This window comes from Anser brachyrhynchus (genome assembly GCF_964034855.1).
Source record: "Anser brachyrhynchus genome assembly, chromosome: 1".
Taxonomy (NCBI): Eukaryota; Metazoa; Chordata; class Aves; order Anseriformes; family Anatidae; genus Anser; species Anser brachyrhynchus.
The window spans coordinates 97,016,463-97,084,026 of NC_137694.1; the positions used below are offsets into that span (position 1 = coordinate 97,016,463).

The 67,564-nt window shown below is 46.3% G+C and overlaps 5 protein-coding genes across 12 annotated transcripts; 3 read left to right on the forward strand and 2 right to left on the reverse strand.

The window, feature by feature from the left end:
* Positions 1–10,754: 10,754 nt before the first annotated feature.
* On the reverse strand, positions 10,755–19,450 carry LOC308182247 (cell surface glycoprotein CD200 receptor 1-B-like). Of its 3 annotated transcripts, none has more exons than XM_080566517.1 (6): positions 19,312–19,450; positions 15,649–15,899; positions 14,397–14,702; positions 13,389–13,637; positions 12,919–13,021; positions 10,755–12,172 (listed from the first exon to the last, which is right to left on the reverse strand). In XM_080566517.1, exons 2-6 carry the CDS (start codon positions 15,782–15,784, stop codon positions 12,154–12,156), a joined length of 813 nt encoding a protein of 270 aa, XP_080422643.1. In that variant the 5' UTR covers positions 15,785–15,899; positions 19,312–19,450; the 3' UTR covers positions 10,755–12,153. The 3 variants fall into 3 exon arrangements, with proteins under 3 accessions (XP_080422643.1, XP_080422644.1, XP_080422645.1); XM_080566518.1 differs by having other exon boundaries at positions 15,649–15,894; positions 19,312–19,326; XM_080566519.1 differs by lacking the exon at positions 12,919–13,021.
* GTPBP8 (GTP binding protein 8) lies at positions 18,978–23,378 on the forward strand. Of its 2 annotated transcripts, none has more exons than XM_080566495.1 (7): positions 18,978–19,362; positions 19,470–19,568; positions 20,055–20,185; positions 20,446–20,545; positions 20,965–21,083; positions 21,502–21,626; positions 22,294–23,378. In XM_080566495.1, exons 1-6 carry the CDS (start codon positions 19,021–19,023, stop codon positions 21,584–21,586), a joined length of 876 nt encoding a protein of 291 aa, XP_080422621.1. In that variant the 5' UTR covers positions 18,978–19,020; the 3' UTR covers positions 21,587–21,626; positions 22,294–23,378. The 2 variants fall into 2 exon arrangements, with proteins under 2 accessions (XP_080422621.1, XP_080422620.1); XM_080566494.1 differs by having other exon boundaries at positions 19,001–19,362; positions 22,241–23,378.
* A 1,552-nt stretch (positions 23,379–24,930) lies between these two features.
* Positions 24,931–26,976, forward strand: TAF13 (TATA-box binding protein associated factor 13). The gene is made up of 4 exons (XM_080566607.1): positions 24,931–25,077; positions 25,219–25,297; positions 25,422–25,519; positions 26,359–26,976. The coding sequence occupies exons 1-4, from the start codon at positions 24,976–24,978 to the stop codon at positions 26,527–26,529; spliced, it is 450 nt and encodes a 149-aa protein (XP_080422733.1). The 5' UTR covers positions 24,931–24,975; the 3' UTR covers positions 26,530–26,976.
* A 429-nt stretch (positions 26,977–27,405) lies between these two features.
* RMP64 (ribonuclease MRP subunit p64) lies at positions 27,406–33,949 on the reverse strand. 2 transcript variants are annotated; one of them, XM_080566166.1, is made up of 9 exons: positions 33,917–33,949; positions 32,438–32,707; positions 31,144–31,220; positions 30,906–31,037; positions 30,483–30,560; positions 29,457–29,817; positions 29,124–29,180; positions 28,769–29,019; positions 27,406–28,317 (listed from the first exon to the last, which is right to left on the reverse strand). In XM_080566166.1, the coding sequence occupies exons 1-9, from the start codon at positions 33,932–33,934 to the stop codon at positions 27,939–27,941; spliced, it is 1,623 nt and encodes a 540-aa protein (XP_080422292.1). In that variant the 5' UTR covers positions 33,935–33,949; the 3' UTR covers positions 27,406–27,938. The 2 variants fall into 2 exon arrangements, with proteins under 2 accessions (XP_080422292.1, XP_080422293.1); XM_080566167.1 differs by lacking the exon at positions 33,917–33,949 and adding an exon at positions 32,189–32,343 and having other exon boundaries at positions 32,438–32,648.
* LOC308182091 (protein spire homolog 1-like) lies at positions 32,752–49,932 on the forward strand. 4 transcript variants are annotated; one of them, XR_013941667.1, is made up of 16 exons: positions 32,752–33,133; positions 33,940–33,971; positions 34,456–34,620; positions 35,389–35,514; positions 35,797–35,862; positions 38,500–38,661; positions 40,301–40,369; positions 40,902–41,031; positions 41,448–41,572; positions 42,873–42,948; positions 43,517–43,659; positions 44,693–44,818; positions 46,117–46,181; positions 46,989–47,016; positions 47,356–47,545; positions 49,670–49,932. XR_013941667.1 is itself a non-coding variant. In XM_080566146.1 (16 exons), exons 1-16 carry the CDS (start codon positions 32,893–32,895, stop codon positions 48,868–48,870), a joined length of 1,884 nt encoding a protein of 627 aa, XP_080422272.1. In that variant the 5' UTR covers positions 32,753–32,892; the 3' UTR covers positions 48,871–49,560. The 4 variants fall into 4 exon arrangements, 1 of the variants encoding a protein (XP_080422272.1); XR_013941668.1 differs by lacking the exon at positions 49,670–49,932 and adding an exon at positions 48,684–48,822 and having other exon boundaries at positions 32,753–33,133; XR_013941669.1 differs by lacking the exon at positions 49,670–49,932 and adding an exon at positions 48,684–48,822 and having other exon boundaries at positions 32,753–33,133; positions 47,359–47,545.
* The last annotated feature ends 17,632 nt before the right edge of the window (positions 49,933–67,564 follow it).

Here is a 67,564-nt window from a genome sequence, read left to right on the forward strand (position 1 = left end):
TATATATTCAGGCTAGTGTAGCTTTCTGCTGCTGAATTCTTTGTGGCTTTCAGTTATGCAGTTATATTACCACAAGAACTAATATCAACACCAGTTTAGTCATGTGAAGTGCTTATTGTGCTGCTTCTCACTTTTCAGAACAAAAGGAAAAAGTTTTTTGGTCCGGTGGCTTATTTACACCACATTTTTACTTTGTATATAGAGCATGTAGAAACTGTACTGCCTACAGAGTCACACACAGATAAACTTGTATGTCTAGGTGGTGCCTCTCAGTAGGTTTAACTTATTTTTCTTCAAAAAAAAAAAAGGAAAGAAAAATAAAAAACAAAAACAAAAACATGGACGTGGCTTTTGTCTGTTCAAAAATTATGGTCAAAAGTACTGATTTATCAGGTAGAAATCTGACTCATACCTATGTTCTCCAGCTAAACTGCTGACAAGAGAGTGGCTGTGAGGGGAAGAGAGCATGAGAAAATGTTTGGAGGACAGAGAATATCAGAACCTTCAAAATTAGACCATAACAGGTTTCTTTCAGCCTCCACCTCTTGCTGGTCATGGTCATGGACAATGATCATTCTCCTGCCCATTAGAGGATAAGAGCTTGGTGTGTCAGAGCATATGACTATACTGGGCAAAGAGAACAAAACAAACGTTTTTATCCAGAGCAGCCATAGTACAGTTTCTGTGGAAATTCTCAACACTGTTTGCAACTTCACGTCTCAATGGTGTACAACAGAACACAAATGGAAGAAACCTCTCCACTTTTCCGAAACCCATAGTATCTGCTTCCTCCCAAAGAACAGCTTAATTTACTTATGTCCCAGAGGAATGAACAACCGTGGAATTTGTCTTTACAATTTCTCCCTTCTGGAAGGACTTGCTGTGACTGATATCCTCCCAGACACTGAAGGAAATATTACATACTTATGAAAATGGAGTTTTTTCTACTTAGTATGCAGGTAATTCCAGTGCTGAACCTGGCGGTAGCTGCGTCTGCTACATAGTGGTGTTGATATAGCTAGAGCCAAAAAGCAGAAAGGCTGCTCCATGACTTTCTTCTTCAGTCACTGGCTCTGCTGTCTTTGACCCATTTTCTGAGCCGTCTCTGTACCTGGATTGCTTCTGTAAATGGAACCCAAGGATTCAGGTCCCACAGAGGACAGCTATTCACCCACACAGGGCAGCCAAAAGTTAGGCTTGGTTTTCCCAGTGCTTCACCCTTCTGGTCTTCCTGGTATACAGTTTTACCTTTCAGTGTAGCATGAAGTACAAGGAGATTTTTCAGACAGGCTTCTAAACCAAGCTCTTTCTTCTAGACTTCATAGAGAATAGAGACTAAAGTGACTTCTCTGTCACCCTCAAGTTTCCTTGTCCCTCCTCAGCAGTCATTGGAAATTGGATTGGTCATGGTTATAGGTTTCTTTTTTTAGGTCATTTCTTTTCTGCTGGACTTTTCCTCTGAACCCCAGAGGCTTACTGTGTTTTCTTGTCATGATAACCATAGCAATCTTAAACCCCCCTAACTTAAATACAACTGTTCCTCTCTGTCCAGATTCACAAAGGGCTGCGTTACACTCACTCCATTTCCCTTTTCTAAAATGGCAGGCCCAGCCCTTTTTTATTCTGTTCATACTTGTAAAATTATAATTACTTTGAATTTATACAGATACGTTCACCTGTCTTTAGAAATACTTCTGTTTCAAAATATAATTGCCCTTTGCAAGGACTTTAGGGTCTGGGCTTGCACTCACATTTTTGTGAATAAAGACTTGTAGCAGCCCTGGGCTGTACCTGTGCTTCCATCCTCTGGAACTCCTGCATGTTCATTTGGGATGAAAGATTCAGTAAATAGAGCAGTGCATGTATGAATTGTACATTTACAAAGTCTTGTCCCATGATTAATTTGGACCAGGCCTTTGTGGGACTCAGCACAGCGTGTCATTAACAGAAAGGTAAATGCTGACGTGTATTTACCCCCTGATCTAAAATATCTGCTACGGCTTTTTCAAATAAAAGCCTGTCCACACTTTCTGATATGAGCAAAAGGTTCTTGGAGGTTATTGACCTAAGCTAAAAAGTAAAGGAATAAAATCAAATATCATGCTGAGGCAGACATCTACCACAGATAATTCAGCATAAACATTTAGCAATATAATAAACTGTAGGAAACATTCTTATAATGGACCTGTCACGCATTCTTAAGGGCTGACCTTATCACTCCTGCTTACAAGCACCCACACCTCCTTCTGCACAGTACTTGTGCTAAAGATTACTTGTAAAAAATAATAATAAAAGCAACAACAACAAAGACAAACAAACACAACAATATAGCTTGTTCAAAGTAAAAGGCTTTGTCTACTACTCATATTTCAGGAGGTTCATTTTTTGATAAATGATTAAATTCTATTTTGCCTCTTTTTTTTATCTAATCCTTTTCCAAAGTAAGAAGTCTCACTTAGCAGAATGTCCCTAAGCCATTTCATTCCCTTCCACTAGTCATATTGCATGAAAGAAGAGCCCTAGGGACTAAAGTGCCTTGCTGTCTGTAGCATAACCTCAGCTCTTTGTTCCAGACTTCAGACTTCCTGTTTGCTGTTGAGCAGGTAGCTGCTTGTAATTTCCTAGCTGTAAGCACATACATATTCAAAGGGCTGTTGTGTGAGTAAACACATGGAAGATGAAGGGGTGCTTACATAGCAAGGTATTGCTAACTTGAGATAGGTAGAACCGAGGTCACGGGGGAGCTCACATGCTGAGAAGATGTAGGTGGATTTTTCATAATCCTCTGATGGACAGATACACTGAGTAAAAAATAAAGAATGTGTGGTCACAGATTTGCTGTTTTGCAACTAAGCATGTGTGGCAGAGGAAGACTTGAAACTTACTGATCTCAGTTTGTTTTGGTAATGGAAAGTTAGAAGTAATGGCTGGTTTTCTCACAAAAAGCTCTTCCTATTTCTTGCTCACTTTATAGCATTAACATAAATATATTACATCAAGAAGTAAAGCAGATAGAAAAAAGGCAAAAAACAACCATGAAAATCATGTTTAAAACACATTATTAGGGGCTTGAAAACTAAGCAAATGGAAGATATAAGAAAAGGTCCAAACAATCTACAAATGTAGCATACGTGCATTATTTTACAGTCTGTGATTCCTGACAATGTGACATAAACAAAGACCAAAGGGAAAGGCTATCCAGAAGCAATTAATGAGGGGTGTCATTATTTTGCCCAGCTGTGGCTGGGCAGTTGCTTGCATGGATGACAGCTGAGATGAATTGGGTCTGTAGGAGAGAAGAAACTAGGGGGGGAAGAGCTTTGTTAGAAGTGCTGGTGATAGTTTTGTAGGGTTGTTTGTTTTTGTTTTTACTTGCTTGACACTAGAGGCACTTTGCTGGAATTCAGAGTGGCATCTGCTCTGGATTTTGCTCTTTTTTCTCCTCCAAAATGAGTTCAAGTGTGAATTACCTGCAAGTTGTGGGGAACTTCTGTTTTTGCCTGTGATCCTGTAGTATCCAGAATGTGATGCTGAGTCTGGTTAGCCCTGAGGGGAGTGAAACCTGTGGCTGGTTATGTAGAAAGAAATTCTTAAATAAGATGCTGACTCTTTCTTTTCTGTTGTGCTCTGGCTGGATTCCTGCAAAAGTGCAGTAAGGTTACTGCTTCAATATAGCCTGGCAGGAAGTGGTGGAGAGTGATCAGAGCAACTTTTCTGTGGCACTTAGGAAATTTTGACCCAACCTAGCAGTGATACCTGGCTGTAGAGTCTTGCTTGGTCTCATAAAGTTGAATGAGATATAAATATGCCTGTTGGTGAGGTATGTCCTGACCAGTGCATGCAAAGCTTACCTGATTCAGGTCAGCTGTGTGCCTTCCATTGTAACCAGCTTGTCCTACTGTGGCAACTTGCTCACTAGCGTGAGAACAAACATGAGCTGGGTCAGCGTGGTTTTCTGTGCCTAGACCTCTTGCGGCTTTCAGCAATACAGATTGCTTATCATGAAACAGTAACAGAACCATAAGAGATGTTTGAAATGAAGTCCTTTCTTATGCCTATGGTTTATTTGCATGTTTTTCCTGCTCCATAAGATTGAAATGATTTGATGGCTCAAGTAATTGTGCCCAAGTATACAATACAGAAATCCATGTTTATGGTTAGTCTTAAGTTGTACAAGTTTAATGAGGGATTTTCTGGTGCTAAATACAGCAAGTTTTTGTGGAGACCAGTAGAGTTGTGGGATATAGAACTTTTCTTCCCCTGATAACTGCTTCCAACTCAACCCATCTCAGAAACTGAGCTGTTTGAAGAAAAACTCTCTGCTAGTGTGAGTGAGAATAAAGGCGTTCTCCCCAGTGGAAGTGCAACTTGTTAGAAAAAGTTTAGTGCTGAAATTTTGAAGGTCCATTTATGAATAAAAGGTGTATGTCTTCACCTCATTCCTAATTCCATCATGGTTTGGCACTGGTTTAATTCCTTCGCTCTGTTGAAAAGTTCGTTTCTGAAAACTAGTTCTTTTGACAAAGACTCAATTATTTATAATCTATCAAAGCCATCCAAGACGAAATACTAGGTGCTAAAGGAGTCTCCTGTGAGAAATGTATACTGTCCATTAATGGCTGGAAGTCATAGCCAAACAAATTCTAACAGGAAAACAGGTACAGATTTATTTTCCCTTTAGTTTTACCCTAAGACGAAAGCTTGCTCTAGTAGTAATGTTTGCCAACAGACCTGCTGTTATGGGGAGGACTGTTCCTACTGAATCTCTCTGAAGAAGATAGGTTTGTTCTCTTCTGTCATGAAGGGTAATGTCTGCTGTCCCTATTACAGGAGGATCTGAGGCAAAATCCATGCTTCTCTTTCAGGAAAATGTTTCCTAAAGACATGCTAATGAAGACTTACAGTTAAAATGCGTTGTAGTAGGAGAAATTTACTTACCTTCTAGCACATGAGCCATGGTTTCTTTTATTTCTGCAAATAAGAGTGAAGAAAGACTTGGGTTATAAGAAGAGACAAAAGCAAAGTCTGATTCAAATTGACTCTCAGATTCTGGAATTATGTGACAGTGTCAGGTGTCTCAAGTCTCAGAGCCTATACTGTTCTTCAGAGCCTCGGAAATGACTACAGACATAGAGCAGTAATTCACCCAGGACTCCGTTCACCAGCATAATGCCTGATGTTACGTTAATACAATGTCTTGCTGCTATGTCACAAGCAGACACGCAGAATAATTAAGCATCTAGGTGAATGTGAAGGGAGCAGGGGAGAACCTGTCTTCTCTTCAGCTCCAGCTTTTTGGCTGAGGGTGCAGGACCATGTGCAGGCAACTCTAATACCTGACTGTGGTGTTTGCCTCCAAAGTCTCATCCTCAAGGTGTTATTGCTCTCGTACAAATGTGGACTACTATGAAAATGCTATTTTTTTCATATGTTCCCATGTGAATACACTTCTTGATATACCTCCAGATATTTTTAAATCTGTTTTTTTCACATCTCAGTGTATGAGATATACTTTCTGATGTATAATATACTGATATAATTTCTAATATACTTTCTCATGTGCTTGTTTTGTGTAAAACCAAGGTAACAGTTCCAAAATACACTATCTGCTCTTTAATCTCCATCTTACACGTCAAGCAAGTAGTAACACTTAACTTTTAGGGTGGAATGAGAGTTTTCACTGAGCCAAAACAGCACTTGATTCATTGTGAGGATTTCCTGTGCATCTTTTTTGGTGGTTGTTAGATACCAGTCAAGATTTAGTTTTCTACACGTTGAATCTAAATGTTTAATTCTGAGGCTTTTTTGGCTGAAACAAATTGAAGTATTCAGAAATTCAACAACCATCATAAATATATTCCCAGCTCTGTCTTTGGTACAGAATTCTTCTCCAAACTCTTCTGCACTGTTTTCTCTGTGTGTTTTTGTTTTTCCTTTAGTTTTAACTCTGAATGAATTTGCAGTGGGCAAATATCTGCTTTATCTGGTGCCCTGAGGTTTTTGTGCATGGATGGAGCATTGCAACAGATGTATAAGCACAGCTGTGGAAACCACAGTGCACACAGTTTCTTATTAGCTATTCCCCTCAAACACAGGAGCAATCTAACTGCTAGATATGTGGGGTTCAGTGGTTTTCTTCTGTGATGTTGTTTGGCAATCATGATGGCAAGTGCTGTTTTAAGTGCTTTAAGGAAGACTTCAACACAATTGTCTTTACTTAGTGTGTTTGTTTTCCTAACCCAGAAAGTGTTTGTCCTTCTGGATGATGTCCAGTTCTGGTACGTGTCACGAAGGGACCTTGGTGGCTATGCCCTGGCCTGTGCCTTGATGGGCCAGGCAGCCACTTGGATCTGCTGTCTACTCCAAGACAACCTCCTCTTGTCAGCCTTACATGTCAGAAAGAAGCATGCTTTGATGCATGTTCCTCTGAGTAGGTTCAATAGCGAGCTTCCATCAAAGGATTTTCCCTTAAAAATCTGTCTGAAGTGTTTTGAAGAGAGCCTGAACCCAGGGGAAATACCAGTTTGTATCAACCAACAAAAAGCCCTGTGAAAGCCACTGGCATGTGTTGATGTATAGTTTGGAACCTCTAGATTGGGATTTGTTTTTCCTGACAAAAGTTAAACATCTCCTGTGCTGTTCCCTGCCACCTTTCTCCCACACATCCCCCCCCAACCCCTCAAAACCCACCAAAGCTCACTACCTTCACCATTTCCCCCCTCCTCCCTCTCTGTCCAGCAGCGGACCAGGAAAGGTCATTTGGATGCTTTCTCAGCTGTGAGTTTGCTGTGTGGCCTCATGACAAGTAACCTGGGGAGCACACTTGCTTGGTCCCATTTTTCTGAAAGACTCCGCACTGGGGGGGAACACAGGCTACTGCATTTATATTGTAGCTCCTGCAGTGAATTTTCTTCTGTCCTTTTTCCATCCAGCTGCTGACCAGCAGTACCCTGTTCCTGACGCGAGCATGCTATCTAGCCATGGGTGCAACAAAGCTAAGGAACAATTGGTGCACATTCTCCTGACCTCCAGCATCAATAGCTACTTGCTCCTGAAGGCAGTCTGCCATGGTTGTTGCTCCAATAGCAAGCAGTGTGAAGGCTCAGGCAGTTTTCCAACAAAACTCAAGCCAACTTTGCACTCGGTGCTCAAGTGGATGAGCCGCTCAGCTGAGTAGGAAGACCTTGTTGCTGTGCTCTCAGGAGTCAGCATTGCTGTTTGCTGTGCCAGATCACCCTGACCAGCCTGCTCCCAAATGATCTGCTTCTTGGAGCTGGAGATCCCTCTTCACAGCACCAAGCTTCCTGTGCTGACAGTCTGGGAAGGCATGTGGAAATAGATATAGTGACTGTGACTTCTGTCTGTCCCCGCTTCTCATACAGCTGTGTGAAGATAAATTTTGCATTAGATGTTACGGAACTGGAGGAAACATTTTTCCTCTAGTAATGACAGGGTGTTATCACTGTCCAGGCATGACCCCAGCTTATTCCCCAAAAAACTCATAATCTGATACCTTTTCTTTACAGTGTGATCTTCTGCCAATGCCTTAACATGTCCAAAGACAGAAAAGTAGTTACAAGATTTTTAAAACCGCTTTTGGAGAAGGCAGCTGTGCCAGAATGGGGGAGACTGAATAGGAGGGTTAAGCAGAAATATCTGTTGTTTATTCATCTTTTGACACAAGAAGAGCTCTTTAAAATGAGTGGCCATGTCTTCCCTTGCAGTCTGCTTTGCAGTTTCTTTACCACTGTAGAGATATGGCCTCTAACTGGAACACAACTTCACTCTTGTGCTGGAGCACCACCAGTGTTTGAGAGGACTAAGCAGCTGCTGCTGTTTAAGCAGATGTCTTCACCTGCCTTGCCACCTCCCGGGCTGGTCCTTTCCCCTGCCGTGGTACTTACTCCCTTATGGCAGTCTTGGGGTAGATCAGACCTCAAAGCTGACTTGTTTTTACCTACCAAGTTGCCTAACTGCTCATTGAGGAGCTGCATAAACTGGTACCAATTTCAGTGATGGGACGCTGTGGAGGTGGGAATAAGCTGCTAGCAGCAGGGTGGGTGGGGGAATTTTGGGACCATTTTCTTATGGCACACAACCAAGGAGCAACATTGTTTTGTATGTATCCTGCCGATACTACAAACCCTAGACCAAAAGAGGGGCCTGGGATGTCTCTTGCTTTAATCTCTAGCTCTGGCTCCCTTAGTACCTTTTTCCTTTTGAGTCACCTTCTTGGCTTAAAGTGAGGATTTTTGGCAGCCACCCCAAAAACACCCAGAAGGAGAGGCCTATTTTTCCCAGTGTTGTGTCAATTTGGTCACTCTTGCACACAGGTTACTTCTGCGCAGATTTGAGAGACGGAATCAGGGATACAAACGCTTCCAAAGATTTTCTGAAGTAACCCCATCTTACGCTACCTGCAATGAGAAACACATATGTTCCATTTTCTGTATCTTTGTTCACATGTTTATACATGAAATGGGAAGTCACTGTGAGAATCACACTTTTCTGTTCATTTTATCTTGCTTTTTCCAGCTGTACGAATCATAGCAGGTAGAAGAAAAGCAGGGTACCCTACAGGTTGGTGTGAGAGCTTGTCAGGGGAATGATGTGGGTGTGTATGCTTGTACCGAGCTTCAGAAATACTCTGTGGAAGTGAGAATGTCTTTCAGTCTGTGTTCCTGTTTACTGTGCTCAGACAGCACTGGGGGGATATGAGGAGAATTGTACTAGGGATTTATGACTAGTAATGTGGAAGAGATGCAGCTGGCGACGCTGGAGAGCTCTGAGTGAATTCCGCAAAAGAACAGGATGTGAGAGGGGTTTTATGTAATACTCTGGGGCAAGCTCACTAAGCAACAAAAAAATGAGACTCTGTGGTCTCTCAGTTGTGCGAACATGGTGGGGAAGGACTGAAACTTAGAGAAGTCAGTTCTTTCTTAGGGGTGGAGGTGGGGGGGAAAAATTGGTGCAGTCTGAGTTTGTTAGAACTTTTTCCTCCTTTGTTTTTTTGTTTGCTTGTTTTTTGAGGAGGGGAAGAATAGTTTAAAACTGGTATATTAAAATACCCCAATGACAGCTAAAGAAAGAAAAAAGCAAGCAATCTTTTCCTGCCAAAGCTCTTTATGCAGTGAACATGCTGATGAGAGGATGGGGCATCCAGTGGGAGAAAGGAAGAAGCATTCTCGGTTGCTCCTGTAGTTGCCCAGGAGACTGGGCTGAAACTCAGACTGCAGAAAGCCTAGGTTGCTTTATCCTCTGTCCTGCAGAAGGATTTGTGATGGCTTTGAGAGTAAATAGACCAAGGAATAGGGACAAGGCTGGTCACACAATCCTGTGGACTCTGCTGTGTGAGTTTGATCTCTTTCATCTCTGAAGGAGGATAGGACTGTGAGCCATTTGAATGGAAATGGCAACAAAGAATGTAAGTTATTTTTCTTTCTGGCTAGAGTCTTGAGCAGTCTGGAGAACAGGAAGGGAAATACAGTAAGTTAGCCCCAAACAAGAGGTACAGCAAGTCTCAGATTCATGTCATGACTACTACTGACACTGGTGGGCTATTGTTAACCTAGGGCATGTCTGGCATCTCTGAAATTTTGCCTGCCTACGGTTTGTAAAGAGAGGAAAGGAAGAGATCTCTGCATACTGCCTTTGTCTGTAATATACTTAGTAAAAGTCAAGCAGAGTTGCAGCTTTGCAGATGGTCTCAACGTAAAATGCAGTGGTGAAGAAGCTGTGTGCTTGTGGGTAGGTTTGTATGTATGGGTGCTCAGAGCTTGCTCAGCTGCTGCAGAGATGCGATTTAGCCGAGTATGATGTGCGTGCAGTCAGTCAGTTGATGTGCGCTGTGGAAACTCACTCACCAGGATAACTACAAATATCTACTAAAGTCAGTGTGGTTTTCTGCTAGCCTTTGATAAGGCAATTCAGTTACCACAAAGAACTAGCAGTAATTCGGTTAGCCATCCAAAGCATTTCTTTGTCTAGCTCTCGTCTCCGAGTTCATTTGCATTGTGTGTCAGCTGTGCAGCGTTTGAACCTCTGTGACCAAGCAGCTGTATGTGGCAGCACATGGGCACAACGCGGCCACATCAGCGAGTGAAAGGAGCGGTTTCACTGCGCTCTGCCAGCAGAATCAGTCTGCGTTTGTACGGTGTCATGGCCAGAAACACCCCTAAACAGCCATTTATAGGAGTCTGCTGGCCGCACACGAAGAGCGTGAGGAGAAGCAAGGTAGTGGTGTGTAAATTAGCTGTTCAGCTAGGAAGTGGAGGCCAAGCTGGTTTGCTACTCAGAGAGGAAACAAGACATCTTCCACGTTATCAGGTTATAAGCAAGACTTAATAGACAAAAATAAGCATAAACTATCTTGAGATTCTATCTAAATATAATTGATGGGCCTGATGCCTAAAGGAGGACAGAGACTGTCAGACAGCTACGCTGCTAGAAAAGCTGCACAAGGATGGAGTGCGGTGACATGGCATTTTGTTTTCTCTGTAAAGCTAGATGACTACTCTGTATGTGCTGAGATTTACAAGCTTGCTCTTCTTATCACTGAAGTTTGCATGAGGTTTTGGTCCTGGCTCAGACATGAAATAAGGCTCACAAAGCTTGAGAAGTGCTCAGTCATGCGTAGAAGCAGTGAATGAAGAACACAGACCAAGATCATCTTACAGATTTCTGAAAGCCGTGGAGTTCCCTGTTCTCTGCCTTCTGTGCCCACTATGTAAGTTCAAGCTCAGCCCAGTCAGGTACTCTTCTGGGCAGGGGGTCCCGACAATCACCCTGTTTTGTCAACCTTAAGCCTAGTGTTTGTACACAAGCTGCTAGAGCAAAGCTAATAAATCTGGTTGAACTTCATCAATGCCCTCAAAACACCAGAGGTTTGTGGTCATTTGTGGAGAAAAGCCAGCCTCCAAGGTCCTAGTTTCTGTGTTTTACTTTCTGTAACATATTAATGCTCCAGTTTTAAGCCCAACTTGATGGCTGAGAGCTAGAGATCTGTGTAATTAATACTCCAAACAAACAAATGCTTGAATAGCTGTTGATATGGGGGGTGGGCAGGGGATGTGCAATTAACGTCACGTGGGATCGGAAGGGTTGTAAAGAGTATAGAGAGGCCTAACAGCTGGCAGATGGAAAAGGTCTCCAGGTGTATTAGTTTGGAACAGGGTCTTCTGTACAGTGACACTGATGAGACCTGGATTTCTGCTGAGTTTGGAGAAATGAGGTGGGTCTGAAATACCTACTGTTTCTTTGAAATTTCAGGTGCATAGTAATACTCAGCTCTAGTAACATCTACCCAAAATAGAAGTTCAGAAATGATGAACAGGCACGGTTATGTTTAGAGGCTTAGAAGTGGCAGCCTGTCATCAGCTGGAAGATTACACTCAAGGACTCCCTTGTGTTAGGACCACTAAGATGTGTTTAAAGAAACTGGTTATTAAAGAGCTGTGTTGCGTGTGCTGCAGCTCTCTGGATTATGCAAAGAGGTACATGCAAGTGTGAGGCTTAGATCTCAGGATTGTAATATCTTCTATGTTTCAGGTAGCATAACTGCTCAAGATCAAATATTCTCTTTTTTTTTTTTTGTAGCTCTTAGTGATGCGTCTTTAAAACTCGTATAGGGAAAATGAGAATGCTGCTCAAATTTAGCTTCAGTGCTGCATAACCGTACTTGGAAAGCTACTTCTCATTAGTATGCAAGAAAATTTCTTCTGATTTATCTTAACCAATAAGATAGGCTACTTAAATACTAGGATATAATCTATTTAAAATGGAGTGACTTCTTTTCATACATGGCAAATTAATTTCTTATTGCATGTATGTTAGTTTTGGTTTTATTTTTAAAAAAGGGATACATTTTTTTTTAAGTATCAGCTTGTCGTCTGGGTGATAATGTCTACAGTTGCACTAGAGAAATGGTATAAAAAAGCTGACAAAGGTCAGGTAGGATCTGCCCTGCTTGCCATGTTTCTGCGCAGTTACACTGGCTGTGTTGTGGATGCTTGTTACTTCTTCCTGCATGCTTTGGCACTGGTGAGTCCCTGCTGCATCTCACAGTGCTGACTGTGAGTTTCTTTCATCTCTCCCCAGGTGTTGCGTTACAAATAGCTCCAGACACAGCTCTGCAGATGGAACGTGCCTTGGCTTTCACTGGTTCCTCATTGTCCTAGAAAACAAGACATCAATACTGTAAGTATGAGGACTAGTCTCTTTCATGGATGCAATTTTGGCCTCTAAGAACATTAAAACAGAATTCCTCCCCCTTATTTTGATAGGGATCTCAGGAATAGAAGGCTTAATATCTGAGATCTCATATTAGCGTGACCAGAGCTGGCCAAGCAAGTCATGAACCCTAGCGAACATGGAGCTTAAGTAAGTTGGACGCAGCAGTTAGTTCTGTCTCTGTGTTGTATGTATGGTAACTCTGGACAGCAACTGCACCTCATGACAGCGAGGCTAGCTCCGATAAAGTAATTGGCCAAGCTGCCTGAACTCCAGAGCAGTTTCAAGAGCAGACCTGTTCCACTCTTGTACAATACTTCCTGCACTTCTACGCTGACCCTGCCTTCCATAGTTTCATTTGAGTAAGACAAGATCATCCAAAAGTCTGGCTCCAACCTCAGAAAGGCAATTTTCTACCTCTTATTCTTCATAGCCTGGCAATCCTTGTTCAGATCCATCACCCAGACAGATAAAACTACCCATTCCCTTTGTATGTCTCCTGCTGGAAGAAGTATGGCAGCAGATCTCTAACACCACATGAATGGCCTCTGAGACCAGCTGTGCAAACTGAACTAGCTTGCTTGTGAAAGACTCTGAGGTGACTGCACATGACATGTAGTACCAGAAGCCCTTCTAAACTTCCCTAGGACTGGCCAGAGGGGTTTTGTGTGTACTATGTCTTGCACATACCTGTTATCACAGAATACGTAGAGGTGAAAAAGAGCAAAAAGGAAAAGGAGGCTCAGCAGACAACCAAGGATGATGACACAGTGAAGAAACCATGCAACGCTGTCTGAAGAGAAACAGTTCTTTTAGGTACATTTCACAGATCATTTACCGTGTGCCTCTTCCAGGATCATACCTTCTAGACAACACTCTCTGTTGTGTACATCTGAATAATCCTGTCTTTTCACAGCTCTATCTGTGGGAGGGAAGACTACAAAAATCTATCTTCTTGCCTAAAATTTCACAGAGCACTTTTCAATTCTCACAGCATTTTTGTTTATCTTTCCCTGCCCCCAACAAATTTCTCCCCAAAAACTTCAGCTCAGCTGCATGGTTCCTGCTGTAATCTTCCTAGTGTCACTGATGCCTGTCATAGTGCTTGAACAGAGGGCTAGGCAGGATTTTGAACGCTGAACACACAAGGGGGAGCTTACATGAGGAGCAGGCTATGGACTTGGTCTCATTCAGAGTTGTGTGGTACACCATGCAGGTTACAGTCTTCTCGTCGGTGCTGTGTGCTGTGAACCTGCTGAGCACGGTCACTGTCCCGTTATCGTGGCTGTCTGTTTCGGTCATGGAGTTGTTCTCGGGGACCCATGAGATCTCAGCAGCCGGCCTCCCCGCCGCTGCCTTGCACACGGGGTTCCTGTGGTCGTCGCAGTACAGGGACAGCCTTGGGGGGACTGCAAAGCATCAGGAAGGGGAGACATGTGGGTTGCTGCAGTTGGCAGAGGCTGTTCTTATTCCTTACCCAAAAGGAACGTCATGAAAAGAGGAGAGTCAGGTTGGAGGTGCCATCCCGTCACAGCAATGTGTGCCAAAGTGACAAAGATTTGTGTCTTTTTTTTTCTCATTTTGGACAACTCTCCCACCTTGAGGTGAGTTACCACAGCCAGGTACCATTAGAGGAGGCATCTCTGGACGTGGAGGTGGGGAATTACCCAGAATACAGGGCTGAATCAGACTTTTGTCCTAGGCAGCCTTTATGCATGTGGCTTAAAATGGATTTGAATGGCAGGCTAGCAGGAAATGGGGCTGTTCTTCCTGCCTGGGTAACAACATCCCGTGTTTGATCGAATATCTCAGTACTCGGAGGTGTTGCCCTCCCATGTTTTTGTCATACTAAAGTAGTGTGTTAGTGAGTGACTACAGGAAAACAGGACGCACATGCAGACTCCTTCTTTAGTGTATTGGGGATTGCTTCACACCCGTCACTTGTAACTCTGCGGGGCAGAAAGGGGCAGCAGAAGGGAGAAGGGTTTTGGCAAATGAGGAGAGGGAAGAAACAGAGCTACTAAATGACATGCTTGACCATTAGTGCCATTGAGAAAGCTCCTCTTCTCAGTGCACGCTTCCTCCTGTGCAGGAGGAGAGGAGCTGTGTCTGTCTGGGGCTGGAGGTGGTCCTTTGGAGAAGGGAGAAATGAGGAAGGAGTCCCTTACCTAGCACGGTCAGCTGGTACATCTGGTGGAAATTCCCTTCCTGAGTTACCACTTCACAGCTGTAATTTCCTTCATCAGCCATTCCCACTTGCTGTATCTCAAGGGCGTAAGACTGGCTTGATCTGAATTCACAGTTCACTCTGTCACTGCAGTTTGTTCTGTCCACCTTTTTCTGATCAGCCCTGTATCCCAAGGTGCAGGGGCCTCCTATCTTGGGGCTTATTTTCCACGTCACCATAGTTGCATCTGGTTTGTTAGGGCAGGTCATCACAGCGCTGTGACCCACTTGTGCTGCCATTCTGTTCCCTGGAGGAGACAAAGAAGGAGAAGGATGTGTGAAAAGGTGCCCAAGGATGTCACTCACAGCCTTGGAGTTCTGGTCTGTGCTTCGGAGGGAAATGTCAGCACTGTTACACTCCAGAGGGAGGCCCTGTCTGTGCCAGCCCAAGAGCTGCATGTCTTGGACAGAAAGAAATACACAGCCATGAATTTGGCTTTGCAAAAGTTGGTCCTTGGTTTTACTCTTCTGTAGAGTTCTCCTCCCTAAACCAGTAGATAAACAACATGACTGGGAAGCAAAGTCTGGCTGAGCTGCAGAGCCCACCTGTATGAGAAGATCTCTGTTTGCTTTTCTCCCTACATCACTGCCCAATACAGGAGAAAAATGAATGAAGACATTGACCCTACTTTTGTGCTGGATATGAGCAGCCGTCCTAATAAGGTCAAGCACAGATGGCAAATTTTGTCCTGTCACTCCAAAGTTTATATGAACTGATTTCCCTGGTTATAGTGCTGTCAAATGGAACAGTAGAAGAGTAAGTATGACATTTAACTGGAAATAAAACACATGCCTGCTGTCTGTCAGATGAAGAGATCCCTGATAGACTCGTGATCACTGTCCCATGACCACCTGTCTTACCTGATCCCAATAAAAACAAACGTGAATTTGCGTAGTTTATGTAGGGTAGGGAGGAGAAAGGTTATTGCTGTATTTTCAGATCCCATTATCTTTGGACTTTATCTTTTTTAAGTATTTAACTGAGTTTGTAAAGAAGAAAGAACCTTTCCATTAAATCTTAAGCTCTTGCAGGTTATTGCTTTTGCATCAGAAAAATCCCTTCAGCACTTTCTAAAGATTCCTTCCTCTAGACTTTTTCCCCAAAGAAGAATTGAGAAAACATGACTGTGATGCATTGCCCCTTCCTCCTTAGCCCTTAATAGATGCTTGGTCCCAAAGTACCGCCAGAACTACCTGTGGCTCCTGTGACTGCAGTCATGGTGAGCAGGACGGCGGTGTACGTAGTCTTCCTGATCTCTTCCAAGGCAGCTCTTGCGTGTGTGGATGATGCAGGTTTCTTGCACCATCCTGCTTGCTGTGAGATCCTCATCGTCCCCTGCCAGTGATCCTCAGCAGTCAGAGCCACCGCTCTTCCTAGGCTCCTGAAGGTTCCTGACTGCAGCTACAAATAGGTGGTTCTTCATAGCACAGAGCTTCTTCCTGTGCTGAGAATTGGTGAACGCAGAGGAAATGGTATTGATGGTTGCTTTCTGTACACTTCTCTTCTCACAGTAGCACTATGCAAGAAAATCTATGGCAGAACTTGCACAAAGTATAAGCCAAGTGATTTTCATGCCTGGTTCTGATCTGACAGTGAGGATTTTATCAAAGAAAAAAAAAAAAGTCACCTAACAGCTTAAGATCTTTCCTCTAGGATATATTGGCAGTCCCTCCTTCCCTCCAGGCAGGGAACATAGGTAGGTAGAATCTTTGTGTGTGATGACACTGCTGTCTTATACCAGCAAAGGTACTTTCTCTGGATAGAAAATGAACTTCCCTGGAAATTAATGCACTGAACTTAATTTTATCAGAACCGTGTTAGCCTCCCCAAACCGTGAAGCCACGAGGCTGACGTGACGTGATGCCTGTTTGCTTGTTTTAGGAGACAAAACTCTTCCCCCACAACAACAAGCACAGCTGATTTATGCATTTCCATGGCCATGCTGAAATGTGCCCACCTGAAAAGGCCTCCGTTCTCTGGCCAAATGGATGCAAGGCATCACTGATCCAGAGAATCACTGGAGGAAGGCAAACGTCCCAGCCCCCCTCCAGGTAGTAGGTACAGGTTAACCGAGAAGAGGCAGAGCACCCATTGGGGACCCAAAGGTAAAGCTGGGTAAGTTCAAAAGGAAAGTCATGCATCCTGTGATCGCAGTTCTTATATTTAGAGAAGCCAACAGCAGTGATATAATGAAATCCTCATCTCTGCTGGCTGCTGTTGCTGCAGTTTTCTTTCCGAAACTTACTTTGACAATTTCAGCTATCTTGGTCAATGCAGCTTCTGCTTCTGCTGTGTGGTTTGGAGCTTACATGCAACGAACACTTCTCACGTTTAGAGGTGGGTCCGAGACACAAGGATCACATTTGTCTCTCTGAGACAGAGATCCCTGCAGCACCGGAGGTACCGTAGCTTCAGCCATACCCATCCGGGTGACATAGTTCAGCACTAGATGGTGGATGCAGCAAAAAGCAAGCGGGAAGATTGTGTATTAGTGATTTGGCTGAGATCAGGTAGGGGGTGTCTGGTGTTTTGCATTTCTGGAAGCCCAAACTCTGTCTGCCTTTAGGACTGGAGCCACACAGCATGGTAATACTGTGGTAAGAGCGTCACTGTCGTATCCTGGGCAGCTGCTCCGAGCTTCTGGCCTTGTTGTCTGCCTCCAGCACAGCCCTGGAACTGGTTTTAAGTGTACTTCAGTGTCAGATTGCTGCCGCCTCCTCCTCAGTTCAGAAGACATCTCCCCGAGGGGCTCCGTGCGTACACCCTGCTTCCAGTAGCGGGTCTTATCCTCCCCTGCTGCCCTCCCAGCCCCAATTACTGATGTGCCAGGTGCAGTTTGGTCTGACTTTACCCTCCTGGCTGCCTCCTGGAAGAGGCCACGCACTGCTGCGCTCTCATCTCCATCTCCTGGGCGAGGCAGGCAACGGCACCCGCCTGGAGATGCTCCTCCTGCAGCGAGCAGCTGCTGGGTCCCAAATGAAGCCTGTCCTTTTGCTTTTAGGGATGGTCTGTGTTGCTTTCTAGTCTTACTGCATTTATAAATTATCAAGGATTTTGCTCAGATCCTCACCTGAAATGTTTTCTGGACAGATCACTAGAGAATATGGTAATCTGAGCAACCATGTCATAGATCTGCAAGGGGCAGGAGCCAACTCTTACAAGGGCAGTCTTGGAGCAGTCTCGGACTTGTGGCCTCTGTGCGCCATCGGTACTGCTGAATTATGTCACACGATGGCCTTTGGACGCCCTGGCCACAAAAACTCCCATATACTGAAAAGGGCAGTCCTGAGTTGGTGCCTGGAGACCTACCTGGCTACAGAGGAAAAAGTTGTCAGTAGGAGACCACGGTGAGAATGAACAACTCAAACAGGGTTGTTCCTTCACACCTGAACGTGGTCAGCCTTGCTAAAGGTCTGGGAATGCCATGCTCACACAGAGGCGGACATCTGCCACGGCGAGGGCGTTTGTCGCCTGGGGTGTGTGCAGGTGAGCGAGCCTTTATGTGGCAGCTCTGTCTGTCTGCGAACCTTTGGGATGGCCCCTCAGGAATTCCCCATGGGGAGTGCCAGCAGCAGTGAGCTGTGTGGGACGCTGGGGCAAAAATACCTGAAAGCACCCACTCTGCTTCACGTGTTACAGTTTAGCTTTAAAATGTGAAAATCTGCCTACTAGGATGGTTACAAACATGATCTTTGGCCAGGGTGGGTTTTCTGTTACTGGATTCACCGCAGATTTTAATTAAGTTAGGTTGTTAAATTACCACAAAACATTAGTGGTGTACCTAAACTAGTTCTTGAGATGTTTATTCTTCTGCTTTTTATCTCTATATTCATCTATGATTTATTTACATCACTGGGGGTGACAGGAGAAAGGCATGCTCTGTGTGTGTATATATATATATATATATAAACTACATGTTTATTTGGTAGCGCTTTAAGTATGCACGTAGCAGACAGATTGTGGTCTGTCTTGAGTTACATGCATTAGAGCTCCACCTTGCTGCAAAAGGAAGCAGATTTTAAGTGGATGTAATTCATGAGACCAGGATATATACAATACAGATTTATTTATTTATTTATTTATTTATTTATTTATTTATCCCCCCCCACACACACGTTTTCACCTTTAGCCCACCTCTAGTCAGAAACTGGTCTCTTCAAGCAAAAACGTATGTCCTTTGCTGATCACAAATTTGTGAAGAAGCTCACACCTCTCAGCAGGAGCTTGTCCAGTTACCAAAGACTCACAGCCACCTCTGAGGAACACGCAGGCTGCCGGCTGGCCTTTTCTAGGGGGGCACAAGCTGCTGCCTCATCGCTTTGTGACTGGGCTCGCTACGAGGCCGCTCACTCAGCCGCTGTCCTGTTTGTCATCTAGCGGGGCTTCCTGCCCTTAGGAGCTGCTCGCTGTGCTATCCGAGCCGTGCAGCCCTACAGGGTCTCGTAGGAAAGCAGTGCCAGCCACCACCTTTCGGGGCCAACCACCACCTTTTAGGACTTCCAGGCCCTGGCGCACGGAGCAGCCGGGTGGCGCCGCCCCGCCCGCCCCCGTGCCGTGCCGCCGCCATGCTGCTGCTGCGGGCGGCCCGCGGCCGGGCCGGGAGCGGGCCGGGGCCGGGGCCGGGGCCGAGGCTGGGGCCGGGCCGCTGCCCCCCGCCGCCCCTCGCCGCCCTGTCGCAGGTGCTGCGGCTGGAGCGGAGCCGCCGCGCCGCCGTGGTGTTCCCGCTGCAGAGGCTGGCCCGCTGCCTGCTCCCCGGCGCCGAGGCGGCGGCCCTCAGCCTCTTCCAGCCCGGCCTGCCCGCGCTGCGGAGCGCCGAGCGGCTCTTCGCGGCCGGCCCCGGCCACGCCGTCACCTACCTGAGCTCCGCCGTGCGCACGGAGCACGCCCCGCCGCCAGCCCTGCCCGAGGTCGGGGCCCGGGGATGGGGCCGGGATCCCGGCCGGTGGCCGCCCCCTGCCCGGGCGGGTGTGCGGGACACGGCCTCACTGCCTGCCCTTCTGTCCTCCTGCCCCAGGTGTGCTTCGTCGGCCGAAGCAACGTGGGCAAGTCGTCGCTGATCCGGGCCTTGTTCTCGCTGTCGCCAGAAGTGGAGGTCAGAGTGTCGAAAACGCCGGTGAGTGCCGCTCTGCTTCCCTCCCCTTGGTCAAAAGCCGGTGCTAAGCCGGGCAAGAAGGGCGAAGGAAACCAGGGCTTGAGTAACATGAAGTGACAGGGGAGTGTGCCAGCTCGCAGCCATCACAGGCTTGGCTTTTCCAAAGGAAAAGGTGGGAAGTGTCCAGCTTAGCACCTCAGCCAGGGCTGGCACACGCAGCAAGCAGCAAAGTCTTGCAAGCCAAGTGGTTGTGATGTTAAGCCTTTTGGGAAACACCAGGCACAGAGATGAGCGTAGGTATTTTTAGTCCATTATTTTAAGGACAGAGCCATGTGGGGTTGTTAAAAGGAGACAACAACTTAAAGCAACAGTAGCATTTTTGCAGCATTCTCTGGGGTGTAGGGTATAGTACGGAGATGCTTTGTGGGGCATCTCCTACTCCACTGTTTAAAGCAACTTCTTAACCCTTTGTCTCAAACTTTTTCCTTTTTTAAATCCTCTCCCCAGGGCCACACAAAGAAGATGAATTTCTTCAAAGTCGGGAAGTACTTTACTCTGGTGGATATGCCAGGATATGGCTACCGTGCCCCACAAGACTTTGTGGAGATGGTGGAGGCCTACCTGCAGGAACGGCAGAAGTAAGGAACTTAACTGCACCTCCATTCAGCAGTGAGAGCTGAATACCCATATGCAGCATCGTGGGGCTGGATGGAAAAATGCAGCAGAGGTGGCTGCTTTCAGTGGTAGTGCAGAAAAGATGGAGGTGCTGCTCCATGCTGACCTCTCAGTTACCATGCGTGGCCCAAATCCTACAATACTTGTTCATGGTTATGAATTTGGAAGTAGCACAGTAAGATGATACAACGGTGGTGATTAATGTTGCCTGTATTTCTGACAGCTTGAAGAGGACTTTTCTATTAGTTGATGGTGTAGTAGGACTCCAGAAAACAGACCATATTGCAGTAGAGATGCTGGAAGAGTTTGGGATTCCTTACGTGGTAAGTGATGCTTTGTTCTCGAAAAGGTAGAACAAAAACTTGTGTTAGTTTTATGCTAAAGGTAATCTGTAAAGCTATGTACCCTCTACCTGAGCTCTTGCAAGTTGTCCTACCTAAGTAGAATACCTTCTACCCCACCTTTATTGTTAGTAACGTAGGTCTAAAGTGTGTCTGGGGGGATTTGAAGGACTTTTTTGCTTGATTTATTAAATGAACACTTTTTTCAGTGCTTAGATCAAGGAATTTGAAAAAGTCCACAGCTTATGCAGGCTATGGAAGTGTTTTGGTGAACTGTATTATACCATTTTTCCCAATTAGATAAGACCCAGAGCTTTCAGCCTGCCTTGCAAGATGTTCCAGCATAGCAGCAAAATAATCCTCTTTTCCTGTCTCAATCTTCCCTTTCTGTATCTGTGCAGATGGTGTTAACAAAAATTGACCGAGCTTCCAAGGGACTGTTGTTAAAGAATGTACTGGGAATCCAGGAGTTTGTGAAGGAGAAAACTCAAGGATGCTTCCCTCAACTATTCCTGGTCAGGTAAAGCTCTTCTTTGTTGCTGCTGTTGGCTTTCAGGTGATGATTTGCACTGGACAGGCTACCTAAAATGGGTCTGTCTGCGCTAGAGATGACACTTCTGTGTGCCCCAGGGATGACAGGTGGGCTGCCTGCACAGGAACGCCCCTCCTTCTTCCCCATCCTCTACACCTGTGTTGAGTTCAGCTTTGAAGGGTGCTGGGAAGGGTAGCAGTACCTATGCTGCCTGATAGCAGGCTTTGTCACTTTGTTTGGAGCTGTGTTAACAGCAGCAAGCCGTAACTGATTACACTGTAGAAGTGCTTACATCCCCCCAGTGCAGTACAACCTTAATTTAATACAGCCAGTGGCTGAGCTTGTTTGTAGTACGTGAAGGTAATGCAGCATCAGGGACTGAATATCCGTGTCTTTGTTTTCACAGTTCTGTAGAGTTTTCAGGAATCCACTTGCTAAGGTGTTTTATAGCCCATGTTACTGGAAACCTGCCTGCTGTAGAGGACAGCTGAAGACTGGCTCCTGATCTGCTCGGCTCATCCGGAACAAAAGGTACCAAAACTACAGGTCTATATTTTCATTGTAAATAACCCAAAGCACTAAAGTTTATTTCTGGATAAATTTGTATAAGATGTTGGATAAATTAATGTTTGTAAGGATAAGTTTTGTGTTTAATAAACTCATCAATTCAGGAATTTTGCACTGTGAGTTAATCCAGGGTACTTTAAAACTATTTTACAAACCTACATGATTGTGTGGAGAAAAAAAAAATCAGAACCTCCAAAGACAAGCTAGGTTTTAATACAGCATTTCCTTTCCCTCCAGGTAAATGTTCAAAAAGCTACCACTGCATACATAAGCTCTGCTGTAGTTAGGATACCAGAGAGAGTCTAGTAATCTCATTACTAAACTGCATGTCTTTGTATCAAGGAAAAACTAAAGCTCTAATATTAAGCAAACTACACTTGTCACGTTGAACTGAATGATACCCTGAGGTTTACATCTCTCAGCTTATGTAGCGGGGACTGAAAATGAGCAAGCGGGCACTCTGCCTGCTCTAAGGCTGTGTCGAGTGGAAATAGCCAACACTTTGTTTGTGAGGAGCTTTTGGGGAACTTTTTGTAATTTTTTGCTGTTGTAACTCCTCTGCATTGTGCATTCTGTAGGTTCACCATTATAGCAAGCCTCGCTTGCGTCCATCAACTTGTCCCTGTTCCAGGTGGACACAGGAAAGGAAACATTTAATGGGATCTGCCTCTTTGTTGCTGTCGGCTTGAAGCAGTGCGATAGATGAATGGACACCTAGGGGGAGTCTCTCCTTCTGCCCGTTACCACCAGTCAGCGCTGTGTCTACCTTCTGTTTTAAATCCCGTACGGAGTCCTGCAGCTGTGCTCAGACGAGTTGCCAGTGACGAGTCCACTCTATGCATCTGCCATACCCTGGAAGCTGAAGCACAGTTCTGGGGTCCCAAAGCAGCTGTACCGGGCTAAGAGCACCTGACTGGGGGGAGACCAGAGGTGGCTAGTTACAAGGTACGGAATCAGCAAGAAGGATTGCCATTAAATAGCAGCAGTTGTACAAGGGAATTTAGACCAAAGCTATTAAGTGCCTGTGTCAAACTCTGGCACTCATCTTGTCCAGGCTTAAGATTGCCGACTGTGTGTATGCAGCTGCCTAAGTTACTTACATTCGGTTCTCGAGAAAGAATAGTTCTGTAAACCACTAAGGGTTAGAAGGTGGGATTTCTAGTATTTTGTTAGTTTACAGAATTTACTGTAACGCTCAGATTAGACTTGAATGAAGTAAGGTCTGTTTCCAGCACATACATAGGAAGTGGCAGTGTGTGAGGAATGCAGGAGACAGCTGTGTATCTCTAGTTTCCATGGCAGAGCAGAGGTCAAGCCTGTAGTTCTCTGGTATTTTACCTCTAATCCAAAAGTGTTCCACAGCAAATCAGCCTGCAGGATGTTTGATCCTAGGGGTAAATACAGTACTATGTAGACAGATGGAATTATGTGCAAGTCTTAAAAAGCGGTATCTTAAAACCAGTATCTTTCAAAAACATCAATATAGTCAAGGCTATCATTTTCGAGGCCGCAGTCTTGACTGAGGAGCCTCTAAAAATAAGCCTGTATGGTTAATGGGTACATGTAAAAGAAAGCACATTTCTGGTTTTAGTCTCTCTTCAGAGCAAAATCCGTTACAATGCTAAGAAGTGTTTTATTAACTATTTAAATACATCAGGTATGTCTGGTAAGTCCGTTTGTAAAAATAAAAGTGTTTTAAAGTGGCAGCAGACGGAATCATACCCTATGATCCTTGAATGTGTGTAGGGTTACCATAGGTGTCCATGGGGGCACCAACATGAAGCTAGGTCGTACAGTTTCTTAGAGCCATACTAGAGACAGTACGCAGTGTCTTATCCTGAAAAAACAGCTTTACCTCTGGATATATTTGGGTTTTCTGCTGTGTTGGCCAAAAGATTCTCATTCAAGAATGCCTCAAATACTGAAAAAACTCTAGTATTTTGTTCAGCCATTTGCAAGAGAGAACACACATCAGTTTGTTATATGTAGGAACCAGTGCCCCTGTGGCAGGTAAGATAAGTAAATAAAATCAAGTCCTCTGCTGGACGTTAATATTAAATCTTGGGCCAAGGGCCTTGGCCTTGTACACCTGTTGTGTACAGAAATGGTTTTTGAGTACTGGCTTCTAAGAAAAAGGATATCACCTTGAGCATCCTCTGATCTTTCAGCAGTACCTCTCGTTTTTCTTCCTCTACTGCATCAGGTCTAGGCTGTCACCACAAGTCTGGCACAGTAGTGTCTCTACATCAAATTATTCCTTGATTTGAAAACTCTGGCGTAATGAAGAATCTTTTGTCTGCCTTATGCTGTCTGCCCTCCTATGCAAGTATACAAGAATAGCCAGTAAAACTACCCTGTTTTAAAGAAAGAGGGCTTGCCTTACCCTCTCATGATATCTGGAACATGCTTGGCACCCCCTTCACTATGGGGATGTGGACGGTTGGGCCCACTTCTGGGCTAATGGAGATGGTAGTGAAGGATTTCTGTTCGGTCATTCAGGAGTAACACCACTCATACAAATTTAAAAAATAATAATAAAAAAAAAGCCACCTTAACGTCCTGAGGTCCCTTCCAACCCCAATTATCCTGTAATCTGACAGCCCAATATTGAGGGTCGTATACAGATGGGGGAAGGGTCACCAAATCTACCCCAGAGTAATTTATCTGCATCTTAAAAGTTCACAGCTTGAATCTGGAAGAATTAGAGCATCTTCCTGGTTTTGTGAAATTGAAAAATGCTCATACCATCCCTGCATCCACAGAATAGGAAACCACAGGCTTAAACGCAATTATATTTGCATTGGTAAAGCTCTTTGCTTTCGTTAGCTATAGTCATTAGCATTGGACCAATCCTTTCTCTGGCTTCTCCTTGCAATCCCCAAACTGGTCCGCTTCCTGGCCCAAGACAAGTCCCTGTGCAGCCCAACCCCAAACTCTTGCGTATGGCTTGGTTTCCCCACTGAAGCCCCTACACAGGCACAGGGGCTGCTGTCAGAGCAGGGATCTCTCAAACCCTACCCTGTTCCTTTGCACACATCGAACCACTTGTCGGGCAAGGAGGCCGAGGGTTTGCCTGCTCTGGGAGGTGGTTACACAAAAAGCATGGATGAAGCAGGGAACAAGAGCCCGGGTGCGCCCCTAGGAGGGAGTTACAGCTTCTCCCCTGAAGACAGCACCCGCTGACACCAGAGGAGCCGGAAAGGCTGCGGGCCTCGCAGGCACCGGCTGCAGCCAGCCTTGTCCCGCCGCAGCCCCGTTACCGGCGGCACCTCCCGCCCGGACGGGGCCAGGGCTGCGGCCTCCGTGCCACGAGATGGCGGCCGCCAGCGGGGGCGCGGCGGGGCGAGCGGAAGCTGCTTGGGGCGGCTGGGAGCGGCGGGCGGCGGCCATGGCTGACGAGGAGGAGGACGCGCCGGTGAGCGGGGCCGGGCGGGGGGCGGCGGGCGGCCGGGGCCGGGGCCGGGTGCGGGGCCGGGGCCGGGGCCGGGGCCGGGGCCGGGTGCGGGTCCGGGTCCCCCCGCGCTGACGGCGCCTCTCCCCCGCTGCGTGCGCCCAGTTCGAGGAGGACGCGGAGGAAGGCGGCGGAGGCCTGGACGGCGGGCAGGGCCGGAGGAAGCGGCTCTTCTCCAAAGAGCGTGAGTCGGGGCGGGGGGCGCCGCCTGCCCGCGGCTGGGGGCTCCTGCCCCCCTCCTGCGGCCCCTGCGCTGGTCGGGGGGCGTGAACGGGCGAGGCAGGCTCACGCCTCGCGTCTCCCCGCAGTGAGGTGCATGATGTACGGGTTCGGGGACGACCAGAACCCCTACACGGAGTCTGTGGACATCCTCGAGGACCTGGTCATTGAGTTCATCACGGAGATGGTAAGTCGGCCGCGGGCAGGGCGTCCTCGCTAAGGCCTCAGCCTGCTGAAGGAAGGGTAGCGCCTCTGGCCCGATTGTTGCACTATCCCAGGCAAAAAGCTGTGGTGCTACCAGGAGAAACCTCAGCTCAGACTTTGCACTTCCAAGGCTGAGACAAAATTCATGCATTTTGCTCCATGGGGGCTTAGAACAGTGCTGAAACCTTTAAGTAGCAGTTAGTGTTGTAGGGGGAAAACATCCACAGCTGACTTTGCAGTTGACTGTGGCATCACTACACACACAGCTGACAAAATACAAAGCACAACCTCAGAAGCTTATCTACTTAGGTTTTCTCAATGTTTTTACATAGATGGAAAAGCAATTCCATGCAACAAAATAAATGCAGGCTTCTGGGGCCTGAAGCCATTGCTGCTGTAGACGTTTGGATACTGTCTGAAAGCTTGTGGTTTAAAAAAGTATATATTAATGTTCGTAGACCCCCTTTCTCTTGAAAGGTTAGTCTTGCCTACCCTGCTCAGAATGCCTTAAACTGCATCCTGGTACAGGTACTGCACGCTGCATGCCAATTCTGCTTGATGATATTGTTCCTCAACCACTCTGCAGACCAGGCGTCCCCTCCTGTGTGTGATCTGGGTGTAGTTTGATGTCATTACTATTACGTATAGAGCAGTGTGTGGGGCGGGAGTGACGACACTTAGCAGTTCTGTGACTAGGACGCTGGTGCCCAGATCCTGAAATTGCCAGCTTCTTGATTATAAAAATGCCAGGGAATAAAGTGGTATTAAGAGCTGAAAAAAACCTCAGGGGCCAGAGTAATGCTGTTTTTCTTCCTCTTACAGACACACAAGGCCATGTCAATTGGACGGCAGGGGCGTGTACAGGTTGAAGACATCGTCTTTCTAATCCGCAAGGACCCCCGCAAGTTTGCCAGGGTTAAAGACCTCCTGACCATGAACGAAGAACTGAAACGAGCCAGAAAGGCCTTTGATGAAGCAAACTATGGATCCTGATTCTGTGCGCAGCCTGCTCTGGGGCACGTCTCAGGCACCTGCTGCCTAGCGGGAAGGAATGTCATGGGTTGTTCGGAGGGGTCACTCGGGATGGAGACCATCCCTGAGGGATATTGGCCCTGCCCCTTCTGACAGGTGTTCAGGCAGCTGAATGTTACCCGACTGGATGTGGTATGCTTTTTGTACTATTCTGTCACTTCAAGAAATGAGCTGTAAAGATTCTTTGAAGGGGAAAATTCTGTTTGAAGTAGGACTGTGATGAATCAGACACCTAGAGGGCTAATGACATTTTTTTTCTCTATTTTGGTTATCACTAGGTACTCTGTTTACAGGAAACGTAGAAAATGGATTTTGGTTAAGTGGACATACCAAGTTTTCTAGCCCAAACTCTTAGAAGTTCTGCTGGCTGTTCTGTATATACCCCTTGAATAAAAAAGTTTAAGTTTACGTGTGCTCATTCTTCATAAAAACTTAACACTGATCACGCAGGGTGCATGATGTTGTGTTTTTTTTTTTTTAAACACCTAAGTGCCTGTTGGGGTTCTGTCCATGTAGACACAGCTCTCTTGTCTTTTACAGTAAGTAAAACTAGGAAGCTGAGGTTAACCTGCTCTAGATTTACTTGCACTTAGACATTTTCCTTGCCCCTGCTGAGCAGGTACTCTACAGTGAAGCTGCTTCGTCTTTGTTCTGATAATTTTTTCTATGTAGTTTCCTGGCGATGCTGATCTTGGGACTTAGGCTTTGGCTTGTAACTGACAGAAAGCACTGACCTCACTGCTTGTTCTAACCTTATTTCGTAAGTACGAATAGCTCAACCTTACCTTGCCAAGCCGGCAGAAATTGCACATTGAAAAGACTTCAGGACAGCGGGAGACAAGTTCATGGGTAAGTTTACTCTTATAGGCCCTGTCTGTGTTTTGCCCCATTTCTGGAGCAGCAGGACTCAGGTAACTCCCCATTTCAGGACAAGGACAACAAATACTGAAAACTGGTAATTACTGCAAGTGAAGGCTGTCGCCTGTATGAGGCAGCAAAGAAGGAAAAGTATAATGACACTTTCTTGGAAAAGTGACAGATCTTTGGTCCTAGGCAGCAGCAAATGATCAGCTGCAGCCCTCTGCCTTGGTTGCTAGTTATCTGCCCTGCGGATGATGGTCCAGCAACAGAGAAAGGGCTTTAAATAAGACGTAATTCAAAGCTGCTGTTCCTGAAAAGTCTAGGTGAAAGGATAAAGATTGCTCATCTGTTTTGAATGCTGTTCCATTAAAAAAAAAAAAGGTATTTTATAAAAATATACTAAAATAGTTATTTTCTTAGCAGAATTTAGGGTATGAGTTACCAAAACACTAGGTATTCTGAGAGTTTAACATAGAAAAAAGGCAAGCCCTCATCCTCCCAGTCCAGGATCACACACCCATTGCAGCAAAAATAGAATCGATATCCGTGTTGTCAGAGACTTCTTCCTGCACGGAGCCAGGGCTTCCTCTCAACAGCAGCTGCTTCAGGGTCCCTGCTGCGCTCAGTTTGTCAGCAGCTGTACAAGCGATGGAAGGTCCAGCCTGCCCTGAAGGCCCCCCGGTGAGTAACGCACCGTTCTCACAGACTCCAAAAAGCTCAGGCTGGTTTTGCTGTGCAGTCCGAGTTCTCTTCAAGCACTTGGACGATTTCATCTTCCTCTGCCAGAGCCGTGCCCCCAGGTACTGCCTCGGCCAGCGCGTGCTCCGTGAGCCGTACAGCAGGTATTTGCAGAGAGAGGTTTTGACACAGCACAGCTTCTTCCGCAGGCTTAAGGGAAGGAAGGTGCACAAAACAGAACTTTTAGCAGCTGTTAACAGTTACTTCTGGTGTTTTCAGAGATTCGGTTATTGGCGTTCTCTACCATTTTACTTGTCACACCCATGAGATACAACAGCATCTTGTACAATAGTAGCCAGGGCTTTTTGAAGAAGCCTGGCACCCTTTACATCATCTAGCAGTTACCATTTACATGCCTGTGGTTGAAATTGCATTTTCATTCTCCCTCTTTATTCTGTATTTGTGCATCTGCTGACCTTTCAAATCCTCTCACAAATGAAACCAAACAGAATATTCATATCAGAGGGTGTAGTGACCTGAAGTAGTGAGCCTGCTTAAGCTCAAGAAAGCAGTTTAGACCACTGCATTTCTCTGCACTGCAGCAAAACACAACATTAAAATGTAGTGCCAGATCCAGAATGCCCCTGCACGTGTAACATACCTGCATCCTTGCGCCTCCACATGGTGTAACCGGTTGCTTTTCAACAATTTGTTACGCAGAAAATAAGCTGCTGGTTTGAGTTTTTTGCCTTTGCACCACAGAATAGCTTTTCTGAGTGCCTCTGACAGCTCCCCAAAAGATGCAGCTGTTTGAAACATCTGTATGAGAGACCCAGTGTGCTGCAATTTTGCCATATAGCGGGAAAGCGATTCTGGCATTTCTTTAAAAGGTGTTGATGTAATGTATCGATCCTGAAACAAAGCATAACAGGAACAGTTACCTTTTATAAGTTACACCAGAGTGTTAGGATCTTTAAAGTTAAAATAAAGAATGTGTAAGATGGTGGCACACAAACCTCTTGTGTTGGAGGTCTGGATGGTCTAAGTAAGCTCTTCACGTCAAACCCCAGGTGCTTCCCTAGACAGAGAGAGGGGAAGAGTTCCTGTTATGAGGTTACGAGTTTTAAATCTTTGCACACAGACACTAACGCTTTGCCCTGCTGAGCTCTCAGCTCTTCTGCCATCTCAGCAGGCTCACGCCTGTGCTCAACACTCCTCCTCTTCCAAGGTCAGGAGAGGGGAGTTTACTACACAGAGGGGGCATTTCGAGTACAAAGTGCTTGGCTGTGTTGGGCAGAGGTTGCAGTCAGTCTCAGCTGTCAGAAAGCAGTGGCACCGTGGCACAAGACCTTACCTCTGTTCTTTCTGGTCACCAGAACTGGCTCTCCAACATCCGTAGGGACGCTCGAGTTTTTCATGGCACTCGCACAGGTCACAAAACCTCTCTTTTTCCCAGCCTCTGATGCTGCCTTTGGCACGGCTGGGAAAAGCTTCTTCATCCAGCTGGTGGGTCGTTTTGCTGTTAGCATTTTAGCCTTTTGCTTCTTCACCTCAGAAGAAAGGTCAACTCCAAGGAAGTTTCTGATATCAGACGGGAAGGCAAACCCCTTAATATAAGGCATCTGCTGGGTCTCGGACACCAGACGCAGTGATGTTGACAGCACACCATACAAGGAAACAAGGCTCTGCAATATGCATCTGTACTGAATCCTGAAGAGAGAAGATAGATGTGTGTCCTCTAGCAAGACCTTGTGCTTACACTCACTGAACAAGTCCTTCAACTCAAGAGGAAGAGCTCACATAAAAGATCCCAAGCTGCCCTTTATCTCTACTCCCCCTCACTACACTTTTTCTTTTTACACTCCACCACCACGTTTTCCTTTAATATTCGTCGGAGCTCCCCCTGCCGACACACCTTCCACCTTTCAGGCACGTTCACAATCAGAGTGTATGTAGGACTAGCAAAGAGGATTTCCCTGAAAAATTCAGCAGTGATGTAGAACAACTTTATCACAGCCCTTCTGTTTCAGCATGAGGCAGACTTACTGCTTGCTGCAAAAAGTATCAGATGCCAGTGTCTGCGGCAGGCTGGCGTTATGCGGTGTTAGTAAAACCACAGCATTAAAGGCTGCTATGAACTAAGAACAAAGCCTTCCGAAACGGCATGCAAGAAGTCTCTCTCCACTTACACAACTCTTCAGGTGCTAGAATCAAGTCCAAAAGGATGGAGGGATCTCTGATTCATACGATTTTTTTTCCCCTCTCCTCCCAGCTGAATAAAGCTCACTCAGCAGCAAGACTTTAATTACAAGCCCTTCTCCCTGACAGGCATGTCAAACAGACAGACAACAAACAAGACTCTTGACTACACAAACCATAGCCGGCTCAACAACCCCGAAGCCACGGTGTTCAAAAGTATGTATTCTTGTGAACAGAGGTGTTTAACGGACAAGCTGAAGATTACACCAGTTAAGGTTAAAAAATAAACAGCCTGTAATGAAACTTGCTGAGCACACCAGCTAGAGGTGGCTCGCAAGGCAATATCCTAGGTAATTTGGGGAGATGAGTATCAAAACTTTGGGTTGCTCAAGGAGAGAAGAGCAGCCAGCCAACAGCCTGAGGTTCCCGCTTAATAACATGAAAATGAGATGTTTGGCTATCAAAGAAACTTCAAGTTGCATACATGAATTGCACTGCTGAGTCCATCAGCAATACAGGTGCTACAGCAGACCTTATTTTGGTCTCATGAACTGCTGCTGGTGACCTGTAGGAATGCTGACATAGTGAGAAAAGGATACAGAAATGCTTTACAGCAACAGTCCAGTAGACGCAGAATGAGCTTGCAGCCTCCCAGTACCTTCACAGCCACCGTTTCCAGCATAGGCTGGCTGGGAACTAAGTACTCTGCATGGGCCTGGGATTTATTTTTCCTGTGGCAACACAAAGACAAGGAGATGGTTATGATCTAGCATCTTCTCGTTTAGCTCTGAAGACTCAGCCAACAGGCAGTATAACACACAGCGTCATGATGCTTACTTGGGAATCAGTTCTGCCAGGGTTTCAATGCTGCCCACCAAGTTCATCTTCCACAGGCGCTTCAAGCATTGTTCCACCTGGAGGAAAGAAAATTCCTTCAACTGGTGTTATGAGATGTGAGTGCCTTGGTCTAAGAACTGTCACTATAATCACTACTGTGAATAAGGGATTAAGTCAAGAGCCAGAGCAGGACACTGTTAATAGGTGCTGCTTGGTTTTTCCTGCAGTACACAATGGCTTTTGGGATTTAACTAGTTTTTCAAAAACAAAAAAGCATAATGAACGAAGAAGGTAAGAACGATTGCAGTTTCATTTCAACGTAGTTATTTGAAGATAGTGACATTCCCTTTACTGGAAAGCTGGAAAATTGGTAAGGAGTTCAGTTTTTGTCTTAAAAGAGGAAGTACCTGATAGAGTGGCCTGTGGTTGTTCCCCCCCCACCCCCCCAGTTATAATTAATTGAAATTCAAATCCCTGTATGAATCTTATACTCAAAGGTACACAGTTGCACATACTTCAGGCCTTGGTACAAGCAAAAGAGGGTTAACTACTAGTTATAAAAGGCTGGAAAAGTGCAAATTCATAGGATCCTAGAGCCACTACGGTTGGAAAAGACCTCCAAGATCATCTGGTCCAACCATCAACCTACCACCAACATCACCCACTAAACCATGTCCCTAAGCACCACGTCCAACCTCTCCTAGAACACCCCCAGGGACGGTGACTCCACCACCTCCCTGGGCAACCCGTCCCAGTGCCTGACTGCTCCTCCTGAGAAGAAATGTCTCCTCATTTCCAACCTAAAAATGGCACAGCGGAGATCCTGGAAACCCACACTGAACTGAACTGATGAGACTCAAAGGTGGGCAAAATGCACCTGATGAAGAAATCTGTGGGTTTTTTTTTGCGTGTGTACGGCTTTTGTTTTGTTTTGTTTATCCCCACGATGTGACGAGCGCCCAGCTCTGCTCCCAGAGCCTTCCCGGGACTGACAACCGGGCCCCGGGCCGCAGAAAGCCGCCGACCCCCCGCGCCCCCTCCTCACCTGCTGCAGGGCCAGGTACGGCCGGTGCCGGAGCAGCCTGCGGCGGTACACGTACAGCAGGCCCCGCAGGACGCGTCCCTCGACGGCCGGGCCTCTCCCGCACAGCCCCTGCACGGCCGCCCCGCAGCGGCGCCGCAGCGCCGGCAGCCCCCTCACTGCGGGCGGGAGGCACTCAGCAACCGCAACAACCGCCGCAACCCGACCGCCCCCCCCCCCCGCGCCCCAAGCCGCCCGCCCGTCCCCGGGGACCTGCGGGGTGCCGGGCCGCCAGGAGCACCGTGTGGCTGCCGGCCGGCCACGGCACGTCCAGCCGGTTCCACGCCGCCTCGGCCGCCGCCATCTTCTCGCCGTCAGGGCGGAGCGGGGCGGGACCCGCTGAGGGGAGCCGGGCACCCTCCAGCGGCTGCTGCAGCGCGTTGAAGGAATAAAGTTAAATCGAACGCGGATCTCGCTGGTTTTGTTCCTTTTTGGAGTCCCCTTTGCTATGTGCTTCCCGTTGTTCCTATCAAAGTGGCGTCCCTTTAAAAAATGTGGAGCAAAACTGGCGTTAACGATGGCACCTGTGGGGAGAGAACGTGTTGGAGAGCAAAGCTGGGGGCAGAGCTGATAAAAGGCAGCTGCCCCAGCATCTGCTGTCCTGGGGATGGGGGTGCTGAGTTCCTAGGCTGGGGGCATAGCCTGGGATATGAGGTGTGAAGGCGCAAATGGAGTCCCCGTGCTGTGAGCAGAAGGCTGCGAAGGTCTCTCTAGCTGAGGTTCTGAGGTGCTTCGAGCACCCCATAAGCGAGGAGCAAGCCTGGGCTATTTGCTTTCAGTGCTGCTGCAAAATGAAGCAATTGGCGCAGGGGCTGTACCCATCGCTCCATTCCGTGTTCATAAAAGGCCCTGGGAGCATCTTTATCCATGCTGATGGCACTGCTTCCTTCAGGGTGTACCATAAGTCTGGTAAGAGCACAAGCAGCTGAGGATGCTAGGGGTTGTTATTATAACTGGCTGAAACTTAGGAGCAAAGTGGGAGAAAAGATTTTTTTTGTTCCTGCTCTGTATGTTTTTCAGGGTGTTCTGACTGCACAGGCTATTCTGCTGCCTATGTTTTATTTTAAAGGACCATAGATGAGTGGTAATGCAGATGTATAGTCTGATTTTTTTTATTTTTTTTAATAATGCTTTAGTGAGTTACTTATTTCAAGGGAATAGCTGGAATGAAAGTTTATTACAACTTATGTTGAAAGAAATTATTATTTAAAATAAAGCCTCAGGTTGTTTCATGTCCTGCTCTGTTTATCTTCTGAGCTATGGCTCCCTTGTATTAACTCTCACAGCAAATCTAAAACTGACTTTTTTATCACTATGTGCAGCTAGCAAACAGCAACAAACTTTGTCTTATGTAGTTGCACTACTGCAGAGTTCATTGCTCTGAGGGGGCAAGAGTGTGTAGTAAAGAAAGAAGATAAATATCCATGGCCTTCCATGTGATTAGATACCTACCAGCAAAAAAAAGGAAGTAACCAGCAGCAGTTAGCTTGGGGCTAATGCTCACAGTAAGTAAAAAGAGTATCTTGTGTTGCTCTGCAGCGGTCTCAAAATGCAGGCCTGTTTTCCCTGGGTGGGACTGACCTTACCGAGAAGGATTTGTTTCCTTACTACCAAGAACTCTTCTAATTTCTTTCTCTCAACAGAGCTATTAAAAGCTCTTTACTACGGCCTATGCGGTTATCTTCCCCTTACCTTCTCTCTTGTTTCCATTTCAGATGCTGGCAGCATTCAGCAGTCAGAGGACAAGGTAAGCCTGTCTCTTTGCCTTCCTATGTGTGCGGATACAATCCTGCTGTGGTAGAAGGCCAGCCTGGGAGATGGCGGTGTCTAAAATTGTCAATGTGTTTATACTTCCTAAGCATTGTGGGAGTCACTGTCCCCTGCAATCTGGAAAATGAAACAAAATGTTAGGAGTGAACTCAAGTAAAGCAGTCTGTGAAACAATGTGCACAGATGCTGCCGACTGTGGGATAGCCTACAGACTTTTTGTCTTGGTAACAGAGCGTTTAGAGGTGCTAGATAAATTATTTAAAAGCTTAAAATAGCCTATCTGGGGAGTGTTTCAGGTTATTTGATAAGCACCTAGTTGCTTTGAGCCCTTCTCATCCTGAGTGGTGTGCTCAGCTGTGAGGGGCAGCAGAGCCCCCCCCCGCCCATGGCTGGGAAATGAGGGCTGTGAAGATCATTCACAACACTTGGTGCTGTACTGCTTCCTTGGCCTCTGTCTGCAGCTGCTGGAGTACTTGGGAGTGGTGATCTATGAAGCCCTGGACTGGGGAATCGACAGCCAAGTGGAGCGAGAACTGAGTGATCCCCTGGAGAAGCTGCTCTGCCTCATGTTGAAACTGGATGACGAGGCAATGAAGCCAGCGGTCACCCTGCAGGATGTTATCAAGGTTTCCTTTTTTCTGCTTAGTAAATACAGCAGCTTTGGAGGAGCTGAAGGTTAACAGTGCTGTTAAGCAAGATGACAGACCATTTTGGGGGAAAGTAGCTTGTGGGAGGACATAGAGGGAACACGTGGCTTTCCCATCAGAAAGGGAAGGCAAAAACATTTTAGGTGCACTCAAATGCCTATGGAAAAGAATTAAGAACGAAGACTGAGCATGGCTCTTGCAGCTCTGTCTACAAAGTCCTTCTGTACGTAGTCTCCAAAGGCTGCATTCAATACCTAGAAGACTGTGGACAAGTGACTTGTTTCAATATCCATAATATTTGGTCTCTGCAAGAGGACTTGGATGTCACAACTCAAACTAACAGCTTCCTCTCAACCATAATTTAAGGGTACAAGAAACTTTCCATGCCCCAGTCCCATTAGGGTAGGGGAGCAAGGGGGAAAAAGAACATAAGTGACTGCACCTGCTGTGTTTTGTTGTGGTGTGTATGTGTTGGAAGTTTTCCCTTCCAGGCACTTATTTCAAAGCAACCATTGTGGAGAACAAGATAGATAAATTACACACAGCTACTTAGATTATTGTTTGTAGAAGATGAGGCATCTTGCTTCTTTGCTCCTCTGTATCTGCAATAGAACAAACAAAAAAGATACAAAGGAATTGAGGAAGATGATTTTTAAGCATACATCAAGAAAACTGAATTTTGCTTTCTTCCAGCCTTCCATGTTTTTTCATTTCAAGATCTCTTTTAAATGGCTCCATTTCTTTCAGGCCTGTGAAGAGCGCTTGTCCGTGCCTTCTGAGGCTAAGAGCCATTATGAAATGACCTGTAGGAGTCTTTTTACTGAATTTATGGAACTTCAGAAGCTTTTCTCCATCATCCATACCTCCAAAGAGGTATATTTGTGATCACCCCTTAGCTACTATCATTTCTACCTGCATAAATTGATCTAATTATAAAGTAATCTTCCCGTTGCACTAGAAATGGAATACCTAGCTGAAGGTGTATTTTGATGACATGAATGGCTTCTGTCTCTGCATTGTAGTAGTAATTTATTGTAGTTTTTGAATGTCTGGGTGTTTGGGGCTTCAAAGCTTTTCTATGTTAATAATTTATACTGGATAGATGGGAAAGCACTGGACAGCGCAATGTAATGACCCCACGTGCTTGCTCCTCAGAGTCTGAGAAAAATGGATGTTGAAGATTTGCTGGAAACCCCCCTGCAGAAGAAGGAAAAACAGTGGGTAAGGGATTTAATTTCTTCATTATGGTAGGTTGGGCTTTTTTTTTTGTCCACCCATGCTTCTGTGAGGTTTTCCAATGACTCTTTAAAAAACAAAGAAGAGAGCTTGAACACCAACAAAACTTCTTAGGTTGTTCAAGAGCCTAAGTAGTTAAAGACTTGTCTGCAAAACAAGCTGTGAGTGAACTTGAAGTTAAATTATTTCATGTGTTTACCTCATGCGGACACTTATTCTGCACAAAGAGCCTCTTTGTGGTTCAGCTTAAACCACTTCTAAAAGTGAAATTGGAGGCACTCTTTGGAATAAGTGTCCACAAGTACTTACTCATGCTGTTTCTTCCTGAAAATGAGACCCAAACTCCATCTCTTGGCAGGAATTGATACCTGCCAAAAGCAGTCTGCTTGTTTCTGTAGCGGGATTGACAACTCTCAGAAATCTGATCTGTTGGTGGTAGAAGTAAGGTGAACGAGATCACTTTTAGCATGTGGGGTCTGTGCTGATTCGGGGCTGGAGAGACTGAAAGCAGTTGATAGCTCTGACCATCCTTTTGAGCTTCAGCAGCTAAAAAAAGGCAGAAAGGAGGGGGAGGCTGGAGATGTAGCTCCTACCTCCTGTCCATGTCCTTTCTTGTCCTTCCATTCTGTCCTTCTGGGGATCTTGGACTGTGTGTTTGGGGCAGAGGAAGCAACTCACTCTGTTCTTTTCAAGCCCTACATAGTTAGGGCTCAATCAGAAACAAATAGCTCTTCTGGCTGGAGCTCTGCCCGGCATAAACAAATGCACTGTAGTCTGGAGTCTGTGGAGACAAACGGCAAGCCCCGAGAGACTTGTGGACTCGCTCCCTTTGTCTAAATAGCACTTGCTTTGAAGCGTGCTCAAACTATTCGTATGAAAATGTTTGTGAAATGTGTGTTTGGGCATATTCTCAATTTTGTGATCTATTAAAATAAACTGGCAAGCTATCTCAAACCACAAACTCATCAACAGCAGTTGATGCTCTTTTCTGCAGGGAATACATGAATAAATACATGGGCTTTGCCGTGTGGCCTGAAGGCCAGTGTGTTTGGCCTCTGCTCCTTCAGGAGACATAAATTCCAAAAGCAGGATGTCTGTTGCAAATCCTCTGACTCTAGTTTCCAAGTCCCTATGCACCAGTTGATTGCATCGTTCTGACACACTCTTGAGTTTAAAATAACCAGGGTGCCAACTTTGCTGGGATCCCACAGATTGGAGCTGATGCCTTGAGCGGTGCCAAGCAGTTAACGCTGTCTGTGGACCAGCCTTTTCCATCCCGTCTGCTCTGAAACAGGCATTCTGAAACACAGGCCACAAGCTGATATCGTGCAGGGCTGTACCATCCCAGCAGAGCTTACCGTGTGGGTCAGAAGACACTCTTCACCTTGAAATCCAGGCACTGAGACCTCTTAGGAACAGCTGTCTTCCCATGAATGAAAGGAATGAAATATGTTTAGTGTTGTACAGGAAGCAAATGCTGATCAGTTTGCCCAGCTTTTTTTTCAGCAGGACTTTGAGAGATTTTTTTTGTGTTCTCCTAAACAATTATGTTAATCCGGGAGATACGGCTAGTGTGTGGCTACTGTCTGACAGTTCTGCTTGTCTGGAGTTGAGATACAACTGTTCCAAAGCCTGGCTAAAACAATCCAACGAAGCATCCTTCTCCTTGAAGGCAGCCCATCAGTCAGAGCTTGCATAAGACATTTCAGATATTATACCAAGATATCTGAAGGGATAAGTTGAGAGAAGGTGATTCATCCTGTAAGTGAAAGAGGGAGAGGAAATCAAGTCAGAAGTTTTGTTCTGAGGCAATTTTCTAAAATGTTTTGCTTCCCTTTCAGTGTTTATAATACAATCACTCGTTCTTACTCGATTTGCCTTTGGGATCCAGATAAGCTGTTGACTTAGCACTTCCATTACAATGTTGTCTAAACAGGCTATTGAGTGGATTATGGTTTTTTTTCCTGTCTTAACTTTTTTTGGGTTATCCTGCATGCCTGAGCATCCTGTGGAAAGAGGTACTAATACAGGAAGAGGATGAGCAGATGTCAGTGTAATCAGATTGTGTCTCCAGGCTGAAAAAGCTAACATAAGCTGCTGCAAAGGTTGAAGTGTGAGATCTCTTTCCCTTTGTCTTCCTCTTTGGTCTGTGGGCTCTTCAATCCTTGGCTTCTGAAAATTCAGAGAATTTTAATGGTAAGGTTTGGGATTTCATTCTCAGTATTTCCTAGGAGGTAATAAAATGGAGAAGAAAAGGATGAAAAAACAAAAAAAAAAAACCCTCTGGCACCTGCAGTACTTCCAAGAAGTACTTATTCAAGAAAATGGGTCTACCTATCTAGTAACAAACTGTTTTGCTGAAGTACGTTCATAAAGTTGATGACAAAATTCAGGAATGAGCTGGGGAGCCAGCTCACTTATTGTAAAGTGACTTCTATAAAGAGAAGCAATTCTCCATCTTGGTACTGTGCCCTGCAAGTGGGTTGAAGGAGGTGTTAAGGACACGTTTCTATGTTTCTGCAAGACCTCAGCTGCTAAGTGTGCCCTGTTACAGGGAGGGTGAGAGTGCTGCTCCGTGTGTTTCTGCCTGCTGTTGACTTGTCCCTCGCTGGGTTCTCCTAGGCACCCCTGTGGCCCAGTGTCATCTGTGAGCTGCAGGGTGGTGTGAGGCTGCACAAGGCCACCGAACGACCACAGCGCCCTGCCCCGCTCAAAGAGCGTGCCCTCTCCCCCTATGAGTTACTTCTGGACGACATTCAGCACAAGAGGTACAACCTTCGGAAGGTGAGTGACTGACCGACTGCAGTCGGTGGACAGTTTTGCAACCACCTGCTCTAACTGCTTGGTTTCTAAACAATACTTGCTGAGACCTCTTCCCCAAACCTTGTTTTAAAGTCTTTCTCAAAGGTACTCCTAGTCCAGAACTGTCTGGAGCTTCCTCTCAGCTCAATATTTGATCACCACATTTATCCATCCAAACACTTTATTCCCAGTACCATTTTATTTCAGGACTAGCCAGACTTTTATGAAGCTGGATGGTAAACTTGTTCTCCCTTCAGGGCAGCAGCTCCATGAAACAGACCCTTGCCTGCTTATGCTTTCTTCCTCAGACATTTATGTCTTTACAGGCTCCTTGAGCTGTACTGTCTGGCATTTCTGACTAGTTTTTCTTGCCTTTTCAGCTGCTGCGGGATGCATGAAAGTATAAAATCACTTTTGAGTGAGTGCTCTGCTCAGCCTCAGGCAGAGGCCTGTAGGCAGTGTAAACAGGCTACTGCAGGAATTTAGGCAGGGTTAAAAAAAAAAAAAGAAATCCAAACTGCTTCCAGGGGCTGTGATGCTGACTCAAGAGGTAGGGGCTTCCAGCAATGTTGATGGTGCTGAAGATGCCCGGATACAAAAATGACTGAGTGCCTCTGAAGGTTTGTGATGCTGTTCACTTGCTGCAGCTTGAGCTGGGAGTGATGAGCAGATCTAAAACATTGGCATAAGGCTTTGTGGCATTGGCGTGCTTTGCAAACAGACATCTTGGCAGAAGATGAGACAACTCTACTTGTAATAAAGAGCAATATTTTAAAAAGTGTAAAGTTTGCTTACCATGCTAGACATCAGCTTTTTTTCCTCCCCTTGATGGTGCTCCTTGAGTGCAGAGGGTTAACAGCTGCAGCTAAACCACGCACCCTTAAAGAAATTCTCACTTCTCTTGGCTGTGGCTCCAGCCTTCAGAAAAGGCTCTGGCATTTGTTTGGAGACTGATAATTTGTTCAATAAATAAATGGATAGTAACAGAAGGGAGAAAATACATCACAGCTACTTGTGTTTTATTGCAATGCACGACAGAATCATTGCACTGTGCAGTACAAAACGATAGCTCCAGGTGGCAGGATGAACTGGCTTTTGATTTCTTTTTCTTCCCGGGGTTGATGAGAAGAACAAGCTTCAATCTGAAGTCCCGAATGCTAGAAGAAAGCATGGAGTACTTACTACTTAGGCCTTTGTTTGTGAAAGCTCTTAAGCGAGGATTTCCCCATCTGCAAAGCTACTTTAAGCTTCTGTAGCAAACAGTGGTCTAATTTTCAAATGAATGAAAGCCCAGCTAGTGTGGGAAGCTGTTGTGTTGTTCTACCTGCACTGCCACGTGTTCTCCAGTTGTACACGGGGAGAGTAAATAGCATAGCCTTCAAGTATCAATAAGTGAACTAGGCAGCTAGAGGCGTGCATGTACAGCTTGACTTCTTTTCTGCGGTGCTTCCCTCTGCAGCAAGCACCACATCATTCTGTATTTCCCTGTGCCATTTTTATGCCTTCCCCACATTCCCCATTCTCAAATCCTGACTTGAGTTATTCACTGTGCCACTGACTAGAAAGATGTACGAGGAGTAGAGAAAACCTTACTGCTTAAGCATAATTTCTCTTCTTTCAGGTGATCATCGAGCAAAAACGCAGAACCCCCAGTGATGATGTAGCTGCTCCCAAGCCTCACCTAAAACCTGTAGGTGACCTGGTGCTGCATCTAAATCTAATGAGAGCAAAACAAGATGACTTCGGAGCTGACAGGATGTTTTCTAGGAATATGGAGTTAATGTCTTAGCTACTGGTTTGGGTTTGGGAGAGGCACGTATGAACCATGCTTAAATTTTCGGCAGACCCTCTGCCAACCTACCATGTTAGGACTACGGTAGGTGACAAATCTTCAGAGGAGAAAGATGATCAGTCTCTTTGTTCCTGTTGCTGTTTCTTCCATCTGGAACATTTTGTGGTCCCGAAAATATTCCATATTCCTTGATCAAGCCTTGTCTCTAATCTGAGAGTTGCTAAAAGTATTCTACAGCAAACACATTATCTAAAGCTTCTCACGTGCTTCAAAAAACTAGAAATGAGGCATGGAAAGCAGAAGCGTACAGGGCCTAGCGCCCTCTCTAGTGAGAGGCAGTTGTAAAACAGTGCCATTGCTGGAGATCTGGTTGCCACCACTGGTCTCAACCTTTCTACTGTTTCTTCCTGGTGATATGCTCTACCTGCAGGTGCTGCAGAGGAAGCTGAAAGAGTGCGTGCCACAGGAGTCCAGGTGGCACGAACAGCTCCTGGCAGAAATAAAACGGCCACAGATGCTTCAGCCATCCACAGCAAGGGAAAGCGGGGCCAGGCCCAAAGGTACCTGCTGCAAAGCGACCCATCAAGCATGCAAGTGAAGTCACGGTTGACTAAAAATAATGGACGGCCTTTGAAATGAAAGCCCACTTTTTTTTTTCCCCATAGCATATAATGCAAGGGAGGTGGGAATGCAAAATTTATGTTGATAAAGGTGATATGGCATAAGAATTTTCCAGAAAATCTGTTTGTGGCGTATTAAGACTTGAAAATGTTTCAACTTACCCTTTTTTAGGGGGTTCAAATTTGTCAGCTAAGTTAGAGAACAGGATTTCAACCATCACCTGAAACTAAAGACTATCTAACAGAACAAAGTCAAACCAAATATCAAATTCTGGTACGTGGGTATAAGATTTGTTATTTTCTTGCCACAGCACAATATCTTGTGTGTATTTTTCTTCCCCTCTCACAACCCTCAGAAATGCCTGTGATGCCTAAAATCGCCTTGAGACCTCCAAGTGATTGTTTCTTAACATTTCAAGATGCCAGTACAGAGTTTAAAACTGTCAACGCTATAGCACAGCAGCTGGAACCAGAAGTTCAGGTAAGGGTTTAAATGAAGGGACTGGAGAGGTGTAAATAATCTGGTCTAGGCTTTGGATCTGTACACACACACATCCTAGAACATGAGGTTTAAATCTTAGTGTGAGTAATCTTGTCCATCTAAAGTGAATAAACATGACAGTATTAGGTTCACTGAAGTCCTTGCCTCTACAGAAGCTCATGTGATATTTAAACACTTTATTGTGGCATGACTGCAGCCTATAAAAACTAACTTCTGATCTGGTCTCTAAAACTAGGGCTTGCAGAAATCTTGATATGCATAGGAGTTTGGCCAATATGGGCCAAAACTTCTCCCACTTTACCTCACAGTGAGGCGACTGATGCTAGAAATATTTGCACTTCATGTGATTTATTTTCAGGAAGCAACTTTACTGGTGAATTCCCACTCTTGGGCCTGTGGAGCAACTAAGGCAGTACCATTCTTCCATAAACTGGGATATGTGGTCCTTGTGTTCCTTAACTCCACAGACTGCTTATGAAAAGCTTCACTGCTTGCTTCTGGAATTCAGTCTGAGCGTAGTCGGAAATCCTGTGGAACAGAACTTGAGCCCTAACACATCGTGTCCAGCACAGATGCTCTGGCAAACAAACAGCAGTCTTTCTGTAAACATTAGCCTGGAATACAATTGCTTAACTGAGGAAAACGGATATGAATTAATAAAAGCAGAAAAATGTAGCTATATTTGCACAAGTCTGTGCTACTTGTAGGAATGTTCAGTGTTTGAGGAACACGTGGTTGGTGTATTACTGTAAGCTGGAAGGACCTTTTTTATGGAGACTGCAATATGATCAAATTGTGTTCCTGTTTCTCTAGAGAAGCTAGAAACAATGCTCTCCAGATACAGCATTGGGTTTGAACTCGGTTACTGGGGTGTAATTTCTTGAACTGTTCTCCAGTGTTGCTATATGTGAGCCAGAGCCAAGAAAATGGCAAGGTACTCTGAAAGCTGTAAAGGAAGAATCTAGTGAAGTTAGTTGGCTCCTGCCTAGATGAAACTAAAATCTGCACTGAACTAAGTGAGGGAGATAACAGATGAATCTGAAATTTCACCAGCTTGACCAGAGCTTCCTTGCTGGGGGGAATTAACTTGTAATTGCCTCTTGGAACACAAAGTTTCTAAATGTACCGCATTTTTTTCTCCCCTCCACTTCTGACTAAGCCTTGGACTATTTCTAGTCAGTTCTGGGTCCTGGGTTCTGTTTAGCAGCAGTGCTTCTGAGCAAGTGGGCTTGGTCTCTCTTGTATACAGTTTAAGAATACCTTGTCCTCTGATTTACAGGAACCTACTCCCAAGCTGTCTTCCAGCACCCACCTTGCCGCAGCCAAGTCATCAGTAGTGTCCTGCAAGAGCACAGGTCAGTGCCCTTTTTGCTGCAAATCCAGACTGGGAGGTGATAAAGTACAGCCAGAGTCAGTGCCTGCTGGGCTGCCAAAGCCTTAGGTTGGGGCTCACTGTGCTACACATCTCTGCGCACCTAAAGACACTTGACAGGAGAAGCTCCAACACCAAGTAATGAGTTTAGGGAGGTGCACTTAGTCAACTGCAGAGGAATGGTTTTCTGAAGCTTGCATGGCTCCTGCAGCTTCAGAACAATGATAGCATGTCCCCGAAGGCGTGTAAGTAGAAATCACAGTAAAAGCTAAATGAACATTTTGGATGTTCAAGAAGAAAGTGCACCATGTGATTTTATTAAACTAAACGGTGCTAACTAATGAAGACTCGTCACTCCCTACTGACAACCGTAATTACTGTAACCTCTGCTTTTTGTTATCAGGGCTGATGGAGGTTGAGAGTGGGGGAAAGTAGGCCTTGCTGCTTTCAGAAAGGAGGGGTAGTGCTCTTGAGCAGTCACCTTTTGGGGAGAATATTTATAAGCTGCCAGTCCTTTCTTCCATAATCCAAAACTCTCTCTTCCTGCTCAGGTCTCACTGCATGTCCTCCCGTGAGTGCACCCATGCTAGCAGACATCAAATCTGACTGTTCCCTGAACGCTGGCCAACAGCAGCTGCCTCCTTACAGAGCAAGATCCAAATCCTTAGAGAGTGGCCTTCAAAGCAAGGAACTTGTAAGTGGGGCATATCAGCTGGCAAGCTGTTCTGATACATCTGGTGATGACTCCAGAAGGCACCTTGAACCTTGTGCATGCAGTGATCACGTTATATTGGTTTTATTTAAGCCACATAGCATGCTAAACTTCAGATTAGAAATTGGGATATTTATTGTTTCCTTGGAGATGGTGTAAAAACAAGGATGTATGCTGTAGTGTCCTTGTGGGGTTTTCTTATTGTTCAGTTTGAATGATATGAAAGCATTCTTCCTCTTATAAGACAAAAATGCAACTTCATTACTTGGAAGTATCTGTGCAGGCTTCCTCAAGCAGCCTGTGGCTGGCAGTGGGACAGTCGTGCATTCTCCATCTCCCCTCTGTCTAGACTTTAATACACTCACGAGCATCCTTTCAGCTGCATTAAGAGGAACCAAGTGGCTGACAACATGTAGATAGCAAAGCATCAGTGACTTCTAAATGTATGTAGTAATGAAGTGACCAGGCTCTAAATGTGGGAGTAATGCTGGGTTTGTGCTCTTCTGTGCCACCTTCTTAATCATGGCTTAGCCCTGTTCTGTGCTGACGGATAAAAGCACTTTTCTTTCCTGGTTGACAACCAAACCGTAGCCCTCATTTGTGCGGGCTGATGGCTCTCTTGGGCAAGATAAGGCAAGAGTGTCACACTGAGGAAAGGGACGCTGTGCCTAGGTGAGGAGGGGCCAGGGTGCCACCTCTGCTGTGCTCTGTGTCACAGGTGAGAAGTCCCAAGAGACTGGCTCTGGAGATGGGATTAACTGTTATGGGGACCGAAGGACCTGCTTCAGGAAGCTGCTTGCGTTCTTGTCTATAAGCTCAAAAACTACAGCAGGGCTCCCTGTAGTGTTCTAGTAGTGACTAGTATTGTCAGTCAACGCCTACTGCCTATTGCTAGCAGAACTGAGTTTTGGGGACAAATGCTGCTGAGCCTCCTGGGACCCAATTTTGAGGATGACTTCCCCAAATATGTGTGCCTTCAGCTTTCTCTGATGCTTGACCTCCTGTCTTTGGATAGGACTGTCACCTTCCTAGTACGTGGCCGTCACCAACCATTGCTGAACTGATTGGAACCAGATATGCAACAAGAGTGCTGGAAGGGGAAGGCCAAGGAGGCAGTGATGGTGTCTCTTCAAGAGGAAAGGTAAGTTTCTTCTCCTTGTTGTTGTGCTGTCTGTGCCTTTGCAAAAGCTGGCGGGCTGCACGTCCCTCAGTGCTGAACTGCTGAGGTGCTTTCTGCCTCAGTTTATCCTGTTCATGCAGCTGTTCTGAGTTTGGCCCATGGCTTCACAAAATCTTTTAATACTTGTGCTGTGATGACTTCTAATCAAACATATGCTGTGTAAGTTGCCTAGGAAATAACCCAGCCGTTGCTAATACTTCCTGACTGTTACTTCCATGCTGGCAGAACTGTTCCTGTTGGCCAGCTCTAAAATCACAAGGATATTGACTGGGATTTGGTATATGGTGAAGCAAAGGCTGTTAACTCCCACAGCTGAGTTGTGCTGATGTGAACCACCTTGCTGAGCAGTGGATGCAAAGGCTGGGGAGATGAGGGGGCAGGGAGCAACCTGCAGCACAGGACCGATGGCTGGGCATTTGTTTATTCATCCAGTCTGCTCTAGAGGGCTTGTTCCACCAAGCCCCTCTAGAGCAGATGTCTTCAGCGCAAGCCCTTTGCGACGCAGATGTGAAGACGTTCATGCTGCTTGTTTTGGGGATCAGCTTCTTGCCCTCACTTTATTTAGCAGACAGTTCTGCTAGTACAGCTCTGATACTTCCCCACCCTCTTTATCTCGTGCTCCTGGATCCGTTTTCTCCTCACCTTACTCACCGACCCTGCTTTAACTTGCCTCTCTCTGCCTATGCTAAAATGGCTCTCTTACCCCCTTTGTGTTCTTGCTGCTGAAGTTTTTTTAGCTTTCTCAAGCTCTGTTTCTCAAGATAATATCACTTCTGACTGCCAGCTGTGTATGAATGTTCTTTTTTATAAAGTTCAAGCGACTCATCAGCTTCCTTATGACTCATTTTTTTTTTTTGCTTCAGGATTGGATTCAAAGTTGCCCTGACTTAATCTCTTTGGGATTGCTGCAGTCTACCTCAAAGAATGTCTCTCTTCTTCCCTCTCTTAACTAGCTACTGTTACACTCTTGCACAATACAGCTATTGTTTGTTCAAGAGCCTTTTTTTAAACTCCTGTTGTCTGGCAGCTGCCCTAAACCTCTGCATCATAAAAACACAGGCTTACAAATAAGGCTTTTTTTGGCCTTTTTAGCCTTTAATTCCTGTCTTTCTGCTATCCTTCATTGGATCTCTATTATTGTATGTGGATCTAAAGCCTTTAGAAGGTTAGTTTATGTGCTTGCTCCTTGGCAGGCAGTGGATGCTGCTGGTAGGAAGATATTTCCAGTTGGCATTCACAAATAACTTTCCATTCCACAGATCTGTTTCAGCTGCAGTAAGCAGATGTTTCTTAAGTGGCCTTACAGCTGTTACCTCTGCAGCAGGTGAGCTGGTACAAAAGGGCTGAATGAGGAGGGAGAAGAGTGAAAGAACAGTACTGCAATACTCAGTATTCAAACAGTTGTAGCACTTGGATGGGAATGGGTTCCCTAGCCTTGCAGTTTTGCCTTACTACACAAGCCCGGCTGAAGTGTCTACAGCTGCAGAGGAGATGGAAAAACTTGCCTCTGAAGTGGTATCAATACTAACTTGTAGTATCAAGCTAGCAATAACCGAATTTACTGTGCTATCAGTAGACTTGATTCTTCTCAGCAATTACTCCCTTCATTTTGCTCTGTAGGTTGCATTTTACTTCAGTCAAGGGCTTGAGAGGTTCTGGGAGAGGCTTTTCAGCAGAATCTTCTGTTTAGGACTGGAAAAGCAGACTCTAGATCTTGTGACTGGGAAAGAAGTTGGACCTACTAGTATCCACTTATTTGTTAGTTTTTCTCATGGGAGAGAATAATTTCAGGCTTACTTAAATCTATTTGAAGCAGCAGCAAAGCACTGAATTGGTTACAAGTAAACCTCTGGGAGTTTAGTAACTGGTGTTGGTGCTTGGTGAAAAGCAGTGGGTACTTGCAGATAAAGCCTTCAAGCTATGAATGCTGATGCGCTTCAGCTGACTAAAACTGCCATAAATAGGAGGGCTGGAAAACTGAACGGGGAGTTCTAGACTTGTTCGCTTTGCCATCAAGTGGTTGTGCCACAATCACATGTTAAGGCTTCTTTGGGAAAGTCACCCTTAGCTACAGCATTGGTATCTGCTGAGCTTTACTCAAATGATAACGTTGGGAATTTTTTTCTCCTAGTGTCATCTGCTGTGACTGCTGCATCAAGGCAAGTCTAGTCTTTACAACAGCAAATCTTTTTCTGTTTTTTTCTGCACCTCACCTAGTCATAGGAAACTTTCCTTCACCTCACTGATAACTCAAATCTACCCTCTAGCTTTTTTTCTAAGAAAAGGAAAGAGGCCATAATACAAGGTACAAAAGCAGCCAGGAAAGACAGACTATTCAGCTGAAACAGCTCTGGCTCCTCTTTCTTTGATCCTGTGTAAAGTGGTTGGGATTACTCTGTGCTCTATTTATACAAGGGTCAGGGAGTTCACTGCATTAATGTTTATCTTGTAAGTGCAGTAATAAATCAACTACATGCCATGCAAATTTTCTTGCTAAGAAGGAGGATTTCCTTGAGAACTCGGGTGACTTGTGCTGTGATTGTAGATGTCCATGCCCTTCAGAATGTGTGTTCATCTCCCACTCCACTTCTTAAAACTTGTGAGACTCTCCAGAGAGGAAGACCCAGCTACTCAAGAGAGGAAGAACTCAGAGCTGCTGCATGAAGTAGAGCACTGGGAGAGTTGTAGGTAAGCTGGGACAGATATGGTTTCACCTTGAAAGGTGGTACCTGTTACTTGTATATGCAAATCAACAAACATGACAGCAACTGCTCGATGTAGTCCTGTGCTGGTCAGCTGAATGTTATGCTGGATGATTCATCTAGCTACTGGTCTAAATGGACCTACAGTTCTCTGAAAGCATTGTGGGTTGTAGATGACCAAATGGGAGGATGTGTAGGTGCTGTGAAATCCATTTTACTTTTTAGCTGTCAGGTTGCCAACTGATTCAGGGGTGTCCATGTTAGCTAAGACAAAATTACTCCTGATAGCTTCATTTATATGAGAATTTCCAGACTCCATTACATTCTATATCCATAACAGCTGTGGGCATGTTACTACAACTCAGCAGTAGCCTCTATCCCTAGAACTACAAATATGCGAATGGTCTCAGGTATAACTGACTGAAGGGTAATGCAACAAATGGTTTCCTGAGTCCTCCCATACACATACAGATACCCTTTCCTTTTTGTCCCTGGAAAGGGAATTATTGCAAAGCAAGCTTCTGACAGGTCTGAGTGGAAAAGGCAGACCCTGTGAGTGTAAGGGTAATATCTAGGACTGGAAACATACCTTCTGTTCTCTTCTTTCCAAATATGTTTGTATATATTCTACTGGGTGAACAGGTATCTTTTCCCTCTGAAACTGTTCTTTAATGTAACCAAAATAGCCACAGTGGTTTCTGGTTCAAATGATTGCACCTCAGTGACCAAAACTCGAGGCAGTATTCACTACTGACATTATCACTGGCAGTCCTTTGCAGGTGCTGCAGAAGAGGTCTGAGTGATGGCATTACTGCCATCCTTCCAGATGTCAAAGAAACATCCTACAGCACATGCTGTAAGGATTCAGTCATAACCTTGGATCAACCACAGATATCCGTTAGCCCTTTAGCTGAAATGCTGTGTTAGTCAACAGAGAGGTGTCAGTAAATGAAGCTGCTCTGGTGCTTAGTAGCTTCCCCAGGAGGGTGTTGACTGCCCCATTGAACTCGTGTATAATCACTTAACGTTGGATCAGGCCTGGGGGAAGGGTAGAAAAGCTCTGTACCCTCTAACAGATACCCAGGTCAGTTTTCCTGTTGTTTTTTTCCCCTTTCCTGCTCCAGCGTGCCTGTTATTTTGGAGCCCCGTTGCCTAGCACGGCCTCTGTGCTGTTACTCGAGGACCATGGCAGACTGGCTGACTGCAGACATCTGCACTCAGTGTGAGCATTATCTGCTGAACGTGGCTTCCAACCAACAGCAGAACATCCCACTCAGGAGAATTTCCCAGTCTTGGACTAAACTGGAATGACTCTGCCATACATTTCTCCTGTCACTTGTTCTGTACCTGAATAATTTAAACAGCTTTATGCACTTTCTGACATAAAGGCCCGAATAAAAGACTTCCCTGCTGTTTAGTCTAAGCAGGAAGCGCAGTTAGTATTTATGTATTGTGAAGTATTATAAAACATTGTGGTTTTTAGAACTGTTTTAATTCTTTTATGTGTCTTTGGGGAAAATAAATGTTGAAGCACTATCACGCCTCTAGCACTTCCTCCTTTGCACCTGCAGTTGTCATTTTGTGGCACTGTTTGCATTCCTTGCTAAGCCGACTTTGCCCTATGCCATGAATATAGGGAAACTTTTAAGCTAAAACCTCTATTTCATTTTGCAGACACTTATTCTTCCCCGATAACTCACTGCAAAGCACCTGAACTCACTGCTGTGATGAATGTAACACTAGTGAAGGCTGTCAGGCAGCCTGCTCCATCTGTTTGCTCAGGAATTGCTCTTGATTTCTTTCTTGTGTGTGTGTGCTAGCTGTGCTTTGCCAGCAGAGCTCTTCATGGCACTAGTCTATCCCAGTGCCATCATCACCTGAGGGAGGGTGGCTGTTTTCTAGGGAATCTTGGTTTTTGTATTGGTCTACAGCTTTGCCCTAAGCTAAACTGGACTATTGCAACCTGTGTGACACTGGAACAATAAAGAACGTTTTGGTAAATTCTTTGTGTGGTTAAAACCAGAAATGAGATGCTTTGATAGTATGTCTGCTTCTCCCCAGGAATTGCCTATATGGAAGGGGTGTAGGTGCTCTGATTTGTCTTCCACAGGATTCTCTGTGGTGTGGTGCGCAGGGCCTGGATAGACAGTGCTGAAGGATACAATGGACTTGTAGCTGGAATGAGTCATACTGAAGAAAATACTGACTGCAAAGGGAAGTGAAGAGCCAGTTTCCCCAGAGAGTGGAGAAGGGAAGAAAGGCATGTTTAAGCTGAACTCAAGGTGTGCCTCAAAACTGCCAGAAGGGTCAATATCTCCAACTGACTTGTGTTAGCCTAACTCTGCTTCCTCTAAATTGCCTGTCTGCAAGCTGATGCCTACATGCACGTTTGGGCAAGCTCTGCAAGTCAGTGAGTGCAGGGAGGCTGAAGCTTTTGCTTCCTTTTGGAGCAAGTTCAAGTGTTCTTCCTTCAGTCAATTAGGAGGGGTGCAGCCTGCCTGCCTGCCTGGGTCCTCTACTGTATGTGCTAATTGCTGGTGCTGCTGGGAGGCACATCCATATCAGGCAGGTGGGCTCCTTGCAGGCTGCAGGGAATGGCAGCCAAGCCACAGCTGTGCTTGCTGGCGAGATGGGCACACAGAGTGGGGCCAGGGGCATGAGGTGCTCTTGGATTCCTGCTGAGTGAGGTAGTACAGACAGCAAGAAAGGAGCTGAGATCAGCCTGTCTTGAGTAATCTGCAAGCCCAAAGAGCCTCTCAGAGCCTAGGTACAGTAGTATGGGGAAAAAGGTATCTGTATTGTGCTGATGTAGATGATTTATCAGGATAGCAAAGGCAGCTCTAGGTTCTGTCTATTTTTGGTCTTTTTTTTTTTTTTACTACTGTGTGACCCACAAGTGGTGTGAAATATCCTCACAGCAGATCAAAAAGTCAGAGGAGGAGGTAGGATGATGCTAAGGGGCAGCTTGCCTCCACTGCTTATCCCTGATCTAGCAAGCTGTCTACTCTAGTGCTTGTTGGCCTCTGAGCAGGCCAGTAAAACCTCTGTCCCCTGTACTGGAGTGATCTCTAGACTTCCTTGAACTTTAGCTTTCAACCATTGCTCCTGATCATGGCAAGGCTTGATAGCTTGTGGGGGTAGGTTTACTAGAAATGTACTAGAAATTTGGCTGTTCAGCCACAGCCAAAGGAGCCTGTCCATCTCCTCTTGCCTTCATTTCCCTGGACAAGGAGAGCCCTTTGGAGGGAACAGAGGCCAGGCCTTACCTGGGAGCCATGGAGCACGGGGTGGAGTGGGTGCAGGGAGCCTGAAGCCAGAGCTGGAGCCTCCCAGGTGGAACTGGTCTGGGACCAAGCCTTAAGGCACAAAGAGCAGCACCTTTGGGGGAGGTGGAGGTGGCTGTGCAAAACCTGTTCTGTTCAGGTTTGGAGGAAAGCATTCCCTCTGCAAGGATGCAGCAGGATTTGATCTGTCTTCTAGTCTTTTGCTGGTTCCTCTCACTATACTGACCAGAGCTTTCCCTGCTCGCAGTTAACTGATCCTAGTGGTTTGTGTTACGTACTGGTGAAACTTACCTTTGGGAGTTGGGGGCCTCTTGGTATCCTCACACAACTGCAGGAAGTGTTTTGTGTCCAGGCTCTGGCCTTAGGTCCCTTCGCGCAGGCCCAGCTGCAGTCTTCAGTGCTATCCCAGTAGTGAATCATGACTGAAATGTGGGCAAAAGTCTAATTACTACAACCGGCAATAGCGGGAAGCCCTTTTTTAAGGGATAAAGTGTAATTGTACACTGAATACAGCCACCCCGGGCTGGCGGCTCCCCCGGGCCCGGCAGGGGGCAGCCACGGGCCGCGGCGGGGCTGGGCCCGGCCCCGGGGCTGGCGCCGGTGGAGCTGCCCCGGGACCGGGCGGTGCTCGGTGTACGGCCGCCTGGCTTCGTCCCCGGCCCGGTGTTGGCCGTTTTCTGGAAAGTAAAGGATATATTTGTTATATGTAAACGGCCTCTTTGTTTTCTTTGTCACTGCTGGGTGAGGCAGCGGGAGGCGAGGGGTGGTTGGGCTGAGGGGTGACAGGGTGTGACACGCACAGGTGTGCAAGGCCAAAGAGCAGGGAAGGAGATAGCCGAACAAAAAGGAGGTTTTAGGTGTTGGCGAGCCAGCAGGAGAGGCCTTACTGCAGTAACTCTGTGTGGATTTCAACATCTTTTTCTGTTTGATGCTATAAACCAGCTGGGAAAACACAGTGACTGACCCTTGTGGAAAATAGGCACAAACCCACTTTAATAACCTCACCTGGTGAGCCAGGGCCAGCTACTTCTCCTTCAAATGAAAGGTTGTTTTCAGTGGGCTTTTGCCCTGTGTTCAATTTAGACCTGCTTAATTTTTTCCTTCTCTTATTAACGTTAGGGGTGACATTTTATATCTGAAGTAAAACTGTGGATATAGTGTTGGACAGAATTAAATTTAAAAAAATAAATTAGCCAAACTGGGGAAAGGGTCTGGAAGAAACAGGAGGCCATTCAATAAGGGTGTGTGGAAAGTCTTACACTTCAGCAGCAATGTGAGCTCCACAAAGACCGACGAGGGAGTGGTGGGTTAACCAGCACTTCTTCAGAAAAAGGATCAAAAGCTGAATGCAAGTCGGCTATGTCATGGTGTTGAGGTGATGGAAAATGAGAAGAGATGTGGAGTAATTGGATCCAGCCCAGAGGAGAGCAGGGAGAACAACCGGAAGCCTAGAAACTATTACCTGCCAGGAAAGCTTGAAAGGACTGAAATTCCCCATCCCAAAGGAGGAGAGAACTGAAGTCTTTAAGCACATAAAAGGACACAATCTTTACTCCTTGTCTGTGATGGAAAAGGAGAAAGAAAAAAAAAAAAAGGCTTAAATCACAGCAGGAAAGACTCAATTTAGATGTTAGGAAAAACTTTCTAATGACAGGGATAATAAAGAATAGACTGCCTGGGGAGTGGAGAGCTTTAAGATCAAGTTAGGCAACATCTGTCAGGGATGCCCGAGGTTTAGGTGATGCTGCCTTGGGTTAGAGGGATGGACTGGTCTGACCTTTTGAGGTCCCTTTCAGCCCTAATTTTTCAGTGGTTCTGCGGGCCGACATTAATCTTCTTAATGGTATTTAAACAGTCAGCAGCTTCTCTTAAGTAACTGCTAGCAAGTCTCTTCTCTTGCCTGCGGTTTAAAATTAGCTTAATTTCCATGCATCACTTTCACCCTCCAGCTCCTGAGTCCTGCACAGCCAACCAGCAGCTGAATTCCTTGACTGCCTGTCAGTACCTTGCTTGTGGCTCTGTAAATATCCAAAAAGAAGAAGAAGGGATAGAAATAATGAATATAGGTGGCTGTTTTCAGCGTGAGGGCGGCCTCCTTTTATGCCTTTTTATGTAGGAGATAGTCCCCTTTCTTGTAACAGCCTAAACTTGCGTACATTTGTTTCAGTGCCTGCCCTGCACCCCAGCCACCTGCTTTTCCACCCCACTGCAGCTTTCTGGGGGAGCTTCTTGTGCCCCACTCTGCCACTGTGTGAGGAAAGAGCCACCTCTAGCAAAGGTTGGCCTCTTCCTCGCTGCCAGTTTGTCATAGGGCAAGTGGATTGTTCAAGTCCAGAAGCTACCCAACATGTGTGGGCACTCATACATAACAATGCTAAGGTGTGTAACAGCAGGCATTGGCATTAATACATTGTCCACAGGTGATCTCTGCTCAAATGGCACAAAGCCTAGAAAAAGTGAGGCTGTGGTGTGGGGTTGGCGCTGGGTCTGGGAGCATATCCTTCCATCCCTTGAAACTACAAATGAAGGTGAGTTGAGTTTTTCATCTGCTAGCAATGGAGTGAGGATTGGGGAGAAAATGGCAAGGCTCTGCAATCCTTGTCTAGTGGGCCCAATTCTTGGAAATCAGATGAGTTGGTGAGTGTGTCTTGGAGACAGACGTGTTTGCAAACTTGTTAGTTATTTGCTTAAAACAGAAAAGATGGTGTTTCCATAGCTGGGAAAAACTGCTTCTAACAAAAGGGGGAACCACAAGTATCTTATCTGCCCACAGAGAAGCAGTCACAGCTTTCTACCACTAATCTTCTGCAGTGGTTTTAACCAGCTGAGATAATTGTGGGGCAGATATGCAGGCCTCCCCATTCTCTTTTGTTAACAGACAAGAGCTGTGCTATCTCTTGGTGACTGTTAAGTATTAAGAGTGTTATTTTATATGTGGGAGTAATGTACAAAGAAGCAAAGTGGCCACCGCAGTAGCAGGTTGGAACACAGGGTCTTTCACTCTCAGCCCTGAGCACCTTCTTCCAGACTGTGTTGCCAGCTCGGAGACTTGGGGGCTTGTTATTTATATGCATAATAAAACACCACCTGAATGCAGCTGGAATCCTACCTTTGAGCACCATTAACACTCCAGTGACTTCATTTACAGTTATTTCACTTTGCCTCTCTTGGAATGAGAGTTTCAGGTGTGCTCTCCTTTAAAAAAAATACTGTGAAATATGCATATTTTACAGTAGGTTGTGTTTTTGTAGAGTCTACCCAGACTATATAATAGCCACTCTGTGCACAAATTGTACAGTCAGTTCCACTATCAGAACTATGACAGTTTGAAGCAGACTTTCTAAACGAGACCTCAAATTTTTAAGACACTTTTAGGAACAATACAAATACAGTAAGCTCCTAAGTTCCTCACGAGTTAAGGGTGAAGCAAGCTTATTCTGCTGTGGCTTGGGAAAGCTTTTTAAAGCTTTTTTTTAAGTGCTATAAAATTCATAAGCCTTCTTGAGGTATTCTGAACACTGCTGTCTTCCAGGATTTGGGGGTAGGACGAGATTGGTCCCCCAAATGCAAGTTTATTTGAATGAAGTAATTTATATAAAGCGCAGTGGGATATTTCATGGGAAGAGGAAATCAGGGCCTTTTTTATTTTCTGACCAGACATCATCACCTGGGGAACCTCGGTCCATTTCAGCCGAGCACCCTGTGTTTTTGGGTGCTGCAGACTCTGAGGTTTTCTGTCTGAGCGTTGCTGCCAGCTGCAGCGAGCTCGATCTCTGCTTAGCTCCAGAGCTGGAGCCAGACTGCATGCTAACACAGAATGGCTGCAGGCCTTTTTGGTGTTTTTACTCTGTGGAGTTTTTATGAGACCATATCTGTCAAACGTATGTGTGAAGATAAATCAAACAAGCACAGCCACGGCTATTAAATAAATGTGAAATCTGAGTGGCTTCCACCAGCCCCTCAGTCCCTCCCCCCTAGCTGCCGTGTGTGCTGAGTGTTTTACAGAAACAGGAGGGTGAGGGACGGCTGGTTATGGGAAAGGGAAAGCAGAGGGGAGGCAGCTCCTGGGGAAGGGGCTGACTTCTTTGCAGGGGGAAGCAGAGCTATGAGATGGGTTTGGGGCTCATGCTGCCAAAAGATTTGCGTCTGGAAAGAGCTCGTTTGGGATTTTTTATGACTTTTGAAGAGTTAGGGGCTCAAAGCATTCCATCAGGAATGTGGTCTGACTGCTCTCACGACATCCAAACTGCAGTGAGGATGGGTACTCAGCAGAGGAGGGAGGAAGGTTCTCCAAGAAGTGTGATCAGTTGGCAGTCTCAGACCATGTGTGGGCACCATGAAGTAGCTGTGCAGTGAATACCGAAGCCTGAGAAGGACACCCACCTTCTACATGCCTCACAGACTGTCCTCTCCTGTGGAATAAAATTTTCTTGACCTGATCTCCGATCAGTTTTTCTCCTGTTCCTTAAACTGTCCTTCCCCCAGGAGAAGGGTGGTCCTTCCAAGGTCAGGGTTGAGGCTGCTGACAGGTCAGGGAGGGCAAGGTCAGGCTTGAAGCTGACTGTCTGTACCAAAGCTGTCCCACATAGGGAGAGGGCCTTGCAGTTTCCAAAGCCATCAATCTCCTCCCCACTTTCACCAGCTATTCACCTCTCCCAGTTTTAAGTGGAAGAAAATACAGCCAAGCTCTTCAAGCCCTTGTGTCGCGCCTCTGGGAGCTGCATTCTTGCCCTCGAGTGGTCAGTCAGTGAAACAGAATAGCCAATATATCACTCACAGCATCTTTATTTGAGGCTTGAATCTGGATCAACGTATCTGAAGGCTACTGTAACTGGGAAATGATTCTTCTGATTTCTGACAATGGGTCCTCTTCTGCCACTGAGGAAGCATTTGTCATTTCCCCCTGGCTGCGCTAGGGTTTGGCTGAACGTGCTTATTTACCCCAGCGCTTTGTACACAGGGGGAGTGTGTCCTCGGGGAGGAGATGGGGGCTGACACGAGCCAAGGCTAACAAATCACACAGTAATGCAGCATGCTATGCTTGTGCCCCAGGTGAAACAGGAGGGCAGCGCCGTGATGGGCTCTGGACACGGCCTGTAAGGCAGGAGCAGGGGACAGGGGGTATTTGACCTGGGTCCTATGTGCGTGAAACCATTGTACCTCTGTCAAATTGCAGTGCTGGTTTCTGCTGGCAGAGGATTTGACCCCAGTATAGTCTGCTATGCATAGTGTGTCATGAAGTCTCCGGGACATTGTGGTCTACGTCTATCACCAGCGTTCAGTTGAAAGAAAATAAATATCAGAGGTGCTTTTTGCCAGTAAAAACATAAAAGGAAAGAGAAGGCTACTGTACTACCATTTCTGCTGAGTTGCTAATGGAAGGCCAAAAGATTGTTAGTAATAATTAGCGATGAATGTGAGACTGCTGTTGAACAAATGATTGATTAACCCCTGGAAGGCCAGGAAAACACTTAGGATCAATGTTTCCTGGAAGGCAAGACATTCAGATTGAACTGGATGGGCTTATAGGGCCAGGTTGCTCAGCTGATGTCCGTTCTTAGTTGACGTGCTGGCATTACTACCTTCAATGAAATCTGAATCAGACAATTTAGGTAAGCTGAAAAAATCTTATCCTAAGTTTTCCATTGATTGTGATTAATGTTAAATATTTAAGGGGCTAGCTTTTCATTCAGTATTGGGGATAGTTTTGTGGTCTTTTTTTTTTTTTTATTTTTTTTTCCTGTTAATTTTGGAAATGCAATTCCATTTACAGTGGAAATGCAATTCCATTTACAAGTGCAGGTGTTTCATGGAACAGAAGTAACACGATGGTGAACCCAGCCCAGGATAACTTTTAATTCTCTGGCCCTCCATTTATTCTGCCTCTCTCTGCTTGTGGTCACCAGTAATCTTCTGTTTACATTCCCGCCCTGTAACCAGCAGCAGAACCTTGTTAAGATCACTCTTGGGGTGTAGATTGGCTTCGACATGTAATGTTTTGAGGAAAAAAACAAACAAAACGCTCCCACTGAGATCTGCAGCACGCGCTAAGGTGCTCACAACATTGGCGCTTGTCTTGGGTGCCAGACTTGCAGCCTTTCCCTCTGCTTTGGCCAGAGGAGACAGGCGCTGGTCACTGGGCAAGCGTGAAACCAAACCACGATTTTCTCACCTCCCATGGGCATCAACCTCTGCTCCTGTCACCGCTGGCAGTTGTGACTGCGGGGAGCCTCCTTTTTTGCAGCAAGAGCTGTTTCCCCACCAGCAGCATCGGGAGCAGCAAGCCCTACTTTCCAGGGCTTCCAGTGCTCTCGGGTCGGGTCTGGCCCGGCCTCCTTTGCCTCCCCGTGACAGGGGAAGTCTGGGCAGGCCCTTGCTGCTCCTCAGATGTGCAAAAAGATCCGAGGCACTCACTGCAGACAAGTGACTGGAAGGGGAGAAAGTGCAGAGAGTTAAGGGTGCTTTAGGAGAGCAGGCTGAGGAAGGGCAAGGAGAAACACCTTGGCTACCTGCCCCACTGAATGCTCTTAGCAAGGCCCTCCGTTTCAGGCGGACCCTTCCCAGCCCTCTCCCTCAGCCAGCCTCCCCCAGAGGAGGCTCTGACGGCCGCCAGATCTCTGCTCCCCCTCCAGATCCCCGAGGCAGGACACTTATGTCATTCCTGTCAGCTCTCCAGCCTGTTCTTCAAGCTCTCCCCTCACAGAGGCTTCACAGCTGGATACTTTATGCATTTCTTCCATCTATTTGCCCTAATAGTTTCATAACATCAGGCCTGAATCTTTCTTACTGCAGTTTAAGCCTGTTACTGTATCCTAACCTCGCCGTTATAGGCAGGTAAAACTGACCAGTGCCTTTCTCCTGTTGCAGCAATCTGTCATGAACTTGCAGACTTGTTGTGCTTCTCCTTGGTCTTCTTTTCTTAAGGCTAAACTTCAACAATTCTTTCAGATTTTCCCCCAAGATCATGTTCTCTAGACATCTGATTTCTTTTTTTTTTTCTTTTTTTTTCCCCCTCTGGACTGTATCTAATTAGCCTACATCTTTTTTTGGCTCTTCCAAGAGTATGGCACTGATGACAAACAGTTTGGTTTTTAATCGCCTCTAAACCTCAGCTCCAGTAGTTCCATATCCATATTTGTGCAGCCAGTTATTCTTCAGTGTGGAGTCTTGCATGGATTCCTACTGTGTCCTTTCTTTTTTTTCCCTGACTGTTTCTCTAATTCATCAAGCTGTTTTTTAGAAACTCTGTTCCTGCCTTCAGTGTACTTGCAGAGCCTTCCAGCTTTGGACATCCTGCAAATTTAATCATCTTTCTTCTCGTTCAAAGTCCAAGTCTCTGGCTGACTGGAGTCAGCCAGAGAGAGAAACCTGTGGATCTCTCTTCAATGTGCTCCTGTATTTGGAGAGCCAAGTCTTGTTCAAAACCTTTCTCGGTACCAGTGCTGCGTCTGCTCTGCAGTAGATAGACCACACATTCCTTGCTGTTTAAGAGGATTTCATGCAAGCCAGTGTCAAAGAACTTAACTCAAGTAAAGATACTGACATCTGCTTCTTCTTACCAGCCTGTGAGATCTGTCTCCTTGTTTTAAAAGGAAATTAGATGGGTTTGTCAAGACTAGACTGTGAAGCTAATATTGGTTGTTACCCATCCCATCACATTCCAGTTCCTTACAAATAGCTTTTTTTTTTTCATTACTCATTCCAGAATTTTTCCTGTAATTAAAATTAACTTCATTGGTCTATAATTTCCCAGTTTCATTTTTTTTCTCCAAAGACTTTCTGATTTGGGCTGTCCTTGCTTTTGCTATGCTTGTATACTAATTCTCAGTAAGCTAGCCCGGATTCCACTCTCTATACACAACCTCCTTCTTCTGCCTGAGTTTAACAGCAGCCAGTCTAGTCAAGCTGGTCTTTTCTTGTGCTCCTTTTCCTGTCTCTGAAATGGTGTAGACCTTGCTGCCTTCCTGTCCCAGGAACCTACTGGGTGCAAAAATCTCCCGTTACTATCAAAGCCTGGGCTGTGGTTGGAATCCGCTGTTGCTTCCTGGCTTGTTGGTTTGCAGGAGGCCTGTTGTTGTGACGAGGCCTATATCTGGTGACCTGTAGGCCATCCTATGCAGTTGATACCCATGTTTTCTCCTTGAACTATATTAATTATAGCATTTCATCTGGCAGATCTTCTGGGTGAGGGTTACCCCTGAGCTGAGCCACCCACCTCAGCGCTATCATTACTTTTTTTATTTTATTTTGTCTTGTTAGAAATGCATGAATGAGATGGTCACATCCGCAGCAATGCCCAGCAGCTATCCATTGCAGCTACTCTGGAAGAGACGGAATCGATAGCGAGCACCACTGGCAAACCAGTTCCTCCCTTGCAATTACTTTTCTTAGCCTTTGAAGCGAAGGCTAGATCTGCATCGCTGTACTGGCAATGAAGTCCTAACTCAGGCCATCTTTGCATAATGTTTGCTCAGGTGTGATGTTGGAAGTGAAATCATCGCTGCACCATTTCCAGAAAAAATAGTCATTATTTGCCACATTTAATTAAGTTTTCTCCTCCATTCACACCCCCTCCCCCATCCAGCTCTGAAGTTAGTTTTATAGTTTCCTCTCAGCCTTCTCCTTTGATCCTAAAGTAGCTGTCACCTCAGTACCTACAGCCATTCCTTTCTCACCTTGGCCAGCATAAAATGTGTTTGTGTGTTAATGGCTTTCTCCTCGGGGGCTGCTGACTCTCTTTACTAGTCAGCTGGATGCTAGATGAAATCATTCCCCCTGCTGTTGCAAGTATGTCACATATATATTTCCCCGCCTGTGCTTTATGTTCCGTCCCAAATTCGCTCATAGGAAATGACTCTGTTTTAGTTCATTTTGTTTTGGAAAGTGAATCTGTTGCCAGGGGAATGCAAGAGGTTTCCAGGCGCGGGGTCCAGGTTTGGTGCAGGAAGGTGCTGCGCAGACCTTGCCACACACAGCCTGCTGCAACTCCTCGCTCTTGCTCTGCGAGGAATTATTCCCTCCTCAGCACTGGCCATGCTCAAGCAAAAGTGTCCTAAGTTGTGTCAGATCTCTGCCTTGGTTGGCTGGGCATGTGACCTCCTCTCTCTACCTCGTCTGATTTGTGTCAGCTAACTTGCCCTGGACAAGAACTGAGGCTTGAGCTCCTTAGCTGTGGTATTGAGATCCACACAGGACCCATCTCACGGGCATGGTGTACCAAGAGGGCTAATGGGGGACAGGGCCGATGTGAGAAGAGTCTGGAAGAGCAAATCTAGAAGGGAGGAGTGACAGTGTGAGTGAAATGCCAGCAAAGAGATGTGTGCAGCTAGATGCAGGGACCTCAGCATGCTCCCACGCTGCTCCTCAGAGGTGAAACTTTAAGCCCCTGTAATCAGTGACAGATGCCGGCTGCTGAACCAGAACCAGGAGAGGGAAGCGAAGATGAGGGTCATGCAGAGACGTGTGTTAGGCGTGTGAGGAACGATTGCAGATTATAGTCTCCAAAATGAACAAATGTTGTTCGCTAGCATTTGCTGAAGATTAACTTTTCTTTTAAACGACCCCCCCCATTTGCAGAAGAGGTCTGGAGAAAAGGTCTGTGATTTCTTGTTCTCTTTATTTCTTGGCATATTGCTCTGTGAGTAAGCTTATTAAATCTTACTTCTGCAGATCATTTTCAAATTTATGCTTACATTATGACCAAAAAAAAAAAAAAAGGAAGGAAAAAGATACCTCCATCCAAAAAAATGGCTGGCAGAGGATGAAAAGAAGTCTGCTTTGGAAATGAACGCTGTCTCTCCCTCTCTAATTCATATGCACACATAGCCTTGGTGGGCAGACCACTGCTGATCAAGGTTACTAACAAAAGTTAAGGCCAAATCTGGAACAAGGGAGAACTCTGAGTAGAAACAGCTCAGCAGATGCACATTTATTTATTACATTCACTGCAGCAGCAAAGAAAAAAAAAAAAAACAAAACACAAAACAAAAATATTTCTTGTGCCTGCATCTGATTTGCCTGCAATGACCTCTCTTTCCTTCGAGCCAAGTCCTTTCTTTCTGCAGATCTCCATGTATGGTTGGCATTCCACAATTAGGGAGGCGTCAATAAATCAGTGACAGGCAAGCAGGGACTTCAGCCTTCCCTAGAGTTTGCACTGCCAAAAGTTCATCTCTGAGTGCTCCCTCTTCGTTGCGAGCAGCAGTCAGCATGCCTGGGGTTTGCGAGCTGGAGCAGCATGGGCCCGAAGCCGGCCAAGCTCTGGAGCTGGAATCGGAGGGGGTGGGGACACGGATCACATTGGGTTGAGCTGAACACTGTTAGATATTGGGCTGCGCCGTGAGCCAAGAACTTGGGTGGTAGCTATTGTTGTGAATCACGATCGAGAAATGTTGTTATTACATAGTGCTGTACAATGGGCTGGGGCCTGATGCAAGCGGCGGGGATCCAGCTTTGCAGAACATAAAGACCTAAGAAAGGCTCATGGGGCAAGAAAGGCTTGTGGGGCAAAGGGGTAGCAACGCCTGTGTGTGGTGGAGAAGGTGCTCTATGAAGTGCCAGTGGTGTGGTGCAGTTGCCCAGGTGCCATTTGAGGAAGCCATGGTGTGCCTGTCACAGAATGGTTCGGGTGGTACAGGGCCTCAGCAGGGCCCTGGCCTCAGCAGGGCCCTGGCCTCAGCCCCCACTAAGTGCAAGGCTTCTCTCAAAGCTAGATAAAGTTGTCCAGGACCCCGTCCAGCTGCGTTTTGAAAATCTTCAAGGACGAGGATTTCACAGTCTGTGAAACCTGGGCCAATGCTGAACCAGGCAAGGTTTTTTTTTTCTTAGCATTTCTCTCGCTGCAGCCTGTGCCCATTGCCTCTTGTCCTCTCTCTCTCCACCTCCAAGCGGAGCCTGGTTCTTGCCTTCTCTGTAACCTCCTTTAGGCAACTGAAGACTGCAAGCAGATTCCCCCTTAGCCTTCTCTGCTCCAGGCTGAACAGGTCCATTTCTCTCAGCTTCTCCTGACAGGCCCACTGTAGCCCTCAGTCCTCTTAGTGGGAAGTAATCTTCCTCTGCCTTGTCTATTTAGACAGTAAGGTCTTTGGGATGGGTTTTGTTATTTGGTACACGCAGGGCAATTTGAGACCTCCTGGATCTCTTTGCAGGGGTCTCGCAAGTTCACTGCACGTAAATAAATAACAGAGCACAAATCAGCTTTGGAAATCCTCTGAGAATCGGGTGTGCAGAGGGGCCTGGAGAGGTGATGAGTTAGAGCGGGGAGGCAAGAGCGATGGATGACCCCTTTATGGGGACATCTTTCTTCTGCAGGTCACCCCATTCCTTTGCCTATTGGAAATCAGAGAGGGGCTGCAAGAAAATCTGCAGGATCACGTGGAGAGCAGGACAGGGAAGGAGTACACTACTGGGCACTCGGTAATGGTTTCATAGGTGCCCCCACCATTTTTAGTGCAGGTGAAGGAGAGCCTGCGGTATCCGTAATTGGCTCCAAAGCCTCCCCGTTAGTGCTCAGCTGGCCTAAATCTTTGCTGCAAACCCAGTTCTCCTCATGCTTCTCCCTTGGACTCTAGTCTGTAGCACGAGCCTTTATGTATTGAAAGCCTGTTATGTTCCCACTTAGTTTTCTCTTCACTAGACTAAACAAACTCAATTCTTTCAATCTCCCCTCATAGATTATTTTCTAAAGCTTTTATCATGCTTGCTGTTGCACCTCGGAGCGCTTCCCAGTTTGTTTACCCCACTGGAGATTGCTGCCACGGCATCCCTGGTGCCAACTGCAGCACGGTTGTTTTCTCCCATGCCTGGCTTATGAATCTTGTATTCATGCGTCCCATGGAGAGACTTGTCTGTTTTGAAACAGCATGACAGCATTGACTAGATTTTTGTCTGTGGTGCCGGGAGCCTGTCCTGCAGCCGTGCTCTTTGTGCAATTAGTCCCTGCTTTGCGCCGCAGTCCCAGCACCTCGCTGTGGCATTCTGTGCTTGCTCTGGTGTGATTTCCATCCCGCTGATTTGAGACCAGCTCTCCAATTTATCCGGATTGTTTTGAAATCCGTTGCTGCCTTCCCCTTTGCACACCCCGTGGCTTCAACTCCTCCCAGCTCAGCGGTGCTCATGAATGCTATCCTGCTTTCTCTACAGCATCCCTGCAGTTGCCGTCCCCATGATCTCCTCTCCTGCAGCCAGCCAAGCTGTTGAACCGCATGGGGCCTGGGGCAGAGGCCTGCTGGCAGCAAAGGCAGTCGCTAAACTTTGAGGGCAGCCTTATAGGGAGCTGCACACCTTCCTGTAGGGTGATTTCACCTGGTGGTTTCTGAGACGGTTCTGCACGCTGGTGGGCACCATGCCTTGCTGGTGCTTGGTATCTGCCGCTGGTCTGCTGGGAGCAGTGTTGCAAAGCACCAAGGAAAGAACAGGCCCCAAAAGCTACCTTGAAGTTCACAGCTGCGAGGATCTGAACTGTGGGGAAAAGAAAAACCAGAGGCAACATGTAGGCACATGGGTGCACTGGAGGGTCAGGCACTTCCCTTGCTGCAGCACCGTGAATACCTGAATCCCCCTGGGCCCCTGCTGAGCCGACAGCAGGACCCACCTGTGCCTCACAGTCTCCAGGCTGGGCTGTGGGCTCACATACTTTTTCCAGGCTGTTTCTCTGGGATCCCCGACAGCATTGCAAGCCCTAGTGAGTCTGCCCCCAGCTAGCACACACAATGCTCTGTGCAGGGTCAATCCAGCTGGCATTTGTGCTGGAGATGTGAGAGATGGCAGGGTGGGAACAGGGGGACAGACACTGGGCTGGCAGAGGCCAGGTCCCTGTGGCCGTACGATGATCTCCTGCTGCTCCTCCATCCCTTCAGTTCCTGGTGTGCCCCGTGTCATTTCTGACACCAAACCATCCCCTCACCCAACAGCAACTTGTCTCCCACGTTTGGCAAAAGCCACCCATTTCCCATTTGCAGCAGCCGCACTTTGATCTGCCAGCGCTTTGCAGGGCTTGGTTTCCCCACTGGCTGTGAGGCACCAGGCTGAGGAGCAAAGCAGGGCTGGGGTGAGGGGTCTGTGCCTTCCAGGAGCCCTTGGCTCAGCCCCTAGACACAAAGCTAACAGGCTCAGGAAAAGCCAGTGGGTGAGCCAGAGTTTCAAGTTCAATTGCAACAGCATCCTCTAGACCTGTTAATGCTTTTGATTTAGGTATGACATTCCTTTGATGCATAACTGCTCATATGATGCTCAGGGGATTCATATGTCTGAGGGCAGTGTTTATGGCTTGCCTGTTGTCTTTGCTGGACCGCCATTTCAAAGTAAGTGCAGTTCTCAGAAACGCATTGGTTATGAAATGGACATATTCAGAAAGGGCTGCTGCAATGGTCCTTCCTGAAATGTGGGGCAAGCTTGAGGAGAGTTGCCTACTTTCACACCAGAATTACCTGCGTGTCCCATAAATTTGGGTGTTTTTGAATATTATTTGCCCTAGAAATAAGGAACCGGAAATAAGGAACAGAAATAAGGAGCTCCACGCTTAGTGGAGGAAAAGTTATTTATAGTAAAGGTAGAAAATGTGCAATAATTAATGTTCCCTGCATGTGTAATGTCTAAGAGCCCATCATCATTGCTCTTTAGCATCCATCCTAAGTCATGTCCAGACCCTGGCAACTCAAAGGGAATAAAGAGAGGTCAGTTTTGTGTCTTCTAGACTCTCATTGGAATAAGTACCCACATCCTGACGGGGACACCACACCTTGCAATGCCGAACAGGCTGCCCCAGCTGTTTTGGGTATCTTCCTACAGGATGGCACATCAAGTTTCAGGGCTATTAATCCAGCACCTCCCACATGGTCTTTGTATTTGTAGGGGTGTAAATGGTCTGGATCTACACCAATATTTTTGTTAATGGTTTAGGCATATGCAAAACGGAACGTCAAGTGTTACCGTGCCTTCTTTAAAAAAGATGTTTCACTTCATATTTAAAACAGAGAAAAAGCAAGAAAACAGAACAATTTATGCATTTCTTGCCATTTAAAGGCATTCAGCCCTAGTTCCAACAGTAAGAGATGTAAAATATCACCACACAGCTCTTTTTCTTTCCTCAGGTGGCTATGTATGAGTCTGTCAGGTTGATGACTCCATCTTTTTGCACCAAGAAATGCAGATTTTCGTTCGTCTCTGCTAAAGGCAGACTCGTGGGCCAACCTCCTAAAAGGGATCGTTGTTCAAAGAGCTGCTCTTCCGTCCCACTTTGGTAACTTTTTCCATTCACTCTCCTCAGGTGCGAGGCCCCAGTTTAGCAAGGTGTTTAAACACCTCTTTAAGCCTAGGATGAAGCAGAGCCCTTGAGCATGCCCTCAACCCCAGGCGTGAGTCACCCTGCAGTACAGCGAGCAATTAAGCAGGTGCGTGGCTGGAGCAGAGCCTAATGACTCCTTAGGTCCTTTGTCAGCAGCAGCATAAATCCTCCTGGTGGCAGGGGCGGGAGTGGGGACGGATGCATGCTGCTATCATCACCCCCTCTCCAAAGCTGGACTTGCTCCTGAAGGCCGCCTGCTGCCTTCCTCCCTCTGCTCCCCAGCTGCTGGGTAGCCATCACCTCTCTGAGAGGAGCAGTGACCTGCTACACACCCAGATTTACAGAAAGTTTGGCAAGATCATCCTCCATTTCACAGGAACGTGGGCTGATGGCGAGGAAGGGAGACTGGGATCCCCCCAGGGCCGGCTCCCGGTGACCCGAGCAGGGCGATGACGGCGGGGCCGCCCCAGTTGACGCCTGCTGGGGACGTGAGGGGCAGCGAGGGAGGGAAAGGTTTTCTTTGGTTTTGTTTCTCCGAGCACGCGGGGGCCGGGAAGCCCTCCTGCAGCCGCCTCATCGCTTGGAAAGCAGAGCACCATCTCTGTTTAATTTTAATGCAGCCCATTAACTAAGCTGCCTCGCTGCACTTTGTCCATCTGGGTCGCCCTGTGTGCGCCAGCGTTTCCCTTTCACATTATTCCCCCTTGTGAGACTCACCCCCCCTCTTCCCAGCCTGTCTGCATTGTGCTGCTCAGGGCCAGAGCACAACCTGCTGCTGTTCCTGTACCAAAGGGTACTAGTATGTCCAAAGACAAGCTGTGTGTATTGCAAGAAACTTTTAAAAAATGCCCTTATTTCACAAGAAATGGAATAAATGCAGAGCATGGCTAGCGCTGTGCGCAATTGTTAAACGGTAAAAAAAATAAAAGGGGAGAAGAGAGGAGGAGGATGGAGGAACTGGGGGCAAGGGAGGCAGCTAGGAAAGTGGGGTCCCTCCACTACTGCAGCCATCAATTACAGGGTTTGGAGCTTGGTAGCTGCTGTTGTCGGCAGCGTGGAGGGTTGTTTTCTCTCTCTTTTTATTTTTTTTTGTGAGGTCTGGGCAAGGAGGGCGAGCAGCCGGGGGCGGGGAAGGAGGGTGAATGCAGGATTTTGCCCAACCCAGTGATTCTCAATGGAGGCTCTGGGCGATGCTCAAAGAAAGGCACCCGCGGGGCTGCGGCATCCATTGCCGGTGGGATGCTGCGGAAATTTTGGCGCCCTCAGAGGCCCCTGAGCTCAGTCCGTGCGCTTGTGCTCCGCTGCAAAACCGAGGCGGGTAAATAAATAGGCTGTGCAGCACGGAGCTTTGGCTGGGGCGATGCTGGCCTGCGCCAGCTGGGGCTGTGTGTGCGTGCGTGTAAAGCTACACATACACATGCTCATATATATATATATATATATATATATACACACACATATATATAACACATTCCTGTGCAGAGCGTGGGCTTTACGGCCATCAGCGGAGACTGCTGGAGCTCTCCCCCTCGCAGTTTGTGCAGTCCCCAGCTAGGTGATATCATCTCTTCCAGGAAAACATCTGGTCCTGATTTACCGGCTGCCCTTCTGGGTAATGTGCTCCTCGGATTAATTACTTTCACAGTTAAAAACGTGCACCTTGACTTCACAGTCTGAAGTTGTCCGGCCTCGGCTCCCCGCAGCTGGTCCTCATCATGCCCCTTTTTTGCCAGATTAAAGGGTTCTTTGATATCGGGAATCTCTCTCCCCCTTGAAGTGCTGGTAGATCAAATCACTCCTCGGACTCACCGAGGAGTCTGTGCTTTTTAAATTACACACAATAGGGCAGGTTGTCTGGGCTTCACGTCCCACCTCCCCAGCAGAAACCTTTCCAAATTGAGCTGCGCAGCGTTAAATATCCCATGGCACCTGCACCTGCTTGCTCACCTGTGGCTGAGGCAGGCACAGTTGCAGTCATGCCCTGGTTGGGCTGCTCCCACGGTGTAAAAGGAGCAATTAAAATGAAATTCACTGTCCTTTTTGCCAATGAGAAACTCATGGCACGCCAAGCGAGGGTGGCGAGCACATTTTTTTGCTACTGGTCTTTGAGGAACAGATTCATCTCTTGGGTCAAAGGGTGTTTAGCCACAATAATTTAAATTTGGAAAAAACAAAAAAGTTTATATTTAGGAACCTTGTACTTTTTTTGATTGTTGGTTTACAACATACTTTCAGATTTTATCTTGTCATCGTACTGTGACACAAATGGAGCAAAGCTTTTCAACGAAGCCAGGTGTGAAGGTGTCTCCCCGCCCAGCTTTGCGGTAAACAGATGCCTGTGTCATAGAGGGGACCCTGGGAATGCTCAGCTTGACTGAAACAGAAAGGAGAGCCACGTTGTACCCCCACACATTGCATTTTATAGCTTTTTTTGTTG

What these genes read in the sequence shown, in the direction of transcription:
- LOC308182247 (XM_080566517.1), bottom strand. Translation starts at nt 15,784, where the DNA reads ATGAGGATCTCACAGCAAGCAGGATGGTGCAAGAAACCTGCATCATCC. An exon ending in GTACCAGCTGACCGTGCTAG is followed by an intron (nt 13,638 to 14,396) that starts GTAAGGGACTCC and finishes GATGCTTTGCAG; the next exon opens with TCCCCCCAAGGCTGTCCCTG. An exon ending in GTCCATAGCCTGCTCCTCAT is followed by an intron (nt 13,022 to 13,388) that starts GTAAGCTCCCCC and finishes GTTTCTCTTCAG; the next exon opens with ACAGCGTTGCATGGTTTCTT.
- GTPBP8 (XM_080566495.1), top strand. Translation starts at nt 19,021, where the DNA reads ATGCTGCTGCTGCGGGCGGCCCGCGGCCGGGCCGGGAGCGGGCCGGGG. An exon ending in TCAGAGTGTCGAAAACGCCG is followed by an intron (nt 19,569 to 20,054) that starts GTGAGTGCCGCT and finishes TCCTCTCCCCAG; the next exon opens with GGCCACACAAAGAAGATGAA. An exon ending in CCTCAACTATTCCTGGTCAG is followed by an intron (nt 21,084 to 21,501) that starts GTAAAGCTCTTC and finishes TTGTTTTCACAG; the next exon opens with TTCTGTAGAGTTTTCAGGAA.
- TAF13 (XM_080566607.1), top strand. Translation starts at nt 24,976, where the DNA reads ATGGCGGCCGCCAGCGGGGGCGCGGCGGGGCGAGCGGAAGCTGCTTGG. An exon ending in ACGAGGAGGAGGACGCGCCG is followed by an intron (nt 25,078 to 25,218) that starts GTGAGCGGGGCC and finishes GCGTGCGCCCAG; the next exon opens with TTCGAGGAGGACGCGGAGGA. An exon ending in TTGAGTTCATCACGGAGATG is followed by an intron (nt 25,520 to 26,358) that starts GTAAGTCGGCCG and finishes TTCCTCTTACAG; the next exon opens with ACACACAAGGCCATGTCAAT.
- LOC308182091 (XM_080566146.1), top strand. Translation starts at nt 32,893, where the DNA reads ATGGAGTCCCCGTGCTGTGAGCAGAAGGCTGCGAAGGTCTCTCTAGCT. An exon ending in AAGCGGGGCCAGGCCCAAAG is followed by an intron (nt 41,032 to 41,447) that starts GTACCTGCTGCA and finishes CACAACCCTCAG; the next exon opens with AAATGCCTGTGATGCCTAAA. An exon ending in GAGCACTGGGAGAGTTGTAG is followed by an intron (nt 47,546 to 48,683) that starts GTAAGCTGGGAC and finishes TTCCTGCTCCAG; the next exon opens with CGTGCCTGTTATTTTGGAGC.
- RMP64 (XM_080566166.1), bottom strand. An exon ending in TGTTGCTGTAAAGCATTTCT is followed by an intron (nt 30,561 to 30,905) that starts GTATCCTTTTCT and finishes TGTAATCTTCAG; the next exon opens with CTTGTCCGTTAAACACCTCT. An exon ending in CCAGACCTCCAACACAAGAG is followed by an intron (nt 29,020 to 29,123) that starts GTTTGTGTGCCA and finishes GCTTTGTTTCAG; the next exon opens with GATCGATACATTACATCAAC.